Here is a 61,262-nt window from a genome sequence, read left to right on the forward strand (position 1 = left end):
GGAATATTTTCAGGATTTAACAAGAACAGAAACTATTTATCATAAATAAAGTATACCAAACAAGGATTAAATCAAATAAATAGCTACACAAGATAACTGATCATGAAATTTTTATAGCAAAGCTAGTGTAACATGAGTAAACTACCACAAAAATTTCAGAGCAAGACCAGCTTTCAAGCATTAGATAAGAAAAAGACTAAACATCTAGTATTTATTTACCTAGTGACACAAAACCATTTATACGGCAAAAACTTGCAACTAAAGCCTAACATATTATGGTTCTACTGCATAGAGCTCTTCAAGAGGATTCCAAAACATCAAGATTTTCTAATTTACGAATTTTCTACGAATTGATCTAGAATTTCAAAGTTCACTGAAAATATTACAAAGCAGCCCCTACTGGCACTATTCATCTGAGTCTAGGCCTATGCAAATAACCCCCTGGGTTTTCTTTCCTTTCAACCCGAGGTCCCTGGGCCGGGTCAGAGAGGGGAGGCGGCGGTTGACCGGCCGTTTCCCGGCGAGGGGCTCACCGGCGGCGAGAGGGGAGGGGTGCGTGAGCTTCACGGGTGCAAGGCGCACCTCTGGGTGGCCTAGGGTTGCGCGGAGGGGCTCGGAATCGGCGGCTCGGCGGAGCAGGGCGGGTCGGCGGCGGAGGCAAGCGACGGCGAGGGTGCTCCGGTGAGGTTCAGGCGAGGGGAAGTGGCCTGGGAGCTGCGCGAGGTCGAGGCGGTGCTAAAGGTGGGGGCTGTAGGGGTAGAGCGGGTCTGGAGTGGCGGCTCCGCGGCGGGGTGAAGCTCGCCGGCGTTCGGGGTGAGCGGCGGCGGCGTTCTGGGGCGTGGGGTTAGGGAACTGGCGAAAAGAGGAGGGGAATAGAGCGCGGGGCTTCTTGTAGTGCTCAGGCGCGCGAAAGATCGAGAGCTGGGCCTCGGGTTTGGGCTCTCCACGGCGGCGTCGCGGTGGCGGCCGCCGGGGAGGTTCTGGGCGCGGCGGGGCGGCGTGGCGAGGGGTGGAGGCGCCAGCGCGAGGCAACAGGCGGGGGAGGAGCTCGTCCGCGACGCGTGGGCGCCAGCGCACGGCGAATTGATGGCCGGGAAGGCCGGGAAATCGTCGGCGGGCGGCGCTGTCGGTGGCCGGCGGCGAGAAGCAGAGCAGAGAGGGGAAGAAGGGGATAAGGGCGATTTTGCAATTTCCAAAATTTCCAGGGACTAAATTGTAAACCAGTGATAACTTTTAAACCAAAGCTCAAATGGAAAAGTGCCCAACATGAAAGTTGTTCAAAATTTCAAGACCTACAACTTTGATGTTGTGCAAAAATTTATTTGACCAAAGATTCAAGAGCTAAAATTAAAATCATTGAAGGGATTTTGAAATCTAGGAAATTTGTCTTTTTCAATGTAAATTCACTACAAACATAGACTTACAAGCAAAATTGGTTGCCATGCAATAAATGCACTGAAATTTTGCACAAACACCCTCCATAAAAGCTATATTCAGAAATAACTATATAAAGGACCTTGCATAAAATCATAATTACACATATACTCTTTCATAATTACAAAAAGATCCTTTTTAAGTAATTCTAGCACATGATGCATAGCAAACCTACCCAATTACTGTGCAGACACTTAATTAAATACTGTGTAAACACCCGGGGTGTTACACCTGTCGGCTCAAGATAGCCAGGCAGGAACAAGCAACAGTCAAACTCCACCCCCAGATGACTACTGCAGCATCGGCGGGTACAACAGATCCTATCTACTCAACCACGCCGCCGATTGCTACAACTGTGCAAGATGGATCTGTGTCTGTATTTTCTAAAGGGTGGAATCCTGCTACTGGGTATGGTATGCATCCGGATTTCTTTTTTACGCCACCCAAGATCCAGTTTAATGCATCGGCTTCTCAGCCGATAGCTTCTCAGCCTGATCCATCGGCCGTTCAGCCGATGGGTGCACAGCAGAATGCATCGGCAACACAGCTGAATGCACAAGGCGCATGGAGTCCACAACAGATGGCACAAGTTAATGCATGTCGCCATCGCCGATGACCCCGCAACAACGTCTTGCTATCCTGCTCCAACCCCAGTCTCCTTCAGAAGTGTTATTATCGCAATCTCCGCTTTAGAAGGGAATCAACTGGGTATTCCATGATCAAGCAACTAGACAGATACGATATATCAATGTGCCATACATGGATATTACTGGTTAACAATCGGCCAACCCATCAGGTACACAGCCGACGATGACTCAGCAAACACCCAATCGGATAGCATAGCAAACACATCAGATGCAATCGGCTGGACAGCCGATGAACCATGTAGCTCAACAACTTGCGATGATAACCAATGCAGCGAGTACGGTTTCCCCTCGGCAAATGCCAATAGTTGAGCCGCAAGTTGATTGGAGCGTAAAGATAGCTGAAGTGATAAGGGAGCAGTTTGGTTTGAGGCCAAAGCAACAATTCGTTATGTACAAGACTCCCTAACCTACGGCTTACAATCAGATTCCTCTCCCCCACAAATAAAAGATGCCAGACTTCACAAAGTTCTCAGGGCAGAAAGAAGTTTCTACGATGGAACATGTTAATAGATTCCTTCTACAGTTGGGAGAAGCGGGCAACCATGATGCACTCAGAGTCTGTTTGTTCTCCTTGTCTTTGTCTGGATCGGCCTTTACTTGGTTCACCACTTTGCCGGCAAACTCCATATTATATTGGGCCGATCTAGAGAGGCAATTTCATCAGTTCTTCTTCTCTGGGATTACTGAGTTAAAGTTGACCGATTTGACCGGCTTGAGTCAAAGAAACGATGAATCGGTTGCTGCTTTTATCCAAAGGTTCAGAGATGTCAAGAATTGATGTTACAGTTTGGTTCTGTCCGATCAGCAGTTGGCCGATGCAGCATTTAATGGGCTCTTGCCGCACATTAAAGATAAATATGCATCGCAGGAGTTTGAAAGCATTAGCCAGATCGCGAGTCGGATGAAGGAGAGACTCGATCCTACGAGTCCAAGAAGCCTTTTCAGAAGAAGATCAACTATGTGGAGTATTCTACCAATGATGAGTCTGAAGAGGAGCAAGAAACGGTCGCATCGGCTGAGTGGATATAGAACAGTAAAAAGCCGGTGACGTGTCCGTTTGGAAAGAAAGAGCCTGAGTCGTATGGGTTTGACATCACCAAAGCCGACAAAATCTTTGACTTGTTATTGTCGGAAGGGTTGATCAAGTTGAAGCCATATCACAAGATTCCATCGGAGGATGAGCTCAAAAATATAAAGTACTGCAAGTGGCACAACGCCACGTCACATGACATAAATGAGTGCAAGGTCTTTCGACAGCAGATTCAGATGGCTTTCGAACAAGGGAGATTGAAATTTGAGGCTCCCAAAAAGATGATGAAGATCGACGGACATCCTTTCGCCACAAATATGGTTGATGTGGCCAGAGATGAAGGTTCTCCTCAAGCCAAGATTCTGACGTCATCATCGGCCAAGAAATCTAGAGCTGTTGATCCTAAAGCGCAGATAGCGGCCGAGGATGTCAAAGGAAAGGGTCCGATGAAGGATGCTGAACATTCATCGGCACCACGTAGACGTGTAATGTCTCAAATGCTGTTGAACAAGTTTCAGCGTGATCGTGGAAGGCGGCAGCGTAGAGAAGAAGAGGAGCGACACGAGTAAGATCATTGGAGGTGTCCTTTCTTTGTCTACTTCTGGGAAGAAGGGTTGACATTGCCATCGGCATATGATTGTCCCGAATGTAATGGTCAAGACAGTCGATCATATGAAAGGTCACGTCATGAGCCATATCGGCGTGAGCGTACTCCTGTGTATGATAGGCTAGGAAAAAAAGTATCGGTGCATGATCGAGTAAGGGGCAGGACAATGCTACGTGATCCTGCTGGGAGAAGAGTACCTATACACGATCTGCTAGAACAGGTGGCCGATAAAAGAGTGCAAGATGATCAGCCGATGCAGAGAGATCTAGAACATGAGCCTGATCACACGGATCAATTTTAGTGGTGTACAAGAGGTTTGACTAGGTCTCAGAAGCGATGTGTTCAGAGTCTATGCCAGCTGGAGATCATTGAAGAAAAGCGAGAACAGATTCTACGCAAGAAAGGAGTCAAATCACAAGTCTGGCGTGTCAAGATTAAGACCGATGGTGAATCGGCCAGTAACAGTTCCACACCGATCCAAGTAGTTGGTTCTTCAGAAAGTTCCTAATGGATGAGTTCCTAGAAGAAGAAGAGAAATTGGGACAGGGATTTACGTCGGCCGATTTGTTAGAAGAAATTGATATTGGAGATGGTGATAGACCAAAGCCGACGTTTATTAGTGCCAATTTAGATCCCAAATACAAACAAGAGTTGAAGAGTTTATTAAAAGAATACAAAGATTTCTTTTCTTGTGAATACTATGAGATGCCTGGTTTGGATAGGTCTATTGTGGAACATCATTTGCCTATAAAACCGGAATATCGGCCACACCAACAAGGAGCAAGACGGTGCAATACTAAGATTCTGCCAGATATAAAGGCTGAGATCACACATTTAATTGAAGCTAATTTTATTCGGCAGTGTCGTTATGCCGAATGGATTTCTAATGTGGTTCATGTTTACAAAAAGAATGGCAAACTACGAGTGTGCATTGATTTCAGGGATCTCAACAAAGCTACGCCGATGGATGGTTACCCTATGCCGATAGCTGATATGTTGGTAGATGCTGCTGTTGGGCACAAAGTGATCAGTTTTATGGATGGCAATGATGGATACAATCAGATTTTTTGTGGCAGAGGAAGACATCCAAAAAACTGCGTTCAGATGTCCAGGACATCTCGGTTTATTCGAGTGGGTAGTCATGACATTCGGATTAAAAAATGCCAGTGCTACGTACCAGAGAGCCATGAATTATGTCTTTCATGAACTCATTGGCAAAATTGTAGAGATATACATTGGTGACGTGGTTGTGAAATCAAAGGGGCACCAAGAACATTTGGCCGATCTGCGTAGAGCCTTGGAATGCACCAGAAGACATGGTTTAAAGATGAATCCAAACAAGTGCGCTTTTGGTGTATCAGCTGGCCAATTCTTGGGTTTTATGGTACATGAACGAGGGATCGAAATTAGTCAGAAGACTATATCAGCCATCGACAAAGTTGAAGCCCCTACGATGAAGGTTGAACTTCAGTCATTGATCGGCAAAATTAATTTTATTCGAAGATTTATATCTAATCTGTCGGGAAAAATTCAGCCGTTCAGCTGTTTACTGAAGTTGAAGGCCGATCAGGAATTTGTATGGAGAGAGAAACATCAGAAGGCATTGGATGAAATCAAACGTTATCTAGTAAAGCCTCCGGTATTGGTTCCTCCCCAAAAGCACAAGCTGTTTAAATTATATTTATCGGCTGATGAGCGTGCTATCGGATCGGCCCTTATTCAAAAATTTGAAGGAAAAGAAAAAGCTATTTATTCTGTTAGTAGAAAGTTGCTGGATGCTGAAACCAGGTATTCTCCTATTGAGAGATTGTGTCTTTGCTTATACTTCTCCTATACCAAGCTTAGACATTATTTATTATCGGCTGAATGTGTTGTTGTGACTAAAGATGATGTTATTAGATATATGCTCTCATTACCGATTTTAAAAAGAAGAATAGGGAAATGGATTTTAGCATTGTCAGAATTTAATTTGAGATATGAGTCGGTTAAAACAGTTAAGGGTCAAGCCGTAGCCGATTTTGTTGTGCAACATTGTGGACCAGAGCTGAATATGGTAGATCTTTTTTCTTGGACTTTATTCTTTGATGGATCTTCGTGTGGGAACGGTTCTGGAATTGGTGTGGTGCTGATTTCCCCTCGGGGGGCAAATTTTGAGTTCTCATTTCCGATTGAAGCCTCTGCAACCAATAATCAAGCTGAGTATCGTGTTATTCTCAAGGGAATTCAATTACTTCGAGAGATCAAAGCCGATGCTGTTGAGATTTTTGAAGATTCTATGCTAGTGATTAATCAGTTAGTTGGGGAGTATGAATGCAAAGATGATATTTTGCAATTATATCATGAAGAATGTCTCCGGCTGCTGAAAGAATTCAAGAAGGTAACCATCGATCATGTTCCCAAATTTCATAACAGTGATGCGAATTGGCTGGCTCAGCATGCTTCAGGATATCGGCCGATGGAAGGAATAATGGCTTTGGAATTAACCACCGATGATTGGAGGAGAGAGATTATCGATTATTTGAAAGATCCATCCAAGAAAGTGAACAGAAAAATCAGATTCCAGGCATTTAAGTATGTATGTTTGGAGGAAGATTTATATTATCGGACAATTGATGGGATTTTGCTCAAATGCATTGATAAAGAAGAAGCAAAGGTGTTAATGGGTGAAATTCACGAAGGTGTCTGTGGATCCCATCAATCGGCCTATAAGATGAAATGGGTGATCAGGAGGAACAGATATTTTTGGCCGACGATGTTGGAAAATTGCTTCATATATTACAGAGGTTGCCATGAATCCCATAATCAAGCCGTGTCCGTTTAGAGGTTGGGGAATTGATTTGATCGGCCAGATATATCCTCCATCCAGTAAAAATCATAAGTTTATATTGGTGGTCACTGATTATTTCACCAAATGGGTTGAAGCAATTCCTTTGAAAAATGTTACATCAAAAGAGATGATTGAATTCGTCAAAGAACATATTATCTATCGGTTTGGTATTCCACAGACCATTACGACTGCTCATGGTACTATGTTTACGTCAGATGAATTTGTGAAATTTGCTACTAGAATGGGGATTAAATTGCTGAATTCTTCTCTATATTATACCCAAGCTAACGGTCAGGCAGAAGCATCTAATAAAGAGGTCATCAAATTGATCAAGAGAAAGATTGATGAATATCGTAGAAAGTGGCATACTGTGCTTCATGAAGCTTTATGAGCATACAGAATGGCTTGTCATGGTGCTACAAAGGTATCTCCATATCATTTGGTATACGGACATGTATCTGTTCTCCCATGGGAGTTGAAACTTGATTCACGGCGTATCACGTTTCAGAATCAATTGACGGCCGATGAATATTCTGCTCTGATGAAAGATGAATTAGAGGATCTGGCTGGTCATCGGCTGAAGGCTCTTATAAATGTTGAGACAAATAGAGCCAAAGTTAGCAGATGGTATGATAAAAAGGTAAAAGCCAAAACTTTTGAGCAAGGGGAATTGGTTTGGAAGTTGATACTGCCGATAGGAACAAAGAGTTCAAAATTCGGCAAATGGTCGCCAACGTGAGAAGGACCATTCAGAATAAACAGATGCGTTCCTGGCAATGCTTATATTTTAGAGACATTCGAAGGAGAAGAGTATTCTAGAGCTCTTAACAGAAAATATTTGAAGAAATATTACCCTAGCGTGTGGGTGGATGGATAGCCGATTAATTGAATTATCGGTTGAATTGTTATGGCCGACGCGATATGTGTCGCCCTTAGTGCAAAAAATCTACACAATTCAGATTGTTCAAATTCAGGCCAGAATTAGTTTTTTGCCACGTCAGTTGGGAAATTGCAATGGAAATTGGCGAGAGAAGGAAAATACTTCATTAATAATACTGTTTACAAAGGGGCCGATCTGAGTATCTGGCCGATGCAACAAAAGATTATTTCTAGGAAGATGCTACTGCTAGAAATCTAATCATCGGCAAAGACGTTGCCGATGACCGCCTCTATGCTGACATCTTCGGAGATGGAGGCGGCTGCCATCTCCATGTCGTCGGCGAGCTCCTCGAAGGCCCACCAGTCTTCGCTGCCCAGCGAGAAGTGGACCGGTTCGACCTGCAGGAGATCATGACCGGTCTCGAACTGGGCCGTGGCGAGGGCTACGGCGGCGCCATGGCGAACCCCATGTCCGGCGACCTCCCGGACACGGTTGGGGATGTCCTGCAGACGGGCAGCGATGGTGTCGTCGTGCGTGTTCACTGACTCGGTAGCGGTGGCTACTGCGGCGTGGAGTTTGGACATGCGACTCCAGGACTGAAGGAAAATGTCAGAAAAAGAGTCAGAAAAACAGGAGAGAGCAATGCTTCGGAAGGGGCAACTTACAAGCGACCCTGGAGTCGGCGGCGGTGAGCTGGACCTGGAGGGTTGCCTGATCGAATTGCGCCGCCTCCAGTTCGGCCGCAAGGAACTGAGACCAGATGGTCTCCTAGGAATAATTCTGCCGAGCTTCATCCTTCACGCGAAGTGTGACATCCCGAAATTCTATCAAAACTAAATCACGCGCTAAAATATTTTTTTCCAAAACTTTTAATCGTTGAGCTCAAAATCCTCCTAAAACCCTGAACCCTAATTCCCGGAATCTTTCTCTGTTCCAAACGTCCGATTTCCAACCCCCCCGACCCCTTTCCATGTGGCCTCGTCCGCGCGCACACGCGAGTCTCTCCCTATCCCTCTTCTCTCTCTTTCCCTTTTTCTTTTCCTTTTCCTTTTTCCCTTTTCCATTTTTTCTTTTCTTTTCTTTTTTTCTCCTCCCTCCTCCCTTCTTCTCCTCCCTCCTCTGCCCCACTCCCGCACGCTTCCGAGCGCCGCTCGGTCCGCGCTCACGCCCGGCCCGGCTCCCCGACCTCGCTCTCCCGCGCGCAGCCACAGCAGCTCGCCACTGCCCACTCCCCGCGCACGGCACGCGCCTGCTCCCATGCGCGCCCCCCCCCGTGCGCACACGTGCACGCACAAATGCGCTCGTCGCGCCATGGCGCACCAAGCCGCGCACGCCGTGACGCAGGCTCGCCCGCGCACGCGACCGTGCCACGCCGCCGTCCACGCGCCCCACGCGCACAAGCGCACAACCGCTGCCGCCCTCTGCGCTCGCCGCTCCGCTCAGCGCCGCTCGCGCGCACGCGGCCGCGCACAGCATCGCCATCACCGCCGGCCGTACGCACGCGCTGCTCTACTGCCTTGTCCACGCGCGCGCACGTGGGCCACGCGCCACGCCACGCCGCGCCGCGCCGTACGGCACAGCATCGCCGCCTTGGCGCTCGCGCACACGGTGAGCACAGCTCGCAAGGCCGCTACGCGCCCCCCCTCCTCCACGTGCTCAACGATGGCCTCGACGCCCATGCCACCGCCGCACGCCGCGTCGCGACACGAGCAACCGGCCGAGCGCCATTAAGGCGTCTCGCCGAACTCGCCGGACAGCCACCGATGCGGCTCCTCCCCTCCGCCTCGCCACCGCCTCTCTCTGCCTATAAAAGGGTCCTCGGTGTCGCCCTTGCTCCCATGACCCCGGCCGCCACCACCAGCGCCCCTCCCACTGCCCACAGCGCCGCCACCTAGAGCCGCCGTGGCCACCACCGCCCACTCTCGTCGCCCCACCTCCCTACTCCACCCCAGCTCGAGCTAGGTAGGGGAATCGAACCCCCACCTCCTCCTCTCTCTTTCCCCTCCTCCCGAAGCGCCATCGAGCCCCAGGCCGCCGGCCTCAGGCGCCGCCGGCGTCGTGCCGCCCCCTCCCCTGTTTTCTAGCGTGGGGAGAGGAAGGAGAAGGGCTTTTTGCCCCAAAACCCCCCACCTTCCCTCTATTTACTAAAGAACCCCGCCCTTTATAACCCTTTTTCCCAAAAAGACCCTTCATGTTTTCCCTTTTTGCAAACAAACCCTCCCACCATATAAAATTAATTTTAAATAAACCCCTACACCTTTTCAGTATGTCCCAAATATTTCTAGAAATTATGATCAAGCCTCTCCACTTTCAGAGATAATTACAAAAAGGTCCCTGACTCCTTATATGACCCATGAACCTTTATATAACCTATTATTTCATGCGCCAAACAATCTCAGATCGACCTAAAAATTTACCACGCCTCTCATAACATAGTTTTGGACATGCCATTAGGAAACCGCCCAAAAATCATACTCCTATCTCCATATCTTAATTATTTCCGACTCGAGCTCAACGATAAAGCTTTTATTTCTTTTTCTTGATTGTGTGCTTGTTTGAATACGTCGCAGATCACGGTGTGAATGAAGGAGAGCCCGTCGACGAGCAGTACTATGAGCAAGCGAACGAGGACCAGTTCTGCGACCCCGAGCCCGAAGGACAGCACTTCGATCAGGAACCCCCGGAAGGATTTGAAGACGGCAAGTTCAATCCCGCCCTTTGATGCATGTTTTGTCCTAGTTTTTATAAACACAACCTATTGGCCTGTTTTATAAAATTGCATATGTTTTGCCTGTTGAAAACATGGTTGGATAGCCACCCCTTGATTTGTTATAACCATTCCTTGACCACCTAGATTAATGTCTGAATGTGTTTTGTTTGGACGTTAATCGCTGGTAGAACGCTTAGGACCTTATACACAATACAACTTGTTTTATAAAGAAAAGGTGTGCGTGTGTGGGAAGGGAGAAAAGTGGAATTTCGAAAGATGAATTTAGACGGGATGGATGGTATTTCTGTGTGATTTGCCGATGGGTGTGCTCGTGCCTGTGTGGCAGAGCAAGGAAGGGAGATATCCATCTTGTCACGATTAAGGACCGATTTGGTGTGTCATCTCACCTAACTCCACTATCGTGCAAACCACTCGACCGTTGAATGGGCAACGGCTTAGCATAAACCCCACTAGTTAGTCTGATAGCCATCAGGAGAGCTGAGAGCAACGGGTGATCAAGGAGAAGGGATTAGCTCTGTGTGACTTATGCCCCGGTTAAAACCTCTGTGATAGGTCAATGACCCCTTGGTGGATCCCGTGATGGCTAGTCAGGTCTAGCTAAGATGGGTAATAGCTTTGTTGGGATCTACACCGATACTACAGTGTTCGAGCTGTGGTACCCCGCTTGTGGGTAAAGTTGCACACCTCTGCAGAGTTAAAAATCTATTCGAATAGCCGTACCCGCGGTACTGGGCGAGTTACGGTGTGGTCACATAACTAGTATTCCTGTTGGGATGGGTTGGCGCGAGTTATTTTGGAAAAAGTGTCCGGCAGTTGTGCCGTGTGCTACGGCGGATGAGGAGTCCGGTAGCAGCTTAAAACTTGGATCCTATGTGGGTCAACACTACGTGTTACTCGGTGCAAGAAAAACTTGCTTTGAAAATCCTTTCTTTCAAATGAACCCCTGCATAAAATATTGCTTTCCGCAAATTAAACCTTAGCCTTATCCTTGATTTACCCTGTGCATTATATTCTGTTTATACCCACTCCGTGGGTGTGGTTGGACTTGCTGAGTATGTTTGTACTCACCCCATTCTTTATTTTTACAGAGGAAGATCCAGACTTCGTACCTGACGACACTGAGTAGGGGTACCGTCCTACACCCAGCCTTGCCTGTGGTTAGGGTCATCCGCAGGAAGTTCCGCATGGCATAAGACTCTGATGACCCCCTCTTCGTAGTTAATGTAGTCGTGTGGGTTTTAGTTGTAATCCTCGCGATAGTGGCGCTTCACTGCCCATTACCGTGTAGAGTCGTACGGTGATGACCCATCTGATATAATAAATGTGTCATCAGCCTCCTGGGACTGATGTTGGTATCACATTTAAGTCTTCTCTTATGAGAGGACGCTTCAGGTGGTATCAGAGCCGTAGGTTGTCCGTAGGACGTGACCCTAGGAGCGAAACTCTTTTCAGGCCCTTTCACACTAGGACTTTTCCTTCCTTAATCCTTCTTTCGCATCAACGCTCACCACTGGTTCTTGCCCTGTTCCAGATGGCTGACAATGGATGGATTGGCAGAATCTGTCACGCAGATCCCGGCCTTCCTAAGTTATTGATACTCAGCCTGGAACGCATTGGAGTGGTGAACCCACCAGAGTACGTCTACCAGGAGTACGACTCCAGGGGCACTCTTCGGTACGACGTAATGATTTTCATGGGAAAGAGCACCCGCTACCATGATGTGGATCCCTGGTTCATTTCCACCACTGGATTTCGCTTCCCTGACACCTACCGTAAAGCCGCTCGAAAAGCCCTGCGACGTCTACGTGTGATCTACAAGCACCACCTTCAGCGGACCTCTATGGGATTTTTCCCGCCCACTGAAGGGAGAGGACGCTCATGGATTGCCCGGATGAGAGGACTCGGAAGAGAAGAAGAAGACCTGGAAGATACGGTCTCCCACCAATCCATCTACCTCACCGGCCTGGATAATCTTTACTGCGAGCAAGCGGCACAATTGAAGCAACAAATCAAAGAGCAGAAAAGGCAACCCAAGAACTGGAGTAACAACGGACAAGAGCCGCACGCGCCGAATATTCCCTAGCCACTCTCCAAGCCCAAATGCAAGAATACGAGACTCGCAGAGGAATAGGCGGGTGGATAGAGGAAGAACCCGAAGAAACCCATTGGGATATAGGCACTCAGACTGAAGAGGAAGAACCCGAAGAAACCCATTGGGATAAGGGTACTCACACTGAAGATGATGTGATGGATCAGTGCCTTCCACCAAAGAAGCGCCCTATCAGGATCGAGGAAGAGTCCCCATGATAGGAGTAGCACTCCGAGCTAGAACCATATCCTAATAATCATGTATCCATGAAATCTGTATCCCCCATGTTGCAGTAATAAATACCATCTGTCCCTTTTGTATCCAAATACTCATGCAAAATTTGTTCACCCTATCTTTGTTTTCAGATGGCTGAGGAAGGATGGACCCAGGGCAATTGCCAAGCTGCACCTGGCTTCCCCAGCCTTTTTATCAATGCCCTGGAAAGCCTTGGCGTTACGGAATGCCCAAGGTACTACAGCAGAGAGTACGAGCACCATGGTACCCTCTGCTGCAGGGTGATCCTGGTCATCGCCAGAAGTGACCGCTACCCTGACATTCAGCCAAGGCGAGTGACCGCTACAGGGTTTAGGCACCAAGACACCTATCCCTTGGCCGTCAGAAAGGCGCTCCGTTATCTATGCCGGATTTTTTAAAGACACCTCGCCTCCACACCAATGAGGTTCTTTCCGCCGGCCATCAGAACCCCAGTTTGGGAAGCACGCATGAGAAGTCTGGAACGGCGCCGCCATGAAGAAGACCCCCTGTACCAAGTGGCTACTTACCTAGCCTCCTTGGATCAGCTCTTTGACGAGCAAGCCAACATTATGAGGGAGCAGACCCATCGAGCCGAGCAAGCAGAGCTCGCGGTGAGACTGCAATAGATACGAGCAGCCCAAGCCGAGGCAAGAGCCGCAGCCACGGTCAGCAGTGAAGCAGTTGCTCAGGAGAGCCTTAGACAAGCCCGAGACCGGCGTATGCAAGAATGGACCAGAAGTGGAACCCCAGTCCCGGCAATTGGGGAAGATCATGTTCTACTCGGGACGCCCGTCATAGGATGGGGACCACTCTTAAGAACCCCACAAGCCCCACCCGAGAACCCCGAAGGGTCTACTACCGTCGGTGAAAGAGGAGTTGCTATGCAACCCTTGGAAAATGGAAACCTAGAGGACGGCGTGCAAGGACTACTCGCACACTCCGCCCCGGAAGAAGGCTCGCCTCGCGAGTAGAATACCCGACACCACCCTGGTGTTGAACCCTTCCAGCCCCTTGGTTTAAGTTGTAATCTTAAGTGTGAACCTGTACCCGGACGTGTAGTATGCGTTTTAGTCTTGCCCTGTGTTGTACCCTCCCTTGCGGTAATAAAGTTGTGTGTGCTTGTTGTTTGCTATGTTTGTGTGCTTGTTAGTTGTGTGCTTATCGGCAGATGGTAGATTCTGCCTTTTCAAAAATCCGAATTAAACAACTTAAACATCACATAATCTTAATCCCAATCTACTCGATCTACAGATGGATTCCCGAAGCGTTACGAGGGCCTACCGCATCCGGAACCCTGCAGCCGCGGATGCAGGAGCACGGCCTAATGGGCAGAACCCTCCTCAGGAAGAACAGGAAGTGAGCCAGGACAGAGGAGAAAATCAAGTAGAACGGCCACTGCCACCACCACCACCACCCCTCGGAGACCTGGCACATATAATACACAACCAGACCCTCATACTGGAAACACCCGCCAATGCCCTCGTTAACAAGCGACAACGAGAGCAAACCATGAACGACAAGCTGACAGCTTTCCTGAGGACCAAGCCGCCCACTTTTGCCGGATCCAGCAACCCCTTGGATGCAGACGACTGGTTTCGTGTGACCCAGAGGAAGCTCGAGCCGTTTGAATGCCAAGATCGGGATAAAGTTCTTCTGGCAGCACACCAACTCACCGGGACTCCCTTAGCCTGGTGGGAAAATTACTGTGCCGCTGCCGAAGATGCCTCCACCATCACGTGGAAAGAGTTTGTGAAGGGGTTCTGCCGATATCATATTCCCTCGGCCACCATGAAGCGCAAGGCGGATGAGTTCCACGCACTACAGCAAGGAAGCATGTCTGTGGAAGAGTACACCCATCAGTTCATGGAGTTGGCCCGATATGCACCAGAAGAAGTGAACGATGATGAAAAGAAGCAGGACATGTTCAAGAAGGGACTGGACCCAGAACTCCAGACCTTGCTTACCCCTCAGATCTACCCAGACTTCAATACTCTGATGAACAAGGCTATTCTCACAGAGAGGGCCAAAATTGAAGAAAGGAAGGATAACAAGCGCAAGTTTTTGGAAAGCAAGTCTCGTCAGCAGGATCGCTTCCAGAAACCAAGAAGCTTCAGCTACACTGCACCAAAACCCCAGGCCCCAATGCAGTATAGGACTCAATCTCAGGTAGCAGGCCCACATGCCCCTAACACACAGCTCAGGAGCCAGAACACCATGAGGCCCTGCAGAGCAATGCAAGCCAGGTCACCACCATCAACAGTAATGCTAGGGTCTGTTTCAACTGCCGTGAGACAGGACATTTCATTGCCAACTGCCCATATGCCAAGAACAAGCCTGCTACATCAGCCTTCTCCAACACGGTGAATGGACCAAGGCTAGTTTTGTCAAGTGCCAACCGAGTGCCCATCCGCAACAACAACACCAACAACAACACTCAGCAGATGAGGCAGCCCCAGCAGTCGTTTGGACGAGCCCGCGTCAACCACATCAACACGCAGGAGGCTCAAGGAGCTCAGGGCATAGTGCTCGGTGAGTACCTAGTCAGCTCAGCTCTTGCAACGGTATTATTTGATTATGGAGCATCACACTCGTTCATATCCTCGAGTTTTGTGGAAAAGTACAATATACCTATAGTACTACTAAAAACACCCCTATTAACCCGGACGCCTGGAGCTGACATCAAGTGTCAACTAGATTGTCTACGGGTAAGGATCAATTTAAGTGGGGTAGAGTTTCTAGCAGACCTAGTAGTACTTAAGTCTAAGGGAATAGACATGATCCTTGGAATAGACTGGTTAAGCTGATACAATGGTCTCATAGGTTGTACTGACAAAGTGGTACACCTAACAAACCCAGAAGGAGTACGATTAACCTGCTATACCCGGGAAAGTGGATCAGACCCAATGGTGTTTAGCATGGAAGCCAAGTCCTTGGAAGAAGTCCCAGTAGTAAATGAGTACCTAGATGTTTTCCCAGAAGAACTTCCTGAGATGCCACCAGATAGGGATATAGAGTTTGTTATCGACCTTGTCCATGGAACCACCCCTATAGCCAAGAGACCCTATAGGATAGCAGCCTCCGAATTGGCAGAATTAAAGAAGCAACTGGATGAATTACAACGATTTGGCTTCATCAGACCAAGCTTGTCTCCTTGGGGAGCCCCAGTACTATTTGTCAAGAAGAAGGATGGGAGTATGAGGTTGTGTGTAGATTACCGGGCGCTGAACGAAGTTACCATCAGGAATAAGTACCCCCTCCCCAGGATTGATGACCTTTTCGATCAATTAAAAGGAGCCAAGTACTTCTCCAAGATTGATCTAAGGTCAGGATATTTTCAGCTTAAGATTAGAGAAAGCGACATCCCAAAGACAGCTTTTGTCACCCGACACGGGCAGTTTGAGTTCACCGTGATGTCTTTTGGACTAACTAATGCCCCTGCGTATTTCATGAACCTATCGAACAAGGTGTTTATGGACGAGTTAGATAAGTTTGTCGTAGTCTTCATCGACGACATACTTATTTACTCGAAGAGTGTTCAGGAGCACGAGCAACATCTGAGAGTAGTTTTGGAAAAATTGAGAGTACATAGGCTATATGCCAAATTCAGCAAATGTGAATTCTGGCTGGAGAAAGTAGCTTTTCTTGGACATATTCTAACCGTAGAAGGAGTAGCAGTGGACCCCGAGAAGGTTGAAGCAGTTTCCAACTGGCAGCAACCGACCAATGTTAGTGAAATCAGAAGTTTTCTTGGATTAGCTGGGTATTATCGGAGATTCATTGAAGGATTTTCCAAGATAGCCCGGCCTATGACAGAGTCATGTGAGAGAAGTTTTCAAGAATTGAAGAATAGGTTGACGACCGTCCCAGTACTAACCCTACCGGACATTCATCGGGATTTTGTTATCTATTGTGATGCATCCCGACAAGGATTGGGTTGTGTACTGATGCAAGACGGGAAAGTTGTGGCATACACTTCCCGCAAACTCAGGCCTCATGAGCAGAATTATCCAACCCATGATTTGGAATTTGCAGCTATAGTGCATGCCCTTAAGATTTGGAGACATTATTTGATTGGAAATAAGTGTGAGATTTACACCGACCATAAGAGTTTGAAATATATCTTCACCCAGCCGGATTTGAACTTAAGGCAAAGGAGGTGGTTGGAATTAGTTAAGGATTATAATGTTGAAATTCATTATCACCCTGCCAAGGCTAACGTGGTAGCCGATGCCTTAAGCCGAAAATCCTATGGACCCAAGGATGATCATCTGCGAGAGGAAATGGCACGATTGAATGTGCACATTGTCCCTCGAGGCTCCAGCCACGTGCTGAACATCCAAACCGCACTAGAGGACAGAATCAGAAAGGCCCAAGATTCGGATAAGGATTTAATGAAGATCCGCAAACATACTGGAGAAAATAAGGCACCGGATTTTAGAGTGGATGATAAGGGAACGTTATGGTATAAAAATAGAATTTGTGTACCCCAGAAAGGAGACTTTCGGCAAATAATCATGGATGAAGCCCATAACTCGACCTACTCCATCCACCCAGGATCCATCAGGATGTATATGGACTTAAGACAAAAATATTGGTGGAATGGAATGAAGGCGGATATTGCACGATTTGTCGCCCATTGCGATACTTGTCAAAGAATCAAGGCCGAACATCAGAAGCCAGCATGATTGTTGCAACCCCTACCCATCCCGGTCTAGAAATGGGATGAGATAGGAATGGACTTTGTAGTAGGACTGCCTAGAACACAGAAGGGACATGACTCCATATGGGTAATAGTGGACCGACTCACTAAAGCGGCTCACTTCATACCTGTGCGGACCAATTACAGTGGAGAAAAGCTAGCCAAGATTTATGTGAAAAATATAGTAAAATTGCATGGTGTGCCTAGCAGAATTATTTCAGATAGAGGGACCCAATTCACCTCTAGATTTTGGAAAAGTTTGCATAAAGCCATGGGCACCAAATTAGATTTCAGCTCCGCTTATCACCCACAGACGGATGACCAGACAGAAAGAGTGAATCAGATTATGGAGGATATGTTGAGAGCATGTGTCCTTACCTATGGCAAAGATTGGGAGCAGAGTTTACCCTATGCCGAGTTTTCCTACAACAACAGCTACCAAGCAAGCATGGGCATGTCACCGTTCGAAGCTCTCTACGGGAGAAAATGCAGAACCCCCATGATGTGGTCAGAAGTTGGAGAACGTGCCCTAATTGGACCCGCACTCATAAAGGAAACAGAAGAAAGAGTGGCTGAGATTAGAGAAAAGCTGAAGGCCGTCCAATCTCGACAGAAAAGCTACGCAGACAGGAAAAGACGAGAAATAAGCTTCAACCCAGGAGACTTCGTTTATCTCAAGGTTTCACCCATTCGGGGAACTCGAAGATTTCAAGTACAAGGAAAGTTGACCCCCCGGTACATTGGACTGTACCAAGTTCTGAAGAAAGTCAGAGCAGTAGCGTACCGTCTGGAGCTACCAGAAGAAATGTCGGATATACACCCAGTGTTTCATGTCTCGCAATTAAGAAGGTGTTTGAGAGTACCCGAGGCAGAACACATACCAATAGAAGCGATAGATCTGCAACCAGACCTGTGATACTAGGAAATACCGGTCAAGATCCTGGACACAGTCACTAGGAGGACAAGAAACTCCGAAGTACGGATTTGCAGAGTTCAGTGGAGCAGACACGGAGTAGAAGAAGCTACGTGGGAACGCGAAGATGCTCTAAAGAAGAAGTTTCCCCATCTGTTTAGGATCCAGCCGAATCTCGAGGACGAGATTCATTTTAAGTGGAGTAGGTTTGTGACATCCCAAAAATCTATCAAAATTAAATCACGCGCTAAAATATTTTTTTTCCAAAAGCTTTTCATCGTTGAGCTCAAAATCCTCCTAAAACCCTGAACCCTAATTCCCGGAATCTTTCTCTGTTCCAAACATCCGATTTCCAACCCCCCCGACCCCTTTCCCTGTGGCCTCATCCGCGCGCGCACGCGACCGCTGAGCGTGGCCGACCGGCCCCGCGATCGTCGCCGCGATTAGTGCCGGCGCGAGTCTCTCCCTCTCCCTCTCCCTCTTCTCTCTCTCTTTCCCTTTTTCTTTTTATTTTCCTTTTTCCCTTTTCCATTTTTTCTTTTCTTTTCTTTTTTTCTCCTCCCTCCTCCCTTCTCCTCCTCCCTCCTCTGCCCCGCTCCCGCATGCTTCCGAGCGCCGCTCGACCCGCGCTCCCGCCCGGCCCAGCTCCCCGACCTCGCTCTCCCGCGCGCAGCCGCAGCAGCTCGCCGCCGCCCACTCCCCGCGCACGGCACGCGCCTGCTCCCACGCGCGGCCCCGTGTGCGCACACGCGCGCACGAACGCGCTCGTCGCGCCGTGGCGCACCGAGCCGCGCACGCCGTGATGCAGGCTCGCCCGCACACGAGACCGTGCCACGCCGCCGTCCACGCGCACAAGCGCGCACCCCTGCCCGGCTGACCCAACGCTGTAGCACACGCCGAGACCGCCCGCCACCGCTGCCGGCCTCTACGCTCGCCGCTCCGCTCAGCGCCGCTCGCGCGCACTCGGCCGCGCACAGCACCGCCATCACCGCCGGCCGTACGCACGCGCTGCTCCCTTGCCTTGTCCACGCGCGCGCATGTGGGCCACGCGCCACGCCGCGCGGCGGCGCACGGCACAGTATCGCCGCCTTGGCGCTCGCGCACACGGCGAGCACAGCTCGTAAGGCCGCTACGCGCCCCCTCCTCCACGTGCTCGACGACGGCCTCGACGCCCACGCCACCGCCGCACGCCGTGTCGCGACACGAGCAACCGGCCGAGCGCCATTAAGGTGCCCCGCCGAACTCGCCGGACCGCCACCGACGCGGCTCCTCCCCTCCGCCTCGCCACCGCCTCTCCCTTCCTATAAAAGGGTCCACGGCGTCACCTTTGCTCCCACGACCCCGGCCGCCACCACCAGCGCCCCTCCCACTGCCCACAGCGCCGCCACCTAGAGCCGCCGTGGCCGCCGCCGCCCGCTCTTGTCGCCCCACCTCCCAGCTCCACCCGAGCTCGAGCTAGGTAGGGGAATCGAACCCCCACCTCCTCCTCTCTCTTTTCCCCTCCTCCCGAAGCGCCGTCGAGCCCCAGGCCGCCGGCCTCAGGCGCCGCTGGCGTCGTGCCGCCCCCTCCCCTGTTTTCCAGCATGGGGAGAGGAAGGAGAATGGATTTTTGCCCAAAAACCCCCCACCTTCCCTCTATTTACTAAAGAACCCCACCTTTTATAACCCTTTTTCCCAAAAAGACCCTTCCTGTTTTCCCTTTTTGCAAACAAACCCTCCCACCATATAAAATTAATTTTAAATAAACCCCTACACCTTTTCAGTATGTCCCGGATATTTCTAGAAATTATGATCAAGCCCCTCCACTTTCAGAGATAATTACAAACAGGTCCCTGACTCCTTATATGACCCATGAACCTTTATATAACCTATTATTTCATGCGCCAAACAATCTCAGATCGACCTGAAACTTTATCACACTTCTCATAACATAGTTTTGTCCATGCCGTTAGGAAACCGCCCAAAAATCTTACTCCTATCTTCATATCTTAAATATTTCCGACTCGAGCTCAACGATAAAGCTTTTATTTCTTTTTCTTGATTGTGTGCTTGTTTGAATATGTCGTAGATCACGGTGTGAACGAAGGAGAGCCCGTCGACAAGCAGTACTGTGAGCAAGCAAACAAGGACTAGTTCTGCGAACCCGAGCCCGAAGGACAACACTTCGATCAGGAACCCCCGAAAAGATTTGAAGACGGCAAGTTCAATCCCTCCCTTTGATGCATGTTTTGTCCTAGTTTTTATAAACACAACCTATTGGCCTGTTTTATAAAATTACATATGTTTTGCCTGTTGAAAACATGGTTGGACAGCCACCCCTTGATTTGTTATAACCATTCCTTGACCACCTAGATTAATGTCTGAATGTGTTTTGTTTGGACGTTAATCGCTGCTAGAACGCTTAGGACCTTATACACAATACAACTTGTTTTATAAAGAAAAAGTGTGCGTGTGTGGGAAGGGAGAAAAGTGGAATTTCGAAAGATGAATTTAGATGGGATGGATGACATTTCTGTGTGATTTGCTGATGGGTGTTCTCGTGCCTGTGTGGCAGAGCAAGGAAGGGAGATATCCATCTTGTCACGATTAAGGACCAAGGTGGTGTGTCATCTCACCTAACTCCACTATCATGCAAATCACTCGACCATTGAATGGGCAACGGCTTAGCATAAACCCCACTAGTTAGTCTGATAGCCACCAGGAGAGCTGAGAGCAACGGGTGATCAAGGAGAAGGGATTAGCTCTGTGTAACTTATGCCCCGGTTAAAACCTCTGTGATAGGTCAATGACCCCTTGGTGGATCCCGTGATGGCTAGTCAGGTCTAGCTAAGGTGGGTAATGGCTTTGTTGGGATCTACACCGACACTACGGTGTTCGAGTTGTGGTACCCCGCTTGTGGGTAAAGTTGCACACCTCTGCAGAGTTAAAAATCTATTCGAATAGCCGTGCCCACTGTACTGGGCGAGTTACGATGTGGTCACATAACTAGTATTTCTGTTGGGATGGGTTGGCGCGAGTTGTTTTGGGAAAAGTGTCTGGCAGTTGTGCCGTGTGCTACGGCGGATCCTGTGTGGGGCAACACTACGTGTTACTCGGTGCAAGAAAAACTTTCTTTCAAAATCTTTTCTTTCAAATGAACCCCTGCATAAAATATTGCTTTCCGCAAATTAAACCCTAGCCTTATCCTTGATTTACCTTGTGCATTATATTCTGTTTATACCCCCTCCGTGGGTGTGGTTGGAATTGCTGAGTACGTTTGTACTCACCCCATTCTTTATTTTTACAGAGGAAGATCCAGACTTCGTACCTGACGACGCTGAGTAGGGGTACCGTCCTACACCCAGCCTTGCCTGTGGTTAGGGTCACCCGCAGGAAGTTCCGCATGGCGCAAGACTCTGATGACCCCCTCTTCGTAGTTAATGTAGTCGTGTGGATTTTAGTTGTAATCCACGCGATAGCGGCGCTTCACTGCCCATTACCGCGTAGAGTTGTACGGTGATGACCTATCTGATGTAATAAATGTGTCATCAGCCTCCTGGGACTGATGTTGGTATCACATTTAAGTCTTCTCTTAGGAGAGTACGCTTCAGGTGGTATCAGAGCCGTAGGTTGGCCGTAGGACGTGACCTTAGGAGCGAAACCGTTTTCAGGCCCTTTCACACTAGGACTTTTCCTTCCTTAATCTTTCTTTCGCATCAACACTCACCACTGGTTCTTGCCCTATTCCAGATGGCTGACAATAGATGGAATGGCGGAATCTGTCACGCAGAGCTCGGCCTTCCTAAGTTATTGATACTCAGCCTGGAACGCATTGGAGTGGTGGACCCACCAGAGTACGTCTACCGGGAGTACGACTCCAGGGGCACTGTTCGGTGCGACGTAATGATTTTCGTGGGAAAGAGCACCCGCTACCATGATGTGGATCCCTGGTTCATCTCCACCACTGGATTTCGCTTCCCTGACACCTACCGTAAAGCCGCTCGAAAAGCCCTGCGACGTCTACGTGTGATCTACAAGCACCACCTTCAGCGGACCTCTATGGGATTTTTCCCGCCCACTGAAGGGAGAGGACGCTCATGGATTGCCCGGATGAGAGGACTCGGAAGAGAAGAAGAAGACCTGGAAGATACGGTCTCCCACCTATCCATCTACCTCACCGGCCTGGATGATCTTTAACGCGAGCAAGCGGCACAATTGAAGCAACAAATCCACAGAGCAGAAAAGGCAACCCAAGAATTGGAGGAACAACAGACAAGAGCCGCACGCGCCGAATATTCCCTAGCCGCTCTCCAAGCCCAAATGCAAGAATACGAGACTCGCAGAGGAATAGGCGGGTGGATAGAGGAAGAACCCGAAGAAACCCATTGGGATATAGGCACTCAGACTGAAGAGGAAGAACCCAAAGAAACCCATTGGGATAAAGGTACTCAGACTGAAGATGATGTGATGGATCAGTGCCTTCCACCAAAGAAGCGCCCTATCAGGATCGAGGAAGAGTCCCCATGATAGGAGTAGCACTCCAAGCTAGAACCATATCCTAATAATCATGTATCCATGAAATCTGTATCCATGAAAGGCCAGGGGCAAAGAAGAGTTTTATCTAGTTGTACGGGGCAAGCCGTGTGCACGGGGTACGAGGAATGACTTTGAATGCTGGTTGGAGTAATTTCGGAACAAATTAAATTATTCCGAAACTGGGGGGCATGTGTTGACACCGTTTTTTGACACGTGTCAAGGAAGGTGATTTTTGTGAAGGGAAGGTGGCCGATTTGGAAGAAACCAAAAGATGCACAGGGTTGGAATCGGCCGATGGTTCGTCCGATGGGCCAGAGGAATATGCCGTGAAGATGCTTATTTGTCAATTCTGGCATCCGGCCGATGGAGAGTTGCCGATGAAGTCAAGGAAGGAGAAGAGGATCCGGACTCTACGAAAATCTTGATGATTCGATTGTGATATTTTGAGTAGTTTATCTTTTAAAAAGTCTTTTCTTTGTAGTCAAGTAATGTTTGCCGTAATCGGTTAGGACTTGATAGCGTTAGGCTATATATATCAGTTGTAAGGGATCGAAAAAATTTGATACACATCTAATACAACAAACTTTACAATTCCTTTGCACTTTTTCGGCGACTTCGCCTTTTCTTTTCTTTTTTCGATGAGTTCTTTCAAGTTGATCAACGACGCCTCACATTCGAGCGACTTGATTTGCTAGTGAGTTTTCGTTTTACCGAGTATATTTAACCTTTAGCTACCGGACGCATCACTGTGGTTTCGTTCAAATCTATTAAAAAATTATCGAGTTTATCTAGACTTTGACTTCCGGGCACATCACTGTTGTCTCGTCTAGATTTATTCACTAATTATTGATATCGGTTAGATTTATAGATTTTCCTATAATTTTTGACCATTATCATACCTAAAAACATACTAGATCGGTTTTAGATTTTGGAGTAATATTTTTATTATCTCAAGAGCCGGTTTAGATATGTTTTTAGCTTCACATCATCTAAATTACACATTTGTAGTTTAGATCTGGTCATACACACACAATCGGCTGTTCAAAGCCGGTTCTGTCGTTTAGTGTATCGGTTGAATCTGCCGATACACTCGTTTACTACACGCTTGCATTTAATATTCTTTTATCATCTACTTGCCGATATGCCCATCTGAGAGATATTCGGAATCCCAGCCGATACGTTCTCGAATTTGACTTTGTTTTCTCCTTTGTCAATTTCAGGTCAAATTGACTGACACACTTAGTTGACTTTCTGTGACTCGATGAACACTTGCTCTCGAATTCTAGTGTGTTTATTTTTGCATCAACAGCTACTCTCGTCGTCTAGTTTCAGTACGAGCCCGATAACCCCACTGTTACGGACCAGCTGAATTTGTCAGGCGTCGAAGCATGCAATGGACACGAAACAGCAGCGTGTGCATCGTGCACGAACGGGGTGCCGCAGCGGCTGCCGGCTGGCTGGCATGGAGAGGCAACGAATACTTCAGTCTCATACTTCAGACCAAATGGGCATGCAGAGAAGGCATGATGAATGACAGTGACAGTCAGTCTTCAGATCAATACTTTGCTGGCAAAAAAATAATTTTTGTTTCGGAGAAGCATCCTTTGCGTGCTGGTTGATGATAATGCTACAGGGTGTTCAGGTGCAAGTGCGAGTGTAGGGACACTTGTCACCACAAATCATCTACTGCTATTACCTTGCTGGCAGTGTGCAAAGCGACCAGCAATACGCACACAAAAGGAAAGAAAATATCAGAATCTCCCAATGCATCTCATGTTCGGATCTTTCCACGGAAGATAGCATCTTGATATGTGGCAAAAAAAAATCATATATCTTTTCAGCAGACTTGTTCAGTGCTGAAATTGAGCACAGTGGCGTTGCCTGTACGCTCGTCTGAGACCTAGAGCCGAACCCGTCGAAGCAATTTTGGGATTGTTTTCTCAGGTCTCAGCACTCGGCAACAATCTATCCAGAGCAATTCCGGGAGCAGCGGATCGTGGACAGGACGCGAGGCCCTGATCGCGCCGCCGCGCCGTTGTCGTCGAGGCCGCCGACAGTGGAGGCCGCCGGCGAGGCGGCCACCTGGGCCTTGTCCTCCAGCAATCCAGCAGGGTATTTTTTCATTTTTATATTTAAAAAAATAAAATTTCAAAAATATATGTCGAATAGGAAAATTTTAAAAAATGGGTGTCTGTCGCCCATCCAGTTGGCGACAGGATCTAAATGTAAAAGGCGTTCAGAGCGTATTAAACAGTGAACTTGTAAAATTAATATAAAATCATAAAAAATCAGAAAAATACAAACTCAACTGTTCTGGATTCTATGAAACAAGATCTACAATTTTTGTTACATCAAGTTTTTCATTTGATCAATGTTATCTTGCTCTATTTTAAATACTAGTTTAATACACTTTTATTTAAATCTCAAAATCCATCCTTTGGATGCATGTCATCTTTGGCCAGAGTGTTGCATATGGTGAGCATAAGTTTGTACAAAATTGGTAGGCCCAGAAAACATTTCTAGAATAAGTTTTTAAATTAGATCTTGCAATATGTCTAGTTTAAATGTGTTATTTATCCATACTGTTATACTGAGTTTTAGAAGACATAACTTTTACAGTACCATTATTTTATTTCCTAAGAGCTATAAAAAAAGTTTGGTAAATTTTAGATAAGCACAACTAGTACCATTATTCATATGCTAAGGACCATGCGACTGGAGTTAACGAGACTATATAGCTAAAGCTAGGTGCTGCTTATGGAGTTGAAGACACTATCTCCTATCAATGCTTATGGATGGTGATCCTTATGGATGAGGTTTGGTTCCTGCAACGATTCGTAGCGCGCGTGTAGGCGGCGGTGGGTTGGTGCGCGCTGCGAGGAGAAGTGGAATGGTAGCGGAAATGGAAATTGCTTGGGGGTATTTGGGGAAAATGAACAGCATCTCCTCGGGGTTTTATGTAAAGCGGAAAATCCACATGCCCTGGTGACCTATCTGGCTCGTTGGTAAAGTTTGCTGCGTCAAGATTCGTGTACTCTCTGTTTGGCCCGTTGGTACATTTTGCTGCATCGAGATTCATGTACTCTGCTTTGCTTAACAATGGAGTGGAGCCACTGGTGTGTACGATGTTCGGCGGGGTAAAGATGGAAACGCACGTAGCACATAGTCTTCCTTATCCTCTTCTCTCTCTCTTTTTTTTCTTCTATTCCTCTCTTCTTCCTTCAACCACCGGCCCCTTCGATGCACTCACCCTCTTGGACACCTCCTCTATGTTGATTATTAGTCCTAGCATGGAGCTCATCAAAACGTCTCAAAAGAATTATAGTATCAAAACAACATTTATGTTAAATTAAAAGTAACATCTTAAGAGTTTAAGGACCTTATATGACACCACGGGGCAATTTTATGGACCTAAAAATACATTGTGAGATATTAGGGATGTATGTGACAGCTTGAATTAAGTTCAAGGATTTAAAAATATATTTTAAGAGTTTAGAGACCTTAATGACATACCAGAACAAGTTAAGGGACCATTGATAATACTTTACTCTAATTTGTTTTTTGCCCCTAGGGGCTGTAACTATTTTCTTATCTAATAGAAATTGGCGTCTCGTGCCGGCTCGTTCGAAAAGAAATGGCAAGAAATGTGATGCTTCTTATACGTGCTCCCTCAGTTCCATGAAAAGTACAATTCTGAGTTTGAAAAAAATCCCACAAAGAGTGCAATTATAGAGATTGGATCTCAATTACCTGCCTAATTAAGTGGTCAGATTTGAATTGCATGTCAAAACTAACCATATGTGGCAAACAATTGAGGGCATAAGAGTCTTTTCACGCCACTACTAATCCAAAAAAGAAATCTAGAATTGCATTCTTCATGGTACGGAGGGAGTACACAGCTAGGGTGGTTTCATCGCGGACTAAATTAGATAATGGCGTTCGCTTGACCTGGCCCCGGTCGCCATCATATATAGGATCGATCATGAGCAAGCGTCGCTGTACACGGCCACTGCGTTTGCCACCACAGCAAGAACAATCATGAACACTGCCAGGAGCTTGTCTCTCTTCCTTGCTATGCCATGACGATCCCTGGTAATTCAATCGGGACAGACGGCATCAGACGTGTAGCTACAAAACATCCTAAAGCCATGACAGATATGCATGCATCAAAGTCACCTTAACGTGATCGCCGCGGGAAAGATGTAGGCAACGCAGACAGAAGCGGTGGCTCCGGTGAACTGGAAGGCGTCCCAGATGTTGGGGATGAAGTTGGCGGCGAGGAAGATCACGGCGAGGAGCGCCGCTGTGAGCACGGCGAACCTCCGGTTGTCGCAGGACAGCGGCCGCGCCGACGGGAACAGGAGGCCGTCCATGTTGAGCCGCAGCGCGTGGAACACGATGGGGAAGACGAGCATGAGGTGGAGCACGTAGCTCACCCTGACGGCGTCGTTGAAGAAGGAGCTGTAGGGGATGCCGAGGTTGGCGTCGAAGTTGGCCAGGACGTCGTCGAGCGTCGCGTCGCCGAAGAGGAGGAAGCCGAAGAAGCTGGTGGTGATGTACACGGCCGAGCACAGCAGCAGCGACGTGCGCACTATGGGCCTGATCTGCAGAGAATCCCTGAGCTCGTTGTAAATTGGGTGAACTGCAAAAGTTTCAGTCAATGAGCAGCTATCGTTATTATCAGATAATAACTGTAATAATTGCAGAGAATTAAATTTGGGCAAAGTACTTTGGAGTTAATCAGTTCGTAGTTCCTATACCGTTGTAGTGGCAAATATAAGCGGTGACAAGAACTGGAGCCGCTGTGAAGAGCCTCCAGACGGACGGCCAGTCATGGACATCGGGGAACAGCTGAGGCATCGGAATCTGCCCTCTCGCCAGCTTGAAGATGGCGATCCCGGCGGTGATCACGACGAACACAACGGCCAGAGCGACCGATACAGCAGACGTGAATCTCAGCGAGTCTGAAATGATCAACAAATAAAAGATGTTGAGGGAAAAAAATAGAGATGATCATGAGGATTGCGATCGATGGACGTGAGAATCGCATGCTTATTTATTACCGACGCGCTTGAAAGATGCCAGCGGAGCGAACACGCCGAAGGTGGTGATCGTGAGGATGGCGAAGCGCCCGTTCCACCGGTTTGGGCCGAACCATCCTTCTATCACGCCATGGTGGTGCACGCCGTGGGAGGAGGTTCCAGAGAGCACGTCACCTTTAATTTGTGTCGAGAGGAAGGAGTTGTTAATCGATCGATTCATGGAAAAAAACAGAGATCCTAATGCAAGCAAGCAAGCAAGCAATCAAGAGGAGATCGAAGCAATGCTTCAAGCAACGACGGTCGCCGGCTTACCGATGATGATCATGTAGACGACCATGACGCCGACGTTGTTGACGACGACGCAAAGCTGGAGGAAGCCCCTGCCGAAGGCCCCGAAGGCGTCGCCCATGGCCCTGCCGTAGGACTTGGCGCCCGCGGCGCGGCTGTAGCGCACGAGGAGTTCGATGGAGGCGTCCGTGAGCACCGCGGCGAGCACGATGAGGACGAGGCCCGGGGCGAGGCCGAGCACCTTCATGGTGGCCGGGAGCGCCATGATGCCCGCGCCGACGATGGTGGTGGACAGGTTGAACACCGCGCCGGCGAAGGACGCGCCGTGGAAGTCGTCGCCACCGCCTTCGTCCCCGTCGCCGCCCCCGCCCCCGCGCTGCTGGTTCTTGGGGAGGAGCGACTCGGTGCTCTCGGTCTCCGCGGCGTGGTCGCCGCCGCTTGAGATCGGCATCACCATCCTCGCGGAGTCGCTCGCGACGGTGGCGCCGAAGCTCGGCTCGTTCCTGGGGAGGTGAGGCTTGCGCGGACGGAATTCCAGCTTCTAAATTCTGCTGATCCCTCTTTGCGCAAAGGAAAAAAAATGCGTGTGGATTGGAGTTGCTCCGGATTGATGGAGCGCAGGGAGGAAGAATGTGGGGAGTGGAGTGTGGACGGAGAAGCTTTGGTCGGAGGAGACGAGGCGTCTTATAATTAGAGCGACGCCTCATTTAGAAATCTCGGAGCCATGGCCATGCATCCCAGCTAACCCTTTCCGGGGCCAAGATGGAAGAAGCTCAGTGGTGAGCTGATGGGCTATAATTGTGCCTCTAATAACCGTGTGGGCCTCTGATGGGCTAGAAGTGGCTGTATCCTAGCTCTCGTAAGGGGCTGCATTGACAGAGATGGACCGACTCAAATGTTTGTTTGGACTGTATTCTGATCGCGGACCATTTTCTGCAATCCATCCGGAAAGAGTGTAATTTCCCATCGCTTCTGGTCGTTTTCTTCCCCCTTCTGGGTGACTCGTCGTTTCGCAAGCCGGGATTGTTCTCCTGCTATCTGATGATGATTGGCTTGTCCTATCAATGTTCACAAAGCATGTTGGAGTCACTGACGTGCTGCTCATGGTGCCTCTGAAAATTTACGATGTTTTTCGTCGGGAAGATGGTCGGCTTCACGGGCGGCAGGTTCGATCGTCGGCGACGAGAATGACTGGGAGAAACTTACAAGGATTTGGTTGTAATTTGTTTTACTTTTAGAATCATCTGTAAGTTATGGGATGTAAACTATCGGAAGCTTCTATGAAATATAATTCCAGTTTCTCAAAAAAAAAAAAAACTGGAAAGAGCGTACATCCCTCTAAAAAAAATCTGGAAAGAGCTTCTATGATAATTGCAGACATTATAGGGGTTTCCGTGTAAAAAATCGCATCCCACGCTTCTTGCCTCGCTCAATCTGATCCGTTCAGCTTGGATCTCACGGCTCACTGTTGCCCTGGGATGGATCGCGCAATCCGTCCCCATTATCCGGGTCAGGCAAGATTGCAAGAAGGAAGAAGGATGGACTTCCCGCCGCCGCCGCCACCGCCGCCGCCGGCGATGTCCGGTTGCGCCTCCCTTGCCACACGCCGGTACCTCCCGCTGACCTCCCTCCATAGTCTCCATGCGCACTAGCAGTCAATTCTTGCATACTCGGCACATCGCAGTGCGTCCTCGCCGTCGCCCGACCCGCACACGGGAACGGGGCACATCAGCGGCTGCTGTCGAAGGACATCGTCACTGCGCCACGCATTTTTTGGTGCCAGGTAGTTGTCTCACTCAGACGCACGTCATTGGTTCTTTTGGTTGGGGAAAACATCGACCCAGACCCAGGGTTTAGCCTATGACTGCCACAATTTGGACTTGGATTAGATCATAAGATGCGTACAAACGGTCAGTGCTGCACTGATATGCCAAAATTGAAGCATCAGACATTTTGTCATACCATACTCGTCCTGATTATATGGTGGTTCAACAATCAACATACAAAGTTGTCTTAGTTCCCTTGTCTTATTCTATTTTTTTTATGCTCATATGTCTTGCTCAATTTTCTGTGCTCTTGTTAATAGTCTTGATTGTGCTACCAATCCTAACAACTCTTTGGGAGTATAATAAAACACTGATAGTCAGCAGTCAGCATGGTTTGTCCTTTAGTTTCACAAACCAAAATACGCACGGAATCAGTTTGTGTGGCTGGGACTGTGAGCTTCAAGGTCTCAGAACAAGGAAGTTTTAAATAAATGCTCTGGATAGTAAAGGTTTCTGAACCATACAATCGTTCTGCTAAAATCTGAGTAGACGAACAAACTTAAAGGTAGCAAATTTATGGTGAGATATCTGTGCATATGGTTCCTGTTTTTGAACCATGCTTAAGTTTCAGCCTCCTTTAAGTTCAAAGTAATTTGATCTCTCCAGCAGCTTCGATGATGATGACCTAAGAAGTGATACAATATCTCCTCCAATCCTCTTTTTTTATCTATTGAGCCATACAGCTTTCGGCAACCTCCTTGACATAAGTATCACTGTGTTTTTAGGGTAGCTTACCAATCTATCCATCACCTAACTTTTTTCTTATTATTCATTTGTATTTTCTTGTTTTATAGTCTGAAGTTCCTAAAGGCTTATTAAACTAAGGTTGCTGGAAAGATGGCCAGTCTATCATCAAGACTGAGACTTGTCATGTTTCTCCCGTTGATGTGGGTAGAAGTCCGATGGAACCAGAAGTCAACACATTAGGCCTGTTTGGTGATAAATAGTTGTGATGTTTGAAGGGAGTTTACCAATACCCAAATAGAAGAGACTATATATTGAACTCACCTTGCTGGGTCTGCTCTATTTGCATTCATCTATCCAATAATACACATAAGCACTGCAGTGAACCAAGGCCAGGTTCTTTGCTGGAGCTGAAGGCAAAATACTCCATCTACAACTCTTCTACACACGGTTCTATTGTTGATCTTGGAGGTCTTCGCTACAGCCTAGAGCTATACAGGTACTGTGTTATAAAGATTCCTTTTCTGATCTAATTATCCACACTGTTTTATCTAGAGGCCTAGGCTTTGTAGAAGAACGTAGCAATAAGTGCTTCCAAGGAAAAGGTGTTAACCTGTGTTCAAGAAGAGAACAAAGACTTTCTATTTGTGCCTCAGCCTAATGGTTGTTTGCTTGTCATGGTTCTTAGTTTAATAACTTTTTGCAAGTAAGCACAACATGATAATTGTCAACCGCATAGGTTTGTATGGCTGTTTAAAAACTTGTCTTATATTTCATGCCTTTTGATAATTTGTTTTTCAGCCCTCTCATGATGAATTTGATTGGGAATGCCTGTTTGAAAAATCATTTACATTGCTTTCTCTTTCAACTTTTGCTTTTTTTTTCTGTACGTGCAGTCATGTTATCAGTAGCTACCATCAATGTCAGCCAAGAGAACTCCATGGAATCAGTCAGGGCAACAATGGAGCGTCAAACAGCTCGCAGGACCCAGACCAATGCGACACAGATGATAGAATCTCTTCTTGCCAATGTCAATCTTGCTAAAGATCTTTCTGCAAGGTGCAAAGGCAGATCATTGCAACTCAAGGATGATGAGATACAAAACATAGCACAAGACCTGGACAATGTCTTGCAGAACATATATGATGAGCTTTGTAGGATACCAGCACCAGCATTTAGAAGTAATGCTTATATGGATGTGCTTATCAAATCACAATCAATGAGGGGTTACTCTGAGCCTGATATATCCATGAATGTAATTGGCAACTGGCCTAGGAGGTCTCTTCGTGATAATGATACTCCGAAGCTGGTGGACTTTCTGCAGGGAATGTACCATGAGTCACATGAATATGGTGGCCAGATGTTCAATACTCTCCCGGAGGTTGCAGAATACATCGAGCCACTGTATGATGCGTTCTTCTGTCCACTGACGAATGAGATAATGACTGATCCTGTGACAACTGAGAGTGGTGTGACATGTGACAGGAGAGCCATAGAGGAGTATATTGAGAGGTTTTCAGACAGTTCTGAACCTATCTATTGCCCTGTCACAAAAATGCCAATGCAAAGTAAGACAGTGATGAGCAATGCTTCCCTAAAGAGTGTAATTGAAGAATGGACAATGAGGAATGAGGCCATGCGTGTGAGGATTGCTCGCACTGCCCTCTCCCTGTCAACTGCAGACCACATGGTGCTTGAAGCCATGCATGAGCTGAAGTTGCTGGCCAAGTTGAGGGGGAAGAACAGGGAACTGATGCATAAGATCGGGGTCACCAAGTTCTTAGCACGATTGTTGGACAACCACAATCCGCAGATTCAATGTGATGCACTGGAGCTTCTGTGTTTGTTAGCTGAAGATGAAGAAGGAAAGGTAAGAAGGAAACTTATTACCTAAAGGAGTTCATCTGCAATTTAGAATAGTTTATACTGAACTGCTCAACATCTTAGCCTTGTTCTTCAAATGATGAATTAAGTTTTCTGCGTGACATACAGGATATAATTGGAAAAACTAAGGCCATTGCCCGGACAGTAAAGCTACTGTCAATTAATACTACTGGTGAAAGGCATGCAGCCATCTCTTTCTTGCTGGAGCTTTCAAGGTCACAGTTACTGTTGGAGAATATTGGCTCAACACCTGGAAGTATTCTGATCCTCACCACAATGAAGATCAACAATACAGATGATCCAATTGCTGCTGAGAAAGCTGGAGCTGTCCTTAAGAACCTGGAGAAGTGTCCGAAGAACATCAAGTACATGGCGGAAAGTGGCTACTTAGAACCTCTTCAGAGTTATCTAGTGGAAGGTGAGATGCACAGTATTAGGAAAGCATTTTTAACAAGTATGATAGTTGTTATCTTTGTCCAAGTTTCTGAAAATGTAAAAACTACCAAGTGGTACTCCCTCCGTCCTGAAATACAAAGGATTCTATTTTTGTCCTAAGTCAAGCCATTCTAAGTTTAACTAAGTTTATAGAAAAGAACAATAATACTTATGAATTTGTGATATCAAATGAGCATAATTAGATCAATTATGAAATTTATTTTTATAGTTTACTTCTTTAATTTGGTAGATGCTGATATTCTTCTTTATGAATTTGGTCAAACTTAGAATGGTTTGACTTGGGACAAACTCAGGATCCCTTATAGGACAAAGGTAGTAATTCAGTAAAACCTATTAGAATGCAGCTGTACATCTCCAGTTTTGTATGAACACTTCATAGTACAACATCAGAAAGGTTTGCTCAGCATAATAACTGAAATATTTCACTTAGCGCGACATGTTCCTGTAGTAAATTGGTGGTTTAAACTGACATGAAGATTACAAAACAGGCTCAGAAGAGATGCAGATGGAGATGGTCAGTTTCCTCAGCGAGCTGGTCCAAGAGCAGGAGCTCACCATTGACATCAACAGAAGCACGTCCGAAATCCTCATCAAGATGGCGCACAGCTGCAACCCCAGGGCCCGCAAGGCAGCGTTCGATGTCCTTGTCCAGCTTTCCTTGCACCGCCCCAACAGCAAGATGCTTGTTGACACAGGAGCTGTGCCTGTCATGATTGAGGAACTGTTCATCCGAAAGGTAGATGATGAGCCAGTGAACTCCATGGCCAGTGCTGCCACCATCCTTGCCAACATTGTTGAGTCAGGCATTGATCCAGACACCACGGTGGTGAACAAGGAAGGCCACGTTCTGACATCGAAATACTCCATCTACAACTTTATGCACATGCTCAAGTGCTTCATGCCGGATGACCTCAACCTCAGCATCATCCGTGTCCTGCTAGCACTCACAGCGCTCGCCAAGCCGCTGGCCACTGTGGTTTCAGTCATCAGGGAGGACCACCGCGGCCATGCCATTGTCGAGCTCATGAGCTCCCCGATGGAGGCGCTCAGCCTCGCAGCGACGAAGCTACTGATCACCCTGTCCCCACACATTGGCCACACCATTGTAGAGAGGCTCTGCAAGTCACAAGGGCAGCCACGCAAGCTGGTCAAAAGCATCAGTCACGCCGGCCGCATCACTGAATGGCAAGCTGCATTGGCAATGCTCCTCGCGAGGCTGCCGTACCGGAACACCTCGCTTAACGTCGCACTTGTGCAGGAGGGTGCCGTGCTGACCATACTGAGTGCAATAAAAGAGATGCAGAATGGCGCTTCTAGATCAAGTAAGCATGCAGTGCCCTACATGGAGGGTCTCGTGGGTGCACTTGTGCGGCTTACCGCAACTCTGTACAGTCCTGAAGTGTTGAAGGTGGCCATGGACCACAACCTGGCTTCATTTCTCACTGAGCTGCTCAGCAGACCAGCTGGAAGTGACGAGGTACAACGCCTTGCTGCGGTGGGGCTCGAGAACATGAGTTACCTATCCATCAAACTGTCCCAGCCGCCGCCGAATGAGCTGCTGTCAAAGAAGAACTCCATACTAAAGCTCCTGAAGGACTCGAAGGCGCACAGCAACAACAAGAAGAGCACACACCACCAGGTCAACCTTTGCCTGGTTCACCGGGGAGTCTGTTCCCCAGCGACGACCTTCTGCCTCCTCGAGGCGGGCGCCGTGGAGGGCCTCCTGGGCTGCCTTGAGAATGACAACGTCCGGGTGGTGGAGGCCGCTCTTGGAGCGCTGTGCACTCTCCTCGACGAGAGAGTGGACGTCGAGAAGAGCGTGGCTGCCCTCTCTGAGCTCGATGCGGCTCGGCGCGTGCTCGGCGCGCTGAGGCAGCACCGGCAGAACGTGCTGTGGCAGAAGTGCTTCTGCGTGGTGGAGAAGCTCCTGGAGCACGGCGACGACCGGTGCCTGAGGGAAGTGACCGGCGACCGGATGCTGCCCACGGCGCTGGTGAGCGCCTTCCACAGAGGGGACGCGAGCACCAAGCAGGCCGCCGAGAGCATCCTCAGGCGGCTGCACAAGATGCCCGATTACTCTGCAACCTATGTGTCCATGGAGTTCTAGTGACTTTTTATCTTCGTTGAGAACTAAACATTGTAAAATCTGTGCATATGGTACCCGTCTGTTTGAACAAAACTACAATACAACGTTGGCTTGCTAGGCTCTATTTTTCGCCCACCACCGTGATTTTTCTGAACCTGCTGAATGTCCGAACAGGTGAATGGAGATGATCAATTGGTGGTCTGGTGGCACAAGTTCATTTTGAAAACCTGCTGAATGTCTGAACAGGTGAACGGAAGAGGTTGTGCGCATGCTCAAGCTCAATACAGTCGTGTCGTGTATTGTGTAAGTGGGCAGAAATACAAATGGGCGGTGGGCGCATATGGCCCAGAATGGCAACATACGAAGGCCCAGCCCAATCATATATTAATTAGGTCCTTTCACCTCTGGTCTGATATGTACCAGGTGAGGCAAACCCTAGCCGCCAGGCGTCCAGGAAGAGATTACCAAGCTCCCCGGTTCACATGTTTATAGTCCGATCTATGCAGTCATTTTTGAGCGATTTTGGTCCTCGTTTATCTTCAGTCGGTGTGTCGCTGGAATGATTTTGTCTTGTTCCGCTTTAGACCGCTAATCGCCGCTGCTTTCTTGGCTAGTACTTGTTGGAAATCATGAAGTGCAGTCATTCGCTTGATCTTCCTGTACATGCGTACGCCTTTACTAGATCGATGGCTTTTGTTTTGGTTAGCTCGCACCATTAGCCCCCTGCTCTGTTGAGGTTGGATGCATGGAAAAATGCGAGAACAGGGTATATCGGTGCAAGATTCATGGATCGGGCAGGGGCTCTATACCTCTGGGAAAGCCAGTAAATAACCTCAGGGTCATATCTTCTGTCCACATTGCATCACTTGCTGCTGCTTTCTTTGATGTGTTGTCTTTCAGATGTGTTTTCTGCCTTCAATTTCATTTTATTGAGTAGTCATGTTCTGACTTCTGGTTATACAAGTGATATGAGGAGACTGAATCATCTGAAAGTTTTCATGTGGATAACACATATATGGTCTTCAAAGTTCTCTGATCTCTTGTTAAAATCTTTTCTTTCACCTGGAAGTCATCTTCTTTCATGTGTAGCTAGAGTAGATGTGGTAGGAAGCTGTACCATCTGAAACTGTGCTGTTGATAATACTTGGATTATCTTTAAAATTTTGAATTCTTGGTTGGTCTTCAAACTTTTCCTTTTGCTTTCTTTATGTGTACGTTCTCTTGTCCAATTGATGCTTGTTTAGTAGTATTTGAGATTTTTTTAAGTATGGCATCTGAATATCGTCTTAGTGATGATGCTTGAGTCAGAAGTGTTGAGTTTTAGGTGTTGGGAAGCAAAATGAGGAGGTCATACGATCTGAAGTATCTGATGTTGATACATACATTCCTGGTGTTGCTTCCTTTGCCCACACCTTATCCAGATGATACTTGGTTATGTTCATTTTCTTTTGTACATGAAGATATAGCTTCAAAATAATTTTAAAAATTTCTAAATTATGCCTTGTCATGTATTTTTGAGATGTGGAGCAGCAAAATGAGGAGCTCATATGATCTGAAGTATCTATGTTGATACTTCCATTCATGGTCTTCAAAGTTCTCTGATTGCTTTGTCTACTTACATGCTACATCATCTTCATTGAAATCATACTTTAACTCTGTCCACCTTTTTTTTTGTTATGTGTATTGCTATAGTTTTAGTATTCCTTAATTATGCTTGAGCAAAGTTGTCGTAGTGTTTAAGATATAAAAAGAAGTGTAATGAAGAGGTTGTATTATCTGAAGTATCTAATTCTGTTACATGATTCGTGTGCTCGTGTTGTTTGTTTCGAGAACTTGCCTGGGTAAGTATTTCATTAACAAGAAGTTTGATTACAACGCACGCCCGACCTCCAACCAAGATAGCTAAACAACTATTACAGGACCATGAAAGAGAAAAAACGATCTACGACTAAAGACAAGGAAAAACTAGCCACAAAAAAACAAGGTGATTAAAAAAAAAAGAAAACACAACTCGACTACCGAACTTGAACCTCAGAGTGAAGAAATCCCCTGGAAAGGTCAACAGTAACGCATGTAAATAAACCACGGTCAGGATGGACTCAAATTGGCCAATGCTTGTTTCAAAAGGAAATATATTGCAACGTTTGGAACATGGTTTTGAAATAAAATAGTTTCCACAATTTTACAACATACTGATAACGCATAACATGAAACAGACTTAACAAGCCAAGCATACAACTGTTTCTGTGAAGCACTGCACTTTCGCCATGTTAGCCGGGACCAACTTTTGGGATGTCGTAATGCTCGCTAAGGTTTGCCAAGTACTGGTTGAAGTCCTGGATCCGGTCCCTGTGTGATTTGTTGGCAACTTTGGCCAACTTCTGCATGTCAATCTTCTGCTTCTGTTCCATGTAGCGTCTCTCGGCTGGTGTGAGGTGGTCGTAATCAGGATGTGGGTTCCCTTCCTCCTCTCCCATCTTGTCCGCTTCAGTCAGCTCACTGTTAGGATCGGTTGGCAATTCAGAGTTTCCACCTGAAGAATAACCAGTGGATTCGATATGAAGGTTTTATATTCAGCAGAGGGCACTTTTAGATTCATGAAATTCAATTACACAAACAGCAAGGATAAACAACGAATGCCATGAATCAAGTTGTTGGGCAAACGATACAAGCTAACTACTCCGTATGTACGTATGGATTTACCAACAACTAGTGAGCAAATACTCTAAGCCTAAAATCAGATAATTATAATAGCATCAGGAGGAAGCAGTTTTGCATTCATGGAGTTCAGTCGCGCCAAACAGCAAGGTGACACAATTTGTACAAAAGAAGCAAGTTGTTGGACAAATTAAACCAAGTCAAGCGTGTATTGACTATGATTTACCAACAATGAGTGAGCAACTTCTCTCAACAGTTCAGAAAATCAGCAAAATCACCATGTAAAGAAGAATGCATCCAGAATCCCAGATTCCCATATCATTCTAGTAAGACTGGTCTTGACCTACAGAAGAAAAATTTCATAGTCTATCGTATCACAACACTACAGTGGAAACATGACTGTACCTTAATTTCCAAGTCTCCAAACAAATATGTTGTCACTTGTCACCACAGGTGCTTATAATAACAACTAAAAAGGGCCACGGTGCCTAGTTCTAGTTTGTTTTGCAATAAAAATTGTTAGCATAGCCTATAGTCACGATTATAAACACACTTTAAATGACATATCCTTCTTGCAATGAGTAATAATACCAAAACCACTATCTATTACAACACTAAGAAAACGAACAACGGCAGCTGCCAGAAGCAGTAAAACTATGAACAAATGTGTCCAAAATGCACAAGTTTGACATCATCACATCAAGTACTAGTACATAGCAGGAAAAAAGTGGCATCAGCAAGCAATTATTCATGTTTGAAATCACTGTATTTGATTGCACAGACAAATATAACTAGCCAAGGAGTTCAGGTAGACAAGACAAGTCAGTGACTGAATAACCAAATCAATTATTCAGAGCATAGAGAATAACCAAAGTACCAAACCAATTATTCAGAGCACAGAGAATAATCAAACCAATTATTCAGAGCATAGAGAACCAGGAACAACCAACAGCTAGGGCGTGCACAACCAAGCAATTAACCGGTCATCGCTAACGTACACAATAATGCTCATTAACACGTTCAGTTGTTCACAGAAATTTGAATAGTTTGCATAGGTTCAGAAAAGCCAGTGTAAATGAGCCAAACCTTCATTAAGTTCATCATGCCCAATCTGAGACGACTCCTCACGGTGCTGCTTCTTCTTCTTCTTTTTCTTGACTCCACCTTCCTTGACATCCAGCGCTTTCCCCTTCAGCTTCAGCCTCCCCCCAACGACATTTTGGTACTCGGACATCTCGCTGCAGCAAGGAGAAGCGAGAAAGTCTTAGCTCAACAAAGCAAGACAGCACCTGATCTACACGATAGTCTGACGCGCAAACACTCATCTGAGTGGCGCGCACATGCCAGCACGCGTTCTAGATTACACCAATCTCGATTACTTCAAAGATTACACTGAACTGGTGAAGCGGTAGCAATTTCAAATGATACACGACTACAATCTCGAAGCTAATCGCTACATACAGAGATCGGAGATTGCCTAAATTCAGGGGGCGTGCAGTTATCGCCCTTGAAAGGTTAGAAACCCTAGATGGCGCATGGAGAGCAGAAATGCGGATAGAGCACCGCGGCGAACAGCAGATCAAATGGTAGAGGGAGGGGATCCAAGATAAGAAGGGAGAGAGTCGAGATTACCAGGTGTTCCCTGCGGTTCCCCCTCGGGGGCGGCTGGGAACCGACGCCTCGACGACCTGCTTCAATGTGTCCGGCGACGAGGGGGAGAGAGAGAGACAGAGAGAGAGACGGCGAGGCAAGCAAAGGTTGCAAAATATGGGCCAGGTGTATAACGAAAAAAAAACTTCTTGTTCAGGGCCTAATACGGCCCATTACGTACTTGTCAACCCACAGGGATAGCCCCAGGCTGCTGAGGAAATCGATGGCCTGAATTTGTTGCCTGGCTCAGGCACTCCAGGGCTGCATCCAGATAAGCCCCGAATCCCCCTCAAAAAAAAAAAAAGATAAGCCCCGAATGCTCACCCAACCCGAGTACAGTTGCACAAGATTGTTCACGAAAAACTAGCAGTTATCATCAGGAATGGAGAGCTCAAAAACCAGTTTATCTAACGGATACAATTGATCTTTATTCAAAAATACAATTAATACCTATCGATTGCCTTTATCTTTTTCCAGTGACTACTGTCAACGACCACATCGCTCGCCCCCCTAGGCCCTAGCTAGTCCACCGCTACTCCACTAGATCAACCACTACTGATCACTAGCAAGCCGCATCCATCCTCGCCTAGTATCCGACTAGCGCCGGACCATCGGCAGCGGCGGCCGCCGTTGGCGGTGTCCACGGGAGGGGGCAGTAGGTGCACTGGCACCCTTCCGGTTTCCCGATGCACACGCCTTGTCCCTTGTACTTCTTGGAGCACGAAGCCTTGCAGGACGCCTGCTCGCAGGGCCCAAACGGCTCGACGATCCTCCTGCACCGCCAGTAGGGGGCGGGGCCCGCCCCCGCCTCGTCGTCGAGGGGCGGGCTCGCCGGCGCGACGGCGCCCCCGCCATGACGCCCCCTCTTCGTCCTCGCCGCGGACGCTAGTCCCGAGCAGAGCACCAGAGCCGCCGCGAGGACCAAGAGCGCTGCGCGGCTGGTGAACCCCATTGCCAATGCCTGACTCTCTTACAGTCTCACTGCGAGTGCGTTGCTTGCGGGATGGATCGGCTGCGTGCAGTGCCTTCTCTGCTGATGACTACGCCTTGGCGGTAGTCTTTTCGTAGTTGCAGAACTAGATAAAGATTGCTGATGGATAAATGAATAAATAAACCATACCAAAATTGCTTGGGCTATATACGCGGCAGGAATTGAAGAGTTTATCTATCTTCTGTAAGTTAGTTTAAACTATGCAACTTTAAGGCCAATAACGGTCCTTACTGGATAAACAAATAAACCCTGCCAAAATTGCTTGGCAGCAGGAATTAAACCCTGCCAAAACCCTGTAAGTTGAGTTTAAACTACTATGCATCTAAGCGTCTTTAAGGCCCATGAAGCCCAAATAGTAACAAACTAGTCGGTTTTGATATACACGACCCACCACGCCCATTAATTTGTCATACAAGATGGAAAAAAAACTATTGCTAGGATCAGGATCCTAATAAAGGTATTACGATTTTCTTAGGATGATAGAGAAACATCTATCTAGGTTCATGTGTCCTATAACATTAGATTCTTGATGGGAAAGGGATTATTTTCAATGTTGTGAGATTGTATCATCCTAAGTTTCTAGGATCCGGATTGGGACTCTGACAACCATGCTCGAGCATCTCCTCCCTCTCCTCTTCTTTTGGTAACAGGTGCTCCGGCATATTACTAATTTTATCGCTGATATAAAAATATTTTTGGTGATCGCCAAAATATACCTCCATCTTGTTTAAAAAAATATATATTATACAAATATAGACAAGTGTGGTCTTGTTTGAAGATTTTGTCATAAAAAAGATAATGGTGCAATCGGGATTTAATTTGGATGTATGGTTTAAGATTTTGTAGATTTTTTTTAGTATGAACTATCCTTGTATGTTAGTGATGTCATCAATTTGTCTCCACCTGCATGCGTGCATTTGTTATTTTGTTTTCTTCCATCGGGAGTACTATTTGTGGCTTGGTTTATTGGGCTGACGCCTGACGACCCATTTAATATACGTAGGTTATTCAGCTGACGTCGAACCGTCGCCTCAAGCGATACCTAATTGCGTTCCCAAACGGAACCTTAGACTATACGAATTTACAAGTTACTGTCATGGCCTAGAGATGGTAAAGGGTTCCTGAAATCCGATGGGTTCTTACTCCATTAGGGCATTAGTTTGGGTCAACTTTTAGACCCGTGAATTTGTTAATAGGCACGAAGTTCTACCTGTTGGGGGTTTATGGGCATGGGTTTGTTCATACAATACCTGAACCCGTAAACTCATGAGTTTTTTTAAATCAATCCAACCTAGTGCAAATGTTATTTTGTTTTATGAATTTTTAATAAACTTAACATTTATTCTTCTCCACTTCTTATTTTGGTGGCAGGTGGAGGTGTTGTTGCTTTGCAGTTGTAGTACTTGTATATACATATAATGAATTGGTGACTTTATATAGAATTATAATAATTGAATATAGACCTTGTTATTTATGTTTTTATTTTCTCAGTAATTATTAGTGAACAACAAAATTCTTGCTCATAGTGTATTTTTGTACACTATAAATTTGATGCTGATTGTATTATAAACTTGTTAATCATGATAAAAACTAATACAGTGAACTGTAGACCCACGGACGACCCTATGATAATAGCTACTAAAATTTAGCACTCAACTTTAACCCACTTAAACCGAATCTTAGACGGTATGAATTTACAAGTTACTGCCGTAAATCCAGTGCAATACGCCAGGGCCTGGAATTTGTGGTTTGGAAACAAGCCCACGGCCTGCTTAATTGGTTCGAGCAAGAATCATTTCAGCCCATTAAGCATACTGCAGTCTCACGGCCTGCTTAACTAAACCAGCCCTTGAGCGCACGGCCTACTTAATTGAATCGGGCCTAATCCCGCGACTCGCGGCCGGGGGGGGGGGGGGGGGGGGGGGGGGTATCTTCTTCGGCACGCGCAGACCGTTGGTAAATTTGGTAGCCTAGAATAACAGGTGATGCGAGATCTTTCTCTCGAACGAAAATTAGCAGGTGGAGATCGGATCCAAACGAATCTGCTACTAACAGCCTATTTTAGGTAAATTCGAAATTCCCCTGCTAGTTGTTAGCCAGCTAATACTAGTCGGTAGGTGTGTATTTTTCTTTCTATCTACTAGTACTCGTGCGGGTATATATAAAGGATTCAATAGAGGTCACAATTGTGCAGTCAAATACTTAGATTAGATTATAATTAGATAGAAGATAGAAGAATTAAGGTCTCCTACGTACTGGTCTGATGTATACGAGCAGGGGCATGTGTGGAGGCTTGGCGTATGTTGTCACAGCCCTGAGAAAAAAAAGAAAAGAAAAAGAAAATCTCCGCCGGGCCCCACCTGTCAGTCTCTCCCTCTCCTCTCTCTGTTTTGGCTCGCGGCGCGCCGTGCGTGCGTCGCCCGCCGCCGGTCAACCCCGGCTTCCGTGCCACATGCCGGCCATCCTCGCGCGCCGTGCCGTCCCTTCCCTTCCCTTTTCCCCTCGCCCCCTCTCCTTATCCACGCCCCGACCGGCCTCGCTCCCCAACCCTAACCCTAGCCCTTCCCCTCCACCACCGGCGCCGCCCCGAGCTCTGCTCGCCGCCCCCCGCCGCGATTCGCCGCCCACAGTGAGCGCCGCCTCGATCCCTCGCACGGGAAGCTTCGCCTACCCCTCCTCGACCCATTCCCCACCTCATCCGGCCCTTTCCCCTCCTCTGCAGGGCCGCCGCCGCGCCGGTTCACCGCGCCGCCGCCCCTGTCCGTCGCACCGCCCCCTCGTCGCCGCTCCTCGCCTGCATCACCGCCGGTGAGGCTCACCACCACCTTCTCGTCCCCATGTGCGCACCCTTTTCCCCCGCTCCGGCTCCGCCCCACTGCGCCGCATCGCGCCGCCGCCGTTCGCCGTCGCCGCGCACGACGCGTGCGCGCGCACCGCGCGACGCACGCGGCGTCGTGGCCGCGTTCACGCCGTGGTCGAGGCCGCAGCCTGCCTTGACCCGGCCTGGGGTGGGCCGCTGGCCCTGGGCCTGTCGGCCTCTGGCTGGCGGGTGTGGCCGGATCCGGGTGTTCCTAGCGTTTTGCTAGGGTTTCTCTAGGATTTATTTTTCTGCAATCTTGTAAAATCCATAGAAAATCTTGTATAGATCCAAAAATTGTGAAACTTGTTTTGTTGGTTTCCTCTAGCTGAGATCTACCTAGGAAAAATATTGTTGTGCATGTTGCTTTGCTGTAGATTTATCTATAGTTTTATCTTGCAAAAGTGAGTTTAATGCTTATTTATTCGTGTACCACTCGAAAAATGTCAAACCAAATTTTGTTAGACTCCTTGTGAGGTGTAGTTTTTAGTAGTGCAACTTGTTCATATGATTCCTTGCTGTTTATCAAAGTTTTATCTTGTTTTCATATGCTTTATCTGAAAATGGTTTATTATAGAACTTCTTGCTGGAAAGTGAGAAATTAGTAAAGCCAGTTTTGTTAGCTTTGTTTTCATGCCTAGTTCCTATCATATTTTTCTTGGATTTGTTTAGTTCAGTTTGTATTCCTTTTCTGTTTTATCTTGTTTAGAGTGGCTGAAAACTGTTTTATTTATGTTTACTTATAGGAAAATGCTTTTCCTGCAAAACCAATTTTCATGAGTTCTTTGTATTGTCGTCTGCATGCTCAAATTATTTCTTGATTTATGCTCACTGTTTAGTTCATTTCTTAATTCGTGCATCGCATTCATGCATTTTAGCGACCGGACCGCCGGAGGTCGAACCCGTGGAACCCGCCGAGTCCGTGGAGCCTGAACCCGGAATCCCGTTCGTGGTCGAGTCTGAAGTTAACCCAGGCAAGCAGCTAAGCATATTCCTTGCACCTATTTAATCTGATTTAGTTAGCTATCTCACCGGGTAATGTTGGGTTATATGTTATGTATGTATTGCACTCTTGTACCTGCTTCCATGCATTACCTTTCCTTGATTTGTTATCCTTGTTCTTGGCACTAGTTAGTTAGTTAATTACTTAACTTGACTAGATGCTTAGCCCTGCTTAGAGTACTCCTATTGCTCACTAGACAGGAATGGTTTGGAGGATCACATTTACCGATAATCCTTGATCGCACTGGTTCGGTTGGGTTGTTAAGAGTTTGGCAGTATCGAGATTCGAGCGGTATGGTAGGGCCTAGTGAATGGAGTCACATGGGCATAGTCCGCTTGGATCGTTTAAGGACCGTCCGTGGATGACGTCGGCTTTGAGCACCTTTTCGTGCTACCACATATCCAATATAATGGAACAGATAAGCCAATTACCTTCCTTGACTTGATCATTGATGTACAGTCCTAGATACGTGGCCAAGGGCTATGCAGAGAGGCTTAGAGGTGTCCCCGGGTGGACCTGTGAGTAGGAAAGTTTAGAGATGTCCCCGGTGGAAACTAAGTCTCTACGCGTAAGCTAGGTGTGAAGATTTCAATGATCGAGCCATGTTGGGAACGGTTGACGCGAGTACCCTCTTATCCAACTTTAGCGGGTTGGGTGAGTCGCATGGTCCTTGCGTCGTGTGGGTAAAGTAGTACACCCTTGTAAGGTTTTAATCAATTCGAATTACCGCGCTCTCGGTTATGAGCAAGCTCTTTGTCCGTTGAACTCTTCGTAGAATTTCGGCTTGATGGAAATGGTTCATGGCACCTCTGTGACTCATTATTCTGTATACTCTTAATGTACTAAAATTGTTTAGGGTTTGGGCAACATTAATCAATTCTGATAGGTGAAAGTATAGAGAGCTAATGCTTATGCAATAATTACTTAACCTTAAAGCTTTTACTTGAGCCATTGCATGATCCTTGCTTATTTAATCGCGTAAGTCTTGCGGAGTACCTTTTGTACTCAGGGTGCTTTCTAAACCTAGTTGCAGGTGAGCCAGAAAGTGGTGTTCGACCACTTCTACCCCGCTGATCCAAACGCGGGGGAAGAGTAGGTCGTGGTGGCTGTAATGATGTCCTTGAGCAAGGCGTCATTACTTTAGTAAGTCTTTATCGTAATCGAGCTTCGGGAGAGCATGTAAATGCAATAAATTTTATGTTTCTGTTTAATATGACTTTCGTGAGCCCAAGGCTTGTAAGTGAAGTTTGAAACCCACCTATATTGAACTTGTAATATTAAGTGTGTAAAATTGCTCTTTGTGGAATATTGGCGATGTATTCGATTGTAAACGGTATGTGCATATGCTGATTCTAGGCGTATGTTGGAGCACATACCGGGACTACCGAATTTGATATTATTTTGGATGAATGATGTGTCGGTTATTCGTGTCTCTAGACGTGGGATAACACATGGCACGCTTTCAGACAAGCACGTGTTAACTCTCATCTGGATGATAATGACCGGCGGTTCATTTAAAATAGTATCAAATTGGGCGGTTCTCACATATGTGATGGTCATACTCTTGTTCCTCGTTTCATCGCCTGTAGTACAATGTAAGTGTACCTACCTCGGTTTTTATCTAGTATGATTGAAGTATTGAACTGCTTATTGAACTTGGATGTATACTTGTTGCTAGGGGTGATAAATTGCCTAAGATTTTGAAGTAGAAAATCTAAGGGTCGGACTCTAATCTTATATAATTTTGAACTAAATAATTTAAAGATTTTATTAGGCTGTGAAGAGGTCATTAGGGCCATGGCCCATTACCACCCCTACTTGTTGCTGGTGAACACAAACTGAAACAGGTCTTCTTCACGGGCTTGCAAGTGCTGGAACTGCTGCAAGGAGCCTCATCACGGGCTTGCAAGTGCTGGAACTGCTGCAAGGAGCCTCAGGAACACAACCAATACTGGCGCGCACTTGGGAGTAGATGAGAAGGTGGCCCTTGTATTTTGCGTCCAAGATGAGTGTGAGTCTGGTGCTACGTGCTACTGCTGCCAGACTTTAAAACCGGAGTAAAATGCACCGTGGTCACTTGAACTTGCAGCGCTGTGTCAAATAGATCCATAAACTTAGAAATCAGACATCTAGCCTCCCGAACTTGCAAACCCGTTCACCCCAGATCCAGCCCGGTTTGCATGGTAGTGTGCGGCCGTGATTTGCTACAGTGACACCGGGGTTGCTACAGTAACCGCGAGTTTGTTTTTTCATTTTCTAGTTTATTTCGGCTGAATCTTCGAAAAATCATAACTCTTCGATACGACATCGGATGAAGATGATTTTTATATAAAAATTGTAGCTCTCGACGAGATCTACAACTTTCTAGTTTTGAATTTTTTCATTTGACGATGTTAAAGTGCTTAAAAAATTATATAAAATTATAGCACCATAATAATCGCGTACTTTTGCTTGTCGCACTAGAAAATTAATATTTTTTTGTTTTTTTGTCAAATGAAGACACTTGTATACTAAAATTTTAGCACTCTAAAAGATCTAGATTCTTATAGTTTTAAATTTTTATATTTGAAGTTGTTAAAATGTCGATAAAACAGTATAAAGCAGCATATTAAGTACGCGAAAGACGTTGAGGCTTTATACTGTTTTATCAACATCTTAACAACTTCAAATGTAAAAACTCAAAACTATAAGAATCTAGATCGTTAAAAGTGTTAAAATTTTGGTATAAAAAGTCTCTTCATTTCACACCAAACAAAAAATATATTAATTTTCTAATGCGAAAAGCAAAAGTACTCGATTATTATGGTGCTGTAATTTTATATAATTTTTTTGAGCACCTTAACATCGTCAAATGAAAAAAAATTCAAAACTAGAAACTTGTAAATCTCGTCGAGGCCTACAATTTTCATATAAAAATCATCTTCATCCGATGTCGTATCGAAGAGTTATGATTTTTCGAAGATTCAGCCGAAATAAATTAGAAAACAAAAAACAAACTCGCATAGTACCATGCAAGACCGGGCTGGACCTGGGGTGAACGTGTTCGCAAGTTCGAGGGGCTAGATGTCTGGTTTCTAAGTTCATGGACCTATTTGATACAACGCTACAAGTTCAGATGCCCACGGTGTATTTTACTCTTAAAACCGGAACCTTTGTGTTGGGATACTTTGAATGAATGTAGGGCCAATTGTCCTACGTGCAATCCTAAGTGGCCACCCTAGCTAGATTAATCCCGATTGTACGATCGACACAGTAATATTAATAATTAAGATCTACTCTTCATATCTCATCTTTTTCTTCTTATTGTCCATATAATTTTATGACTAGTAATAGTAATTCTTTGAAAAAAAAATTATGAGTAATGATGTGCGTCACACAGGGGTTCCAAATCATGCGCGTCTCGTTTGTGTTCTGGGCTTCTGGCAGTCCCCGCCCCGCCGCTGCCGGGCGGCGTTCGGCTCGGCGGCGCCTGGCGTCGGGTACACCAACCCAACTTGACCCAACCCAATTTTAAAGCGCACGAAAAGCGCACGAAGGGGAGGGAGAAAAGGAGAGGAGCGCAGCGACGCGGGCCAACGATTCCCTCTTCGCTTTAGCGATGGCCAACGATTCCCTCGCCCACCACATGCTGCGCCCCCTCGCCGCCGGCTGCTGCTCCGACGTTGACGAGTACGACGAGGAGGAGCCCGCCAACGTCGCCTTTCCCTCCTTCTGGCCGCCCTTCCCGGCCCTCTCGTCCGACTCCGACTCCGACTCCGACGCCGCCGCCAGCTTCGTGCGCCCGAGCGTGGACCGGCCCCGGGGCCGGGAGACCGCCGCGTCGTCTTTCTTCGGGCTCGGCTTCCACGACGGGGACGACGACGACTGGGCGCCGCCGGACGAGGAGGACGGGGAGGTCGAGCTGCCGCTCTGCTGGGATTGCCTGCAGCTGGAGGACCACGACAGCCACCCGCGGTGGGACGTGGGCGTCAGCGACGCCGATGAGTGGGAGCAGGTCGCCGCCGCCAGGGAAGAGGAGGAGGAGGCAGCCGCGGCGTCCGCGGTGAGGAGCCTGGAGTGGGAGGTGCTGCTCGCCGCCAACAGCCTGGGGAGCCTCGTGGTGGACGACGCCGGCGACGTCGAGACGTACTTCCTTGACGACGCCGACGACCTGCTGTTCGGGCAGCTCGCCGCCGCGGAGGCGGACCACGGCCCGCAGGGCAAGTGCGGGCGCCCCGCGGCGAAGGCCGCCGTGGAGGCCCTCCCGACGGTGGTGGTCGCGGAGGGCGACGCGCAGTGCGCGGTGTGCAAGGACGGCGTCGAGGCCGGGGAGCGCGCCCGGAGGCTGCCGTGCGCGCACCTCTACCACGACGTCTGCATCCTGCCGTGGCTCGCCATCCGCAACACGTGCCCGCTCTGCCGCCACGAGCTGCCCACCGACGACCCCGAGTACGAGAAGTGGAAGGCGAGGGGGGCCGCCGGGGGCGGTGGCGAGGCGGACCCCCGTGCGCCGGCGACAGGTACGATGTCTTCGTCAGGCTACCTTGATGGATGGATAGGTGCAGGGGAACAGACTAACTTGCTTCAATAATTAGGGCCTCTTTTTAGAGGTGGTGTTGTGTTAATACTACTTGGCTATGCAACTTGCTGCAAATTCCATTTTGATCGGGTGGGAGAAGGATCAAATCGGATTGGTGGGTGTGGTGATGATTTTCATATAGATTGGTGAGAGCACGGTGCATTTTGATTTGATAAGGTACAAACAGAGGAGAACAATCACTGCTGCTTTCAGTTTAGAGTCACCCTACTCACCTCATAATTCAATTAAGCACACAGCATTGTTTGCACAATTGCACAGTCGAACTTGTCTTTAAAATGTTCAGGCAATAGGAATCTTCCTTTTGCAAGTGTTGAAGATTACTGAATTGGTCACATGAATGTGAGGAGTTCGAAAGATACGTGTGAAAGAGAAAGGCTAGAAATGTGTGCTAGCTGAATCTGTTTGTCAATTTACACAAGGAACGATCACGATAGTAGCATAGCTTAATTGAATGAGATCAGACCATATATTTCTGCTGTGCTGTCATTGGAACTACGAGTTTAGTTATCCCCGACCCGAAGCCAGTGGGGCATTTCTGCACCTGAAAGCACTTCTTGCTTTGGGAGCATGTTCTATGATTTTGAAATCGCAACAATCTTTTTTTTTCAGCGTCATCAAACAGAAAAGGAAAGCAAGCCTTACGTTCTGAAGGTGTCCGTGCATGCACGGTTCCTGTCGCTTAACTGGTGAATTGATTGAACCTGTGATTTGAATCGATGTTAAGCATTTTTTAGGGGTCATGTTAAGCACGTTATCGGTCACACATCGAGCTTTGAATCCTTTACTGAGTAGATTCGTAATCTACTCTCTTGGCTTGTAGTCTGACATGAAGGAAGAGTGATAGAAAAGAACGAGTGGCAATGCAGAGTAGAGGAAAATGAAGCCACAAGCTTTAACAGTTCAGTGATCTTCCGGTTCATAGCTTCCGACTTTCCATAAAACTGAAACCCAAAGTGCAGCAGAGTGTCAGCGGTGACTTCGCGACACAAGCCGGTTCCACGGATATCTTGGAAACACAGCTATGCAGAGAAGTTGCCTCTCAAGTCTGAAGTTTCCGTAGCGTGGAAGCAGGGTTCCCAGCACATGCCGGGCAGCCCGTATGCGGCCGCCTCGTCCAAGGCGAAAGCGAGGCGCAAAGGAAGAATGGAGTCGATTCCACGAACAACCCATCCCTCCTCCTGCATTTCTGTAGCTCTGAGAGATCTTGCTGAACCTGAACTGATCTTTGCTTCGACCTGTGTTTCTACAATTGTTGGCGCCGGCGAAGATAAGCCATGGGTGTGTGGGTTTCTTTAGCTTCCCAGTCCCCTGATCCGCCGGTGCTTCTCGGGTCGGGTGCGGGGTACGAGGCCGATGCGTTCGTTAGGAGATCGTGCTCGTCGTCGTCGCGTTCGCTTGCGGGATCGGGCGGGCACGTCGTCGGCGTCGCGCTGCTGCTGGGGTCTGCTCTATCTTCGGCAAGCAAGCATGTGACTGACCTTGCTCGTGTTTCCTTCAGATTTCTCGTCCCTTTGCGTGTGTTGCGGTGTTTCAGTCGGTGGCTCGATCGACGCGCGGTCCCAGAGTTTGAGTACTAGTGCTAGACGTGTATGTGACGCTCGCTCTTCCCTTTTTCAGACCACACATGGGCGTTCTTATTGTCATTTTTTTTTGGGAAATGGTGTACGCCGTAGGCCCAATGCGAATGGCTTCTTCACTCACGGTGGACGGACTTCCGATTTCTGAAGCCCAAGCCCAGCTTGCATATGCTACTGGGCTCAAAATTCGAAAGGTGTTTGGGTGCAGTCTCAGCCAGTGCCATTTCACTCACTCCATCACTAGCTTCTTCTAGGAACACAAATTTGCTAACCTCGCAACCCTATTCAACCATTTCGAATAAATAAAGGAGGTCATGCTCATTTTTTTTTGTATAAAGAGGAGGTCATGCTCATCCCGTGCCACTGTGCCAGTTCTGACAAAAAGGCTAGTATGATACAAGATGAAACTTCTTGTCCACATAATAACATAACGTTAAAGCCATTCCTGAAAAGGCTCTGGGCCAACTTTGTATCCCGACAATTAAACATTTAATGCTCCTCCTCCTCCTTTCCTCTCATGTAAAAAGGAAGAGAGAGCGAGGAAGAAACCAAAGGAGAGATTTAGACCGCTTTAGGATCTGGCGAGCCGAGCACGTACGAGTACGAGTACAAGAATATATATTTTCAGCCAAATTTAGGACCACCAGCACTGAAAGGCACAAGCAAGCCAAATGCACCTGTGCAAGTTCAGCTCATCGACAAAGGTTTTGTTTATTGACGTGAGCTCGGACCTCGGAGACGAGCACAGCTGTTGCCGTGTGGGCCGCAAATCCGCGCGCGCGGCGAGCCGAGGAAGGCCGACGGCGCGCGCTGCCTTTTCTCTCCAGGCACGGCCACCGCACCGCGGTTGCCCACCGGAGAGTCGGAGACGGCCTGGAGGGAGGCCGCCGGCGCGCCGCTGTCTTCCGGATCGCAGTCGGTGCGTGCACGCGCTTGCCGCATGCCTGACAGGTGGGTCCAGAAGAATTAGGTCCGGGCCGAAAAGAGCTTGCGCGACCGGATCCACGAGAGACGGGGCGGAACGGATAGGGACGGTCACCACGGCGCGACGCCGCGACGGCGATCGAGGCCCCGTCGGATCGCTGGCTGGGCTGGGAGCCCAGCCGTTCGGCAGTTCCAGTCCAACCCTCCTTCGTCCCCCCCCCCCCCCCCCCCTCTCTGCTCTCTGGCTCTCATTCCCGCACCCCCATCGTCGTCCTTGGCCACTAACTGTTTCCAGCTGCTACAGTGTTCCCAGCGGCTACTGTAGCTGGAATAGTACTAGCTGGGAATCAGCCCAGCCAGTCCAGCCAATTTAAGCTCATCCGAACGGCGCCCGAGTTGCGGCTGCACTGCACGGTGCCACGGCGACGCTCCTGGGGGACCGCACGCGCGCCATGCAGGCGCCGAGGTGCGCCGCGCGAGGTGGAAGATGTCGCCAGCATCGCCCACTCGGTCGCGCGCGGGGCCTCCGGGCGGGACGAGAGCGACGCGGCGGGCGTGGGGGGGGACTCGACACCGCGCCGCCGGGCGCGCGCGGCCGGCACCCGAAAGCGGCGGGCAGCATGATCGCGGAGGCGTCGTCTGCCCGATCGGCGTCGCGAGCGTGAGCGTGACGGGCGCCCACTCCCTCGCCTTGCTTGCCGCGGTTTTTTTTTTGAAAAAGCTTTTCTAAAAAAAAACCCTGCAGTCCTGCAGCTGGTGCGCGACGAGAAACGACAGGGGATTCCTTCCGGGGAGGAAATCCCCGGCTTTCTTATCCGCGCCGCGCGGTTCGCGTCTTGGCGACGGCGAGTCGGTCTGGTCCCTTTTCTGGGGGGGGGGGGGGGGGGGGGGGGGGGGGGTGCATACGTCAGCGGGGTGCGGCGGCCGGCCGAGCAAGATCAAGCTCGGCGGTGCCGGTGCGTGCGTGCGTTCGTTCACGGCTGTCCGCGTCGCCTTTTGAGTCGGCCAGCATAGATTCGGTGTTCAAGGATCGATTCGAGCAGGCGGGTTAAATTGATCTTTCCCTTTTTTTTTTGGTTACCAGTAATAGAAAACGGCAGAAACAAAAAAAAAACATAGACAAACTTATCAGAGCAGGCGGGTTAAATTGATCTTTCCCTTTTTTTTTTTGGTTACCAGTAATAGAAAACGGCAGAAACAAAAAAAAACATAGACAAACTTATCAGAGCCAGGTTTCGATCCTGGGACCTGTGGGTTATGGGCCCACCACGCTTCCGCTGCGCCACTCTGATTTTTGTGACGATGACGTCCTTTAAACTTTCTTAGCTGCACAAACGAGCGCTCTAACCCTATATAATTGGTTAGCTCAAAGGTTCGCCATCTACGACTACGAGACTAGCTACGACTTCCCTGGCTTGACGTATTTATCAGCATCGGCAAATTTTCGTCGCAGCGTGCCCCTGATACTACTCTAATGTGTCGCTCTAAGCCAACAGGATTAGAGCCCGTATGAGATGCAGGCAGACCGCAGACCATGAACTCTTGTCAAATATCCGCGTCGCGTGGGTGGGGAGAGGAAGGAAGTGGGACGAACAGCAACAGCGAGCGGCACGCGCGGGCGCGGCGGCAGGAAATGGGCGCGCACCAGCGCCAGCGCGACACGCGCCGCCGCGGCCCCGCCACACGCCCGTGCCCCTCCGTGGCAGGCAAGGCCGGGTCGCCGGCCTCCATTCGGTCGCGAGCCCCCGCCTCCGGCTTTGCCGAGCCGGGCGTCCCCCCGTCCCCTCCCCTCCGCCGGCTAGCTTTCGCCCACGGCCTCGAGTGCTCTACGGGTGGGCTTGTTGACCCGCCCGTCCTGCTCGGCGCGGCAGCACTGGCCGATGAATTGACCCGCTCGTGGAGTCCGTGGTTGGCTAGAGCGCGGGCAGGGCGAGTGGTCGCAATCATCGCGCCATGGATTCGCCTCCGCTGCCATGGCGGATGGCGCGGCCAAAGCAAGCACACGGACGGGCAGGGCCGGGCCGGGTAGTGGCCACTGGCCAGGGGCCAGGGGCCAGGGGCCAGGGTATAGCTTAGCTTTGCGTCTACAACTTGCATTGTAGCGGCGGGACGCGATGCATGGTGGGTGGGGATTTGGAGGATGACGTCTCCTTTTGAAATCTGAAGGCTGGCTGTCCCGACGGCTCTGCTTTTATCTCGTCCCGTCGCGACGATTTGGCGATTTGCTGTCTGTGCAACTCGAGCATCGTTCTGTCCCGGCCTGGAGATATGGACTGATTTGAAGCGAGCCTATGGACGTAGGAGTATGCACCTGTCGGTGTGCAATTAGAAGCTGTAATGGTCACGTACACGCTACGATGCAAGAAAGCCCGTTCTATGGTTTACTAGGTATGATCTATGATGAGGATGGGGGTACTGTTTCACGTACACACAAAAAAGTAGGTTTACTATCGATCGCTAGGAGAGATGTCGCAGCCTTACACGAAAAAGAATGGACATCTCGAGTATCATCACTGAATGGATCCGTTTACTTTAGCCTTTACTCTTTAGTAGAGGGCAAAAGGAGCTTGGAATTAGGGAAGCTCCACAATCCACATGTTTGGAACCGCAAGAATTCCACCATTCACCCATATTCAATTCCTAAAGTATGTAGTGCTACTAAGATGATCTAGTACCTTCCAGTCGTACCCGATTCAAGGTTTCAGGTGCACTAGTAGTTTTTTTCTAAAAAAAAAAGGAAAAAGGAAGTGTGCCCTGTTCTTGCACTTGGACTCATTTTTTAAATATTTTTTGAAGGATAGGAAAATGGTGCATGCCCTATTCCTGCATGCGCATCATTAGCATGCGACTTGCGCTCTAGTACGTGACCGTGCTGCATTACCCAACCCTTGCGGCTTTCAGACTCTGCGCGTGAGTGCGCGGACATCACCCTAGGCGCTACCACCACACTACCAACTCTCCCCAAAGGATCTTTTTTTTAAAAAAAAAAACTCGCCAAAGGAACTCGCCTCGTTTTCCGTAGGTCCGCCCGTACGCCGTCTAGGCGCCTACAGCTTCCCCACATATCATCCCAAATTAGGTAACCACGGGGTCCAGCGTGTCCCAAAGAGATGGAGTGGAGACACACACAGTGCCTCTTGTTTTCTTCCAGGACAATGAGAGATTCGGTCGACGGTGATACGACGCGTGATCGGTCGATCCAACGGCCGATAGATTCTGTGTCCGGGTCGGTGGATTTACGGGCATGACTGGTGCGCCTGATGGGGGCTGCCGGACACGAATCTCGCCGCCGTATACGAAAAGAAAGAAGCCAATCTTTGTGTAGGCCAACGGGCCTCTGGTTTCAACATGGCTTTCCCAGTAGCATTATTGATCAAGGTCGCCACCAAGAGCCAGACAGCCTCAGTTCTGCTTGTGCCATCCATATGGATCAGTAAAACCAGGTCCGGTTCAGTCAAAGTTGTCGACTTCAATAGCTGAGCCGCTGAGGTCGACCATCAACCAGCTGACCCCATTGGTCTTCCACATAATGATATGTTACAGTGTTGCACCGGATGAATTGACTAATCCAGACAAAGGGGCATATCAATCGACGAGAAGATAGCAAAATTTTGTTACCTTGTACTTACCTCGTGCTTGATGGCGGCATGATGGGGTGATTTCATTTTATCAGGGTGGGGTCTCAATCTTTGACAAGCATGTTACCACAGCAAGGTGAATCAATCGTGGAAGCAAAGGAAACCACGTAAAAAACAAACGGGCCGTCTTCTTTCCTCTGATCATGACAATCTTTTGAGAGTTTTCCCCTTCATTCTTGTGATCAAGATCCAAAGAGAGAACCGGATAAGATTTCCATGTCTTCCAAAGACGATGGCCTTGTAGCTCTAGGGTCTAGGCCATTGAATGAGTCCAGAACAGATTGCCCTGGGTGCAAATGATTTGACTGGCGGCTGGAATCCCAGATCAAATCCAATTGAACACGACCGCTCCCCTAAACCCTGGAGCCTCCAGTTCTTTCTCTGGCTTTACCATTCTCTTCCAATCCAGTTGAGATAATTTTCCTCCAGTTCTTTCACTGGCTTTACCATTCTCCTCCAATCCAGTTGAGCAAATTTTCCTCCAGTTCTTTCTTTGGCCTTTACCATTTTCCTCCAATCAAGTTGAGCAAATTTTCAGCCAGTAGCTGACCGCAGTATTTCTGTCGACAGCAAGCTGAATATGAGAATGACGAATAGCTTGACCATGACGTATGATTGGTGCACCTCCTATTTACGCTGACATGATGCATCTTCATATTTTGAACTCGAGGTTGCACTTGAGCATCAGCATAACAAGATACCTTTGTTACAAAGTAATTCAAAGTCTAGAAGTTAATATGCCATTCTAGCAAGGAAACAAGCAAATGGAAAATAACTCAAAGACTTTTAAAAAAAAGAAAATAACTCAAAGGAGTCCTATCACTGCTCCTAGGCCACAATATTTGATACTAATGTCAGAGCAGCAAATATTGAAATATATACACCTATTAGAATGGAGCTATGTATGAAAAATGATTTTCTTTCTGAGGCTAATGCATAGACACTCCCATAAAATACACATGGATCAGGATAGTTCAGGTTTTACTTTCAAAAAATAAGGTCCTAAAAGCCTGACAAAACCATGTTTGCCAACTGGTCAAAACCATCCTAGGAACAGAACGTCACATTGAAGGCCACTAGAATTCTTAGTACATAAAAACTCTGTTAAATAATAAAAGGTAGGAAGCTAGTGGAACTATGCATGTTTATGTGCCAGAGCATAAGAGCTAGTGGATATGGTTTTCCTTTAGTTGAAGGGAAAATTAATGCCAAGTTGCCAACTTCAGAAGTGCATATTCTTTTTATCTGGGCAAAATTCAAATGGGGGCCACAGCAGTGGACAAGCAGTGGACAGAAGACACCAACCTTGGTACCTCTTCTTTCCTTCCTGAAATATTCGGACAGAAGACACCAACCTTGGTACCTCTTCTTTCCTTTCTGAAATATTCTCCCATTGCATGAGAGCTCTACCAGAAACTATCAGCAGCCATTGCAGAACAAAATACCATTCCAATGTCCCTTAGGATTACTGCTGTCATCATTAATTCACCACACTGTTTTCATTTTTAGAAAAAAGATCTTGAAACCCCAGGCTAGAAGTAGATCATGAATGCGCAAATACAACCCTTTCTATGGAAAATAGTATCTCGATCATGTATTGTACCTAGTCATGCATGTGCAAATACAACCCCAGGCAGGAAGCTGATCCATGACAGTATGGCTATTTCAAGCATACACCTTTAACTTTACAGTCCATTTCCCTTCCACAATTCTTCACAAATGCCTGTCACTGTTATCCAACCACCATTCTCTTTAAATGGCCAGAGCACCTGGTGCTAGTGACGTTATTCAGGACCCTGCATCTCATGGCCTTTGTTTGATCGCAAATGGACAGTCTAGATGGAGGCACTTTTGGAAACATACTGGGTCAATACATTTCATAAAGCTGGCACAATAATTAAAAAAATACATGATGTCCATCAAGACATTTGGTAATTTCAGTCTCATGTATATGTGCAAGTTCTGCTGCTGTCTCTGGCTTCTGTACATCAAAGCAGCACAGAAAGGCAATTTTTCAACGTTGCAGCTGTGGGTCCTGTGCGTTTCCATGATTCTTGCACACTATAAATCCACCCCAGTACCCTCTTCTTTTCTTTCACAAGCCATTCTTCCCTCCATTTCACAGCTTGAGAGAACATGTACCCTGCTGAGATTGCTAGTGTTCCATACTTATCTCATGCAAGTGCAGCCTCTTTCAAACCTCATTACCATGCAGCTACAAATGACTTCCTCTTCCAGTATAGCAACCTTCTGGTGCCTCATCCTTCATACTACCAAGATGTTGCCCACCTGGTTTATGAAGCAAGCTTGCCAGTTGGTAACAAATCCAATTCAGAGGAATCAGATGATTATCAACGCAGCCTTGCAGAAGAGCGCAGGAAGAGAAGGATGATATCCAATAGGGAGTCTGCCCGACGATCACGCATGAGAAAGCAGAAGCAGTTGAGTGAGCTCTGGGCGCAGGTTGTCCACATGCGCAGCACCAACCGTCAACTCCTTGATCAGCTGAATCATGTCATCAGAGACTGCGACCGTGTTCTCCATGAAAACTCGCAGCTGAGAGATGAACAAACCAAATTGCAGAAGCAGCTTGAGAAGCTCCCTGTAGAGACCACAGGTAGTGGCGTCATGAGTCCTGACTCTTGAAGTATCCAGGATTACATGTATTAGATGGATAATATGAGACTTAAACTAAGAGGCTTCCTTCGTTCTATCCTGAGATTTCATTTTTGTATCTTTGCTCTATGTTCGGTATCAATGTTAGTATGTAGCAGCCAGGTGGTGACTAGTGAGTTCTCCATTTTATTTCATCATATTCTATTCAATGTCATAAAAGGATAAATTAGCAAGGAACTTCATTAAGTTATTTTCTCAGAAAACGGTCACAAGATGATCTGTTAGTGGAATAAATAGCCAGCTATATATATGAGGTCAGTAAGCTAGCCACTCAATTTCATGCGTATCCAACATAGCGAGGATCACAAGAACTGAAAAGATCCATGAAAACTGGAACGCATTCTGTAATTGGCAAAATGCACTAGTCCAAAATCTCTTTTTGGCTACTGGGGAAATGAAGTGTTATAAGGATTTCCTTTATGACGTTCATTTCTTATAAAGAGCTGATCAGATAGGGTTGTCACATAGGGGAACTGTGTCGAACAGGACCAATGCAAAAGTGTTGCTCAAACGACAATATGAAGCTATAATCAATAGTTCAACACAAGTCAGATACATATTCATATGCACTGATGAAGTCGATAAGGATTTCATACTGTTACTCACGATAGCCGGTAGTGGAGATTCCCATAAAAAGAAAATAAAGGGTGCTGTCAAAGCACTATTGAGTGCAAATGTAGTTACCTTTGTTCCTCAGAAAATTCAATTTCCTGCAGGCTCCTGATTCAATTATGCAAACCCCAACCTGCCAAATCTGAGATATGGTCCATGCACTTGATTGTGAACATTACTAGAGCTCCTGCTACAAGGCTGTTACTGGGGCTTCCATCCACAAGAAACTGCCTGAAACTTGGATATGCTATATAGCACGACACACATAAAATTTCACCAGTGAGAGTGTATTAGGGCCCTTGGGGGCATTAGAGGTTAGTATCAAGCATCAGAAAAGGTGAAGTTTCCTTGATTTTTTTTTCAGCATATCTGTTAGCAGCTCAATTTTCACTCTCATTGAGCTGAGAGGATGACACTCAAGTTGGGGAAGTTTTCTGGGTTTTTCTTCATTCACACTCACAATGCCATGCCTTCCAACGGGAGGGGTGGCCACATATATATACAGCAGGCTGCTGGGCAGCAAACGAAGCCAATAATGCTAGTCTAACACTAGTCTAACTGTTGTCCTAGAGAGGACACTAACTGTTGTCCTGCAGTCCAAGATGTTGCAGGGGTACAAGAGATGCCTGCAGTCCAAGATGCTAAGGACTACAAGATGTTGCAGGGGTACAAGGGACCACAAAGACCAACAGCAAAGACTTATCCATCATTCTCCCCCTAAGTCTTGTGCGTGTCTTGTGGGAAGATTGGACCATCCCAGTCCTGGAGCAAAGCTCAAGGAACTTGATCCTCCCAAGGGGCTTGGTGAGCAGATCCGCAAACTGATCCTTGGTGTTGATGTAGCTCGCCTTGATGCTTCCTTCCTCCAAGCAGCCTCGGATGAAGTGATACCTCACCCGGATGTGCTTGCTCCGTTCGTGGAAAACGGGGTTCTTCGCCAAGGCCAGAGCAGACTTGCTGTCCACCCTGAGCTCCACTGCTCCAGTGTCTCTGCCGAGTAGATCACCAAGCAGTCGAGCGAGCCAGAGCGCCTGAGTCGACGCGGTGGAGGCCGCTATGTACTCGGCCTCACAGCTGGACAAGGCCACCACCTGCTGCTTGACCGACTGCCAGCTAACGAGGCACTTGCCGAGGAAGAAGAGGATCCCGCTCGTGCTCTTGCTGGTGTCGATGTCGCCGGCGTGGTCGCTGTCGTTGTACCCGACGAAGTGTGCCGCTCCAGGGCACCTCGGGTAGTGGAGACCGTGGTCGAGAGTCCCCGCAACATAGCGGATGATCCTCTTCACGGCCTGCTGGTGCTCCGTCATCGGTCGCTGCATGAACCGACTAACGTAGCCGACGGAGAACGCCAAGTCCGGCCGTGTGTGGGCGAGGTAGCGGAGGCTCCCCACAAGGCGCCGGTACTGAGTAGCGTCCACCTCCTCTGCCGTGCTGTCACGGCTCAGCTTCAGCCTCTCCTCCATCGGAGTGAGAGCTGGGTTGCAGTCGGTGAGCCCAGCGAGCTCGACGATGCGCTTGGCGTAGGCGGTCTGTCGAAGTGTGATCCCGGAGTCGTCCTGGTGCACCTCGATCCCCAGGTAGAAGGAGAGAGGCCCCAGGTCGCTCATCTGGAAGGTGGCCTTCATCTCCTCCTTGAACGCCACCACCTCCGCATCCTTGGTGCCGGTGATCACCAAGTCGTCGACGTAGACACCCACCAGCAGGGCATTTCCGCCATTGCCCCGCCGGTAGATGGCTGCCTCGTGCGGGCTTTGCTCGAAGCCCATCCCCTTGAGCGTGGAGTCCAGCTTGGCGTTCCACGCCCTCGGGACCTGCCGCAAGCCATAGAGGGCCTTGCACAGGCGTAGCACCTTGCCCTCCTTGCCGGGGATCGCAAACCCCGGCGGTTGGTGCACGTAGACCTCCTCCCTCAAGTCGCCGTTGAGAAACGCCGACTTGACGTCCATGTGATGGACGCGCCAGCCCTCCTGGGCAGCCAGCGCAAGGAGAAGTCGCACGGACTCCATCCGTGCCACGGGAGCGAAGGCATCGTTGAAGTCGACCCCCTCCTGCTGCACGAAACCTCGTGCCACCAGGCGAGCCTTGTGCTTGACGACGGTGCCGGCTTCATCCCTCTTCAGCTTGAACACCCACTTAAGGGTGATCGCGCGATGACCACGAGGGAGGTCAGCAAGCTCCCAAGTGCGGTTCTTCTCAACCGCGTCCATCTCCGACTGCATCGCGGCACGCCATGCCGCGTGTCCCTCGGCCTCTGCGAAAGACCGTGGCTCGCCGTCGTCGCACACGAGGTGCAACTGCGCCTCCAGGTCGTGAGGCACCAGTCCCGGCACCGGCTGATCACCGAGAAGGTCCTCCATCGTACAGTACCGCAACGGCTCGCCGTCGTGATACGCGTCGACGCGCTCCTCGTCGTGAGAGAGCGGAGTAGCGAACTCCACCGGACTGTGCTCAGCACGAGCAGGTGTCGAAGTAGACGTGCCCTGAGGAGTGGCTATCGGTACTGGAGTGCGCGGCGTCGCCGGCTGTGGTGGTGCAGCCGAGGAACTCGGCGCAGCCGGAGTCGTAGCTGAAGGGCGTGGTGCCGCCGGTGTGGCGGGCGCCGGAGTCGGTGGAGGCTCGAGGACCGGGGTAGGCACGTTCGGCGAAGAAGAGCTGCCTACTCCCCCAGCTCCCTCGAAGTGGACGTACTCGACGGTGAAGTCATCGTACGTCGGAGCCGATCCGTCGTCCACTGCCTTGTCCCACGCCCATCCTCGCCCTTCGTCGAACACAACGTCGCGCGCCGTGCGCACACGCTGTGTCTCCGGGTCGAGAATGTGGTAGGCCTTCGAACCCTCCGCGTAGCCGATGAACACTCCCGGAGTGCTCCTGTCGTCGAGCTTGCCGATGTGGCCAAGCTCCTTGGCGAACGCGAGGCAGCCGAAGACCCGCAGGTGGGAGACCGTCGGCTTACGCCCATGCCAAACCTCATACGGCGTCATGCCGTCGAGTGCCTTGGTGGGCGAGCGGTTGAGGATGTAGACGGCCGTCACCACCGCCTCTCCCCAGAAGACAGCCGGCATCCCCCTCTGCTTAAGGAGGGCCCGGGTCATCCCCACAACCGTCTGGTTGCGCCGCTCGACGACGCCGTTCTGCTGTGGGCTGTACGGCGCGGAGTAGTGGCGCTGGATGCCCTCATCCGCGCAGTACGCTGTGAACTCGGCC

General features: G+C 48.2%; 5 protein-coding genes, 3 non-coding genes and 1 pseudogene across 11 annotated transcripts; 6 read left to right on the forward strand and 3 right to left on the reverse strand.

The window, feature by feature from the left end:
• Nucleotides 1-26,607: 26,607 nt before the first annotated feature.
• On the reverse strand, nucleotides 26,608-28,414 carry LOC120656116 (amino acid transporter AVT6A-like). Its single transcript, XM_039934138.1, has 5 exons — nucleotides 27,982-28,414; nucleotides 27,691-27,843; nucleotides 27,388-27,591; nucleotides 26,804-27,269; nucleotides 26,608-26,716 (listed from the first exon to the last, which is right to left on the reverse strand). The coding sequence occupies exons 1-5, from the start codon at nucleotides 28,412-28,414 to the stop codon at nucleotides 26,608-26,610; spliced, it is 1,365 nt and encodes a 454-aa protein (XP_039790072.1).
• A 999-nt stretch (nucleotides 28,415-29,413) lies between these two features.
• On the forward strand, nucleotides 29,414-35,028 carry LOC120640458 (putative U-box domain-containing protein 42). 4 transcript variants are annotated; one of them, XM_039916308.1, is made up of 6 exons: nucleotides 29,446-29,566; nucleotides 29,642-29,740; nucleotides 30,578-30,966; nucleotides 31,364-32,337; nucleotides 32,460-32,769; nucleotides 33,296-35,028. In XM_039916308.1, the coding sequence occupies exons 4-6, from the start codon at nucleotides 31,366-31,368 to the stop codon at nucleotides 34,912-34,914; spliced, it is 2,901 nt and encodes a 966-aa protein (XP_039772242.1). In that variant the 5' UTR covers nucleotides 29,446-29,566; nucleotides 29,642-29,740; nucleotides 30,578-30,966; nucleotides 31,364-31,365; the 3' UTR covers nucleotides 34,915-35,028. The 4 variants fall into 4 exon arrangements, with proteins under 4 accessions (XP_039772235.1, XP_039772250.1, XP_039772242.1 ...); XM_039916301.1 differs by lacking the exon at nucleotides 29,642-29,740 and having other exon boundaries at nucleotides 29,414-29,566; XM_039916316.1 differs by having other exon boundaries at nucleotides 29,444-29,740.
• An 827-nt stretch (nucleotides 35,029-35,855) lies between these two features.
• Nucleotides 35,856-35,934, forward strand: LOC120658192. Its single transcript, XR_005668543.1, has one exon. It is a non-coding gene; the product is annotated as a small nucleolar RNA R160 (small nucleolar RNA).
• Nucleotides 35,935-36,226: 292 nt separating this feature from the next.
• LOC120658199 lies at nucleotides 36,227-36,291 on the forward strand (annotated as a pseudogene).
• A 130-nt stretch (nucleotides 36,292-36,421) lies between these two features.
• On the forward strand, nucleotides 36,422-36,500 carry LOC120658186. Its single transcript, XR_005668542.1, has one exon. It is a non-coding gene; the product is annotated as a small nucleolar RNA R160 (small nucleolar RNA).
• Nucleotides 36,501-36,989: 489 nt separating this feature from the next.
• On the reverse strand, nucleotides 36,990-39,342 carry LOC120640480 (protein FAM32A-like). Its single transcript, XM_039916325.1, has 3 exons — nucleotides 39,184-39,342; nucleotides 38,638-38,789; nucleotides 36,990-37,426 (listed from the first exon to the last, which is right to left on the reverse strand). Exons 2-3 carry the CDS (start codon nucleotides 38,783-38,785, stop codon nucleotides 37,164-37,166), a joined length of 411 nt encoding a protein of 136 aa, XP_039772259.1. The 5' UTR covers nucleotides 38,786-38,789; nucleotides 39,184-39,342; the 3' UTR covers nucleotides 36,990-37,163.
• An 8,167-nt stretch (nucleotides 39,343-47,509) lies between these two features.
• On the forward strand, nucleotides 47,510-48,938 carry LOC120640488 (E3 ubiquitin-protein ligase CIP8-like). The gene has a single exon (XM_039916337.1). It carries the CDS (start codon nucleotides 47,651-47,653, stop codon nucleotides 48,620-48,622), a length of 972 nt encoding a protein of 323 aa, XP_039772271.1. The 5' UTR covers nucleotides 47,510-47,650; the 3' UTR covers nucleotides 48,623-48,938.
• A 3,414-nt stretch (nucleotides 48,939-52,352) lies between these two features.
• Nucleotides 52,353-52,424, reverse strand: TRNAM-CAU. Its single transcript has one exon. It is a non-coding gene; the product is annotated as a tRNA-Met (tRNA).
• Nucleotides 52,425-56,794: 4,370 nt separating this feature from the next.
• LOC120640491 (basic leucine zipper 8-like) lies at nucleotides 56,795-57,704 on the forward strand. Its single transcript, XM_039916352.1, has one exon. It carries the CDS (start codon nucleotides 56,907-56,909, stop codon nucleotides 57,414-57,416), a length of 510 nt encoding a protein of 169 aa, XP_039772286.1. The 5' UTR covers nucleotides 56,795-56,906; the 3' UTR covers nucleotides 57,417-57,704.
• Nucleotides 57,705-61,262: the final 3,558 nt, after the last annotated feature.

This window comes from Panicum virgatum, chromosome 1K (assembly GCF_016808335.1).
Source record: "Panicum virgatum strain AP13 chromosome 1K, P.virgatum_v5, whole genome shotgun sequence".
NCBI classification, from domain to species: Eukaryota; Viridiplantae; Streptophyta; class Magnoliopsida; order Poales; family Poaceae; genus Panicum; species Panicum virgatum.

Coding starts and splice junctions, on each gene's coding strand:
- LOC120656116 (XM_039934138.1), bottom strand. CDS start 28,414: ATGGTGATGCCGATCTCAAGCGGCGGCGACCACGCCGCGGAGACCGAG. Junction 27,270..27,387: donor TTATATTTGCCACTACAACG/GTATAGGAACTA, acceptor AAACTTTTGCAG/TTCACCCAATTTACAACGAG. Junction 26,717..26,803: donor CCCGCGGCGATCACGTTAAG/GTGACTTTGATG, acceptor TTGAATTACCAG/GGATCGTCATGGCATAGCAA.
- LOC120640458 (XM_039916301.1), top strand. CDS start 31,366: ATGTTATCAGTAGCTACCATCAATGTCAGCCAAGAGAACTCCATGGAA. Junction 32,338..32,459: donor CTGAAGATGAAGAAGGAAAG/GTAAGAAGGAAA, acceptor CGTGACATACAG/GATATAATTGGAAAAACTAA. Junction 32,770..33,295: donor TCAGAGTTATCTAGTGGAAG/GTGAGATGCACA, acceptor ATTACAAAACAG/GCTCAGAAGAGATGCAGATG.
- LOC120640480 (XM_039916325.1), bottom strand. CDS start 38,785: ATGTCCGAGTACCAAAATGTCGTTGGGGGGAGGCTGAAGCTGAAGGGG. Junction 37,427..38,637: donor GCATGATGAACTTAATGAAG/GTTTGGCTCATT, acceptor GTTATTCTTCAG/GTGGAAACTCTGAATTGCCA.
- LOC120640488 (XM_039916337.1), top strand. CDS start 47,651: ATGGCCAACGATTCCCTCGCCCACCACATGCTGCGCCCCCTCGCCGCC.
- LOC120640491 (XM_039916352.1), top strand. CDS start 56,907: ATGTACCCTGCTGAGATTGCTAGTGTTCCATACTTATCTCATGCAAGT.